The 72,089-nt window shown below is 44.7% G+C and overlaps 1 protein-coding gene across 5 annotated transcripts; it reads left to right on the top strand.

Annotated features, from left to right (window-relative positions):
- The first annotated feature begins 27,893 nt into the window (after positions 1-27,893).
- On the top strand, positions 27,894-59,219 carry LOC140456985 (uncharacterized). Of its 5 annotated transcripts, none has more exons than XM_072550863.1 (4): positions 27,894-27,978; positions 29,444-29,572; positions 49,773-49,876; positions 52,920-59,219. In XM_072550863.1, exon 4 carries the CDS (start codon positions 53,026-53,028, stop codon positions 54,013-54,015), a length of 990 nt encoding a protein of 329 aa, XP_072406964.1. In that variant the 5' UTR covers positions 27,894-27,978; positions 29,444-29,572; positions 49,773-49,876; positions 52,920-53,025; the 3' UTR covers positions 54,016-59,219. The 5 variants fall into 5 exon arrangements, with proteins under 5 accessions (XP_072406964.1, XP_072406960.1, XP_072406965.1 ...); XM_072550861.1 differs by lacking the exon at positions 49,773-49,876 and adding an exon at positions 28,852-28,943 and having other exon boundaries at positions 27,916-27,978; XM_072550862.1 differs by lacking the exon at positions 49,773-49,876 and adding an exon at positions 28,852-28,943 and having other exon boundaries at positions 27,916-27,988.
- The last annotated feature ends 12,870 nt before the right edge of the window (positions 59,220-72,089 follow it).

Here is a 72,089-nt window from a genome sequence, read left to right as displayed (position 1 = left end):
TCTGACCATATCCCATTGACATTCAATGGCGTTATCTTCAGTGAATTCCACATTATCATATCCTGGGAGCTAAGATTGATAAGAAACTGAACTGGATCCACTATACGAGTACTGTGGCTACCAAACGCAGTCTGAGGGTAAAACTTTTGTGATCAACATTTGACTCCCTGATCCTGTACATTGTCTCAAGGCAAAAGTCAGATGGGTGCAGCTCCAATAACACTCAAGAAACTTGGCACCATCCACGACAATACAGTCCAGCTAATTGGCACCCCATTCAGTACCTTGAACATTTACTCCCTTTACAACTGAGGCACAGTGGCAGCAAGGTGCACCATCTACAAGGTGCAGTGCAGTAACTCACCTAGGCTCCTTTGACAGCACCTTCCAAGCCCACAAATTGTACCATCTAGAAGAACAAGAGTAGAAAATGAATCAAAACACCACCTTTGGCAAGTTCCCCTACAAGGCACGTCCCTTCCTGAACTGGAATGGTGTCAGCATGATCTAATTGAATGGAAGAACTGACTTGATGGGCCAAATGGCCTATTTCTGCTCTCTATCTTGTAAATTATGAGGTTTTTTAAAGTTATGCTCAGTCCTCAAGCTGTTCTTTAAACTAGTGCTTGCTAAAGTTTGAGCATCTTCTTCCTCCTCTTATACTCCCACTGTCATCAAGAACAGAAGGCGTCCCAAAGCTCTTGTGACCACCTGATCTTCCTGTCCAACATGTCAGGACCTGTAAATGTCCATTCCAAGGTCTCTTTGTCCCTTTACAGCACTCAGTATCCTCAAGTAAGAAAATAGTACAACTCCAATGGAAACAGGCACCCAGACATGTTTCATTCCTCGTTTGGATCAACAGCAACAGTTACAGCAGAATCTAACCCCCACTGTTATATGTGAACTTACTGGTGTTTGAGTGATTCCTTCCCACACGTGAGACTGGTGAACAGCCTCTCTCCAGTGTGACTGGGGAGATGAGTTTCCACCTCAGCGGGTAATTCAAGCTCTTCCCACATTAGCCAAATTTTCCTGGTTTCTCTGTGATGTGGGTGACCTTGTGTCTATCCAGGTTGGGCAATCAATTGAATTTGTGTCCGTGTGGACACAGGTCCCAGTTTTCCCTGTTGTGAATGTGTTTTTATTCTTCCTTATTCTCGCAGTCCCCAGGGATTATTGGTCAAATATATCACCCTCTTGCTGCTGCATTGGTCCATTTCATAACTTTGTTATGTTCAGATCATCCCAGAATGAGACAGAACAGGAAAAGGTCATTTGGACAATCACACTGGTGTTAGTTGCTAGTGAGAAAGGGGTTGAGCGAAAGGGAAAATTATACGCTAGTACGTGTTTACTACATTTACAGCCTGTGTCCGTTTCAGAAGAAACACGGTTTACTGCAGATTGAAGTGTTGACTGGGAGCAAGAAGCTGAAGTAGAGACGCTGTGAGCAAAACTAGCTTTGATTGTCAAAACAACAAATACAGCCTTGGAAATACAGCAGGGGATAGTTTTGATCCATCGAAATGGGCCCGACACGCTCCCACTGCACCACTCTGCTGTCTGGGCTGACTCTACTGTCTGGGCAGATTCTGCTGCTGCCTGTTAATGATATAGTGAAAGAAACAAATATTCACCACTTCCTTGCTTTTGACAGGAGGACATGTGTTGGGAGGCTTCCCTTGCCACAGAATTCCATTGTGTGGCACCACCTAGAATGTGACAAACACTCATGTACAAAAGCAACAATACACCGTCAAGACACACACAATATCAGACAAACAAAAGGGCCTATCAGATGAGCAACTCACTCAGATGGACAAACTCATTATTTGTCTCAAGTTTCAGTAAAGGCTGATCCAACAATCACATTCCTCATTCTGAACAGTTCTGAAAAACGGTCTTTGGACCCAAAACGTGAACTCTGCTTTTTCTCCAGTGATGCTGTTTCTCCAGCAACTTCTGCATTTGATACCTTCTTCGTTGTCATTTTCCTGTGGATAGTAACATTTGTCGAGTCATGTTCAATGACATTCAAATTCATCTGTACATTATCATTTGCTAATCTCTCTTCACCATGCTGTTCTCACCCTTCTGGCTTTCAAAATCACACCCCACGATTTATGATTTTTTTTCACTTCTCTATGGCTTTAATCCCATGAAAGTTCTCTTGGATCTGATGAAATGTCGCGGATATGACAGAAGAATCCTGTTTTAAACGACACACAGGCAAACATACAAAGGAGTGAAGTTAACAGGCAGGGTGAGTCTGTCACGGGTTGGGGCCAGTAATCCACAACTTGGTTAATAATTGAGACATTTGCCCGGGACAGACTATGATCTAACCAAAGAAACTGGCCTTGTTTTAGCAAGGTCTGTTTTGGTTAATATTGTTCTGTGATATTTCCCCCAGCCTGATGTTCCATTCACCAGGCCTAACAAGGTGCTCCAAGTGAGGTTGGAACTCCCAACCTCAGCATTTCACTCACCTCTGTAACATCATAGAAGGACCACGCGCTCACCAATTGCGTCACTGGAGCCACAGAGTTCATTCCCATCCCCATTTCTGGTTGAATCTTCGCGGTTGCGCCACTCAGTTTCTCTGATTCTGGGCCTGGGAACTGGGATTACTGTCGATGATCGTCTGCAGCATTGGTTACTTCCTTGTGTGAGGGAACTGGTGAAGTAACCAACGTTAAATTGCTATTGATAAATACACCTCCACAGTATCCTGCACTATCCCTTGAGCCTTTAACAAACTCAGTGATGGAATCTCCACAGCCTCTGGAAGCAGTGAAGTTAAAGATTCGGCCCACTCTGAGTCCCCACATCTCAGTCCAGTGTTTGGCAAGGATTCCTGTTAGGTATCTGGTTCTCTTGCTAACATACCTTCGGCCACTGTCCTTGTTAGATTAGATTCCCTGCAATGTGGAAACAGGCCCTTCGGCCCAACCAGTCCACACCGACCCTCCAAAGAGTAACCCACCCAGACCCGGTTCCCTCTGCACCTCATACTACGGGCAATTTAGCATGGCCAATTCACCTGACCTGCACATCTCTGTGAGAAAAAAAAGGCTGGAATTGAACCTGGGATACTGGTGCTGTTAGGCAGCAGTACTAACCACTGAGCCACCATACCACTCACATTGCTCTTTTAAAGTTCCAACTGCTGTGTGGTGCCCTGACCGTGTAGTGTTCAGTACTCTGCATTGTGGCCACAGCAATATCGGCTCAAATCTGAGTCACTGCCACAAGCGTTCTCTGCATTTTCCTCTTTATAACAACCCCCGCGAAGAAACTCGCCAAGGACTTATTCATTTTTTTGCATCAAAATATCCTGCGAGGTGATAGTTTTGTCCCTGCAAACCCCACTTTCTCATTTATCCTTGTCAGATGCTGCAGAATAAATCCCTCCTCTCCTCAGAGATTTTTCTTCCTCTCACAGTCACTAACCCTCCTTTACGTCCCTCCTCCCACTCCACTGAGGCACTGAACAATCTAACCCTCACTTTCACATTGACACCGTTCAGTTTGTGCTGCTATAGTCACTATTACTGAGTGAACACGCCCTAATCGCACCATCAGGAGCTTCAAACCAGTCGATCTATTTAGGTGCCGCGATTGTGAGATCAATCTTCATGCAACAGCTTTTACTGACATTGTCCGGGGATGATTGGAGCATTAGGCTCAAGAAAGGACACAGGGCAGTATTGAGCAAAAGAGACTTTGTTGGAAAATACCACAGTTTCTGTGGCTTTCTGCGTCATTTATTTCATTTGTTCACTCGGCTCTAGCAAGAATACTTTGTGCAGTTCTGCAATTTGCATTACAGCAGGCATGTGATGGCAATGGAAACAGTGCAGAAGAGATTTACCAGGATATTGTCTGGGCTGAGGAGTTTCAGTTATGAACAGAGATTGGACAGACTGGGGGTTGCTTTTCTTTTAGTGCAGAAGAGATTCTGAGGAGACAAGATTGAGATATACAAAATAATGAGGGGAATGCATAGGGTAGACTGAAAGAAATGTTTCCCTTTGATTGAGAGATCAATCACCAGAGTGCCACAGATTTAAGGTAAGAGAGAGAAAGGTTTGAATAGATGTGTGGAAAACGTTTCCAGCCAGCACGTGTTGGAGAGGCAGAAACCCTGTCAACTATAAGAAGTATTCAGATATGAATTTGTGATGCCAAGGCGTACAAGGCTATGGGCCAAGTGATAGAAAATGGGGGCTTCGGATCATTAAGGGTTGGTTTTGACGATTGTGGCCACAACAGGCGAAAGGGCCTCCTTCAGCACCTTAGTCCTCGATAGAGTTGTGGTTAGTATCCCTCCTTATTACGTGGGAGACTGGGGTTCAATTCAAGAATGCCATAGTTTTGAAATTGACTACTGCATGTTATTATTAATGTCTGTCCTTCTATTCCCAATGTGACATGTCACAGGAAGGATGGTACTGTCTGAATCAGCGTGGGGAAGTACTGCAGAGTGTCAGTGAAAGTGCAAACACATTACTGTTGCAAGCTGTTCCTTGAGTCCGTGTTGGAATGAAAACCGTTTGATAAGATTTGTTCCAAATTGAAGTACTTACTGGAAGCAGGAAGCTGACAAAGATGCAGGGCAAATCGATTCAGATGCGAGTGCAGAAACATTATCCATAGTGCTAATGAGGTTGTAAAACAGAGTAGAGTTTTGATGCATTGCATTTGGGTTGATGGGCCTAGCTTGCTTCCACTGGACTGAGTTACAAGGCTATAAAGCCATCAGAAAAGACAAAAGAGGTGCTTACTGGAATGGTATGGTGTATCAAAGGTTAGTGTTGCTGTTAGATCTTCAGGTTAGGTGGATTGGCCATGCTAAATTTCCCTCTAGTATGCACAGATGTGTAAATTAAGTGGATTAACGCAGGGTTAAAGTCAGAAGTCACACAACACCAGGTGATAGTCCAGAAGATTTATTTGAAATCACAAGCTTTCTGAGCGCAGTCCCTTCGCCCGATGAGGTCTGCAGGGATATGGAGGGGAGCTAGGTTTGGGTTTGGATGCTGTAGACTCGATTGGCCGAGTTGTTCTTTCACCGCGTAGGGATTCAAAGATTCTATAGGAGAGGACAATGACGGAGTTTACTGGCGTATAAAGAGACTAGAGGACGCTGACAGGCTTTACTGCGATGGTATTTTATTCACTTAGGGTTGTTGTGGTTCTGTTCGCCGAGCTGGGAATTTGTGTTGCAGATGGTTCGTCCCCTGTCTAGGTGACATCCTCAGTGCTTGGGAGCCTCCTGTGAAGTGCTTCTGTGTTCCTTCCTCCGGCATTTGTAGTGGTTTGTCTCTGCCGCTTCCGGTTGTCAGTTCTAGCTGTCCGCTGCAGTGTCCGGTATATTGGGTCCAGGTCGATTAGATTAGATTAGATTACATTACAGTGTGGAAACAGGCCCTTCGGTCCAACAAGTCCACACCGACCCACCGAAGCGTAACCCACCCATACCCCTACATTTACCCCTTACCTAACACTACGGGCAATTTAGCGCGGCCAATTCACCTGACCTGCACATCTTTGTGACTGTGGGATGAAACCAGAGCACCCGGAGGAAACCCATGCAGACATGGGGAGAACGTGCAAACTCCACAAGCCAGTCGCCTGAGGCGGGATGTGCTTGTCGATGTGTTTGTTGATAAAATCTGTGGATGAGTGCCATGCCTCTCAGAATTCCCTGGCTGTTCTCTGTTTGGCTTGTCCTATAATAGTAGTGTTGTCCCAGTCGAACTCATGTTGCCTGTCATCTGCGTGTGTGGCTACTAAGGATAGCTAGTCATGTCGTTTCGTGGTTAGTTGGTGTTCATGGATGCGGATCGTTAGCTGTCTTCCTGTTTGTCCTATGTAGTGTTTTGTGCAGTCCTTGCATGGGATTTTGTACACTACGTTGGTTTTGCTCATGTTGGGTATCGGGTCCTTTGTCCTGGTGAGTTTTTGTCTGAGAGTGGCTGTTGGTTTGTGTGCTGTTATGAGTCCTAGTGGTAGTAGTACTCTGGCTGTCAGTTCAGAAATGTTCTTGACATATGGTAACGCGGCTAGTCCTTTGGGTTGTGGCATGTCCTCATTCTGTTGTCTTTCCCTTAGGCATCTGTTGATGAAATTGCAAGGGTATCCATTTTTGGTGAATACATTGTAGAGGTGTTCTTCTTCCTCTTTTTGCAGTTCTGGTGTGCTGCAGTGTGTTGTGGCCCTTTTGAACAGTGTCTTGATGCAACTTCTTTTGTGTGTGTTGGGTGGTTGCTTTCGTAGTTCAGGACTTGGTCTGTGTGTGTGGCTTTCCTGTATACCTTTGCGGTGAAATCTCCGTTTGGTGTTCTCTGTACCATCACGTCTAGGAACGGGAGTTGGTTGTCCTTTTCTTCCTCTGTAGTGAATCGGATTCCTGTGACTGTGGCGTTGATGATCCGGTGTGTGTTTTCTATTTCTGTGTTTTTAATGATTACAAAGGTGTCATCCACATATCTGACCCAGAGTTTGGGTTGAATTTGCAGTGAGACTGTTTGTTCTAATCTTTTCATTACAGCTTCTTCTATGGGTGTGCCGTTGATTTGTTCATATATTTGGTTGTTGAATGTGAAGTGTGTTGTGAGGCACAGGTCCAGTAGTTTGAGTATGCAGTCTTTGTTGATAGGTTCCCCGTCTTGTTGTCTGTTCTGTATGTCCAGCAGGTTGGCTATTGTTTCTCTGGCTAGGGTTTTGTCGATAGAGGTGAACAGTGCCGTTACATCGAATGAGACCATAGTTTCTTCCTAGTCCATGTGTATATTTCTGATGGTGTCCAAGAATTCCTGTGTTGACTGTATAGAGTGTCTGGATCCGCTGATAAGGTGTTTCAGTTTCTGTTGTAGTTCTTTAGCCAATTTGTGTGATGGTGTCCCTGGTAGCGATATGATGGGTCTGAGTGGGATGTCTGGTTTGTGCACTTTAGGTAGTCCATAGAATCTGCCACACACGCAGATGACAAGCAACATGAATTCGACTGGGACAACACTACTATTATAGGACAAGCCAAACAGAGAACAGCCAGGGAATTCCTAGAGGCATGGCACTCATTCACTGATTCAATCAACAAGCACATCGACCTGGACCCAATATATCGGCCACTGCAGCGGACAGCTGGAACTGACAACCGGAAGCGGCAGATTCAAACCACTACAAATGCCGGAGGAAAGATCACAGAAGCGCTTCACAGGAGGCTTCCAAGCACTGAGGATGTCACCTAGACAGGGGACGAAACGTCTGCAACACAAATTCCCAGCTGGGCGAACAGAACCACAACAACGAGCACCCGAGCTACAAATCTTCACACAAACTTTGATCACTTCGGGATGTTAGAAAAGTTGAAACTGTTATCCCTGAACCAGGGAAGACCTAATGGCGTTTTTTTCCAGATGATGCGAAGTCTGGAGAGAGTAAATAGGAGGAAACTTTCCTCTTTCAAGTGAGTCAATAACTAGACGTCGGGCTTGCAGAACCATTGCTGAAAGATAAGGAAAAAAATGGGAGCAAACTTTCTGTCATTCTGAGAAGCCATTTCCAAAATATTTTGAAAGAAACATATGGAGACACAAGCAGTGACGGCCTGTGGCCGGGTAAAGGGGTAGGGTGGAGTATAGTCGGAGCAAGGTGTGGTGAAACAATTTCTAATTTTGTTGACTTTCAAAGTAAAGCAATTTTGTGAAAATCTGCAGCTGAATAAAGTTGAGCTAAAAAAGAAGCTCCGGGCTTTGAAAGATTTGGCATAGTTTACACATGAATCATTATGAATGGATCTGAGAGGATTTTTTTTCATTATTGTAAATGAAAGATATTTCATAATGAATAGGAGGTGAAGCTTCACTCAGGCCGATTTCCTGCTCTAATCATGTGCCTTAAAAATGTGACCATAATCACCATGGTGTTGAGCCCATTTAATACTCACTGAAATCTGCCAAAGAAACCAATCAACAAGACTAGTTGGTTTTGCAGTTTAATTCTTTTTCTCGGCAGTATTATCTTGAATCTGAAATAAATTCAGAGCAAAGTTGAACACAGCATTAAACATTCCAATGAGAAATCGAATACACTTGCAATCATTGCAATGAATAGTGTGAGGTTGCAGCAAAATTAATAAAATTAAAGAAACAAAACAACTTTTCCTGGAATTTAACCCAGTTCAGGTTCCGCCATATGGAAAGGACATCGACCTAAAGCATCACCTTTATTTCTCTCTCCATAGATTCCCCTTCACGTGTTCAAACTTTGCAGGATTTTTGTTGAAATTTGAGACAGTTCTCCAGGAGTGGACGTTTCTCAATTCCTCAGAAATTGGTATTTTTAAAGAAAACCTATTTTGCTCAAAAGCGCACATTTATCCTTGTCCTGCTGTTCCATGTCAACAGAAGCTGCTCCAGGTGAGGTTGGAGCTCCTCACTTCGACATTTCACGCGGCTCTACATGTCATAGAAGGACCGCGCGCTGACCGATTGTGTCACTGAAGCCACAGAGTAGCCCCGCGCTGTCACTCCAATCGCATGTCCCATTGGTCACGTGGTTTGCGTTCGGCACTTTCTCCACTGTGACGTGGCTGGTAGGAAATCTATTGTCTTTCTGCAGAGCAGCTCTCAGAATGAACATAACCTCTGACACTCCTATTTATTTTTTCTCCTTTTTTTTAACCCCCACACTACCGCCTAACTGCGGTAGTGCTTATTTTTGCCCAGTATGTGTGTGCAGGTGTGAGACACAATGAAAGACACAAGGTGCAAGAATCTTTATTCAGTTTCCACCACCAGGAAGAAAAGAAACACCCGAGTGGCCAGTGACAAGCAGTGCCCTTCACATCAAAGGGCAATGCTGTGTGATCAAACCGTGAAGGGGAGGGCAAGGATTAAATCAAAATAGAGTTGGAGGGGGAAATAATGCACTCCACTCCCTGCGGCGCTCCTTTTCCAGAGATACCCAGGCTCTAACGTAACCGTGGAAGAGGGGCAGGCAGTCAGCCCTAACAACCCCCTCCACGGCCCGCTGCCTGGACCTGTTTACGGCCAGTTTGGCCAGGCCCAGGAGCAGACCCACGAGGAGGTCTTCAGACCTGCCCTCCCTCCTCTGTACCGGGTGCCCGAAGATCAGGGGCATGGGACTGAAGTGCAACCAAAAGCAGAGGAGGAGGTTTTTGAGAAAATCAAAAAGGGAGTGCAAATGCCCACACCCAATATATACATGGTCCATGGACTCCACAGCGCCACAGAACAAGCAGTTTGGCTGGGAGTCTGTGAACCACCGCAATCTGCGTTTGCAGGGGACCGCTGCGTGCAACACCCTCCACCCCAAATCCCCGAGAGAAAGGGGGAGGACTCCCACGTAGAGAGCCCTCCACTGGGGATCCCCACCGCCCAGTGGCAAATGGGCACGCCAAGGCATGTCCGGACAGTGGATGAGGGAGAAGAGGTGGACGGTGTGCAGCAGCAGTCGATACAGGGCCCGCCTTATTACTTCCTTAAAAGGGACAAAAATAAAATTCCGGAGGTGGCTCAGGTTGTGGGGCACAGGCTCCCGCAGGAAGTACGGGACCTTGGGGCCAATGTGAAATTCTGTCCGGGCAGACATGAGCGTGGACGGGATTCCTCCGCACACCTAAGCATCCTCCAACTGATGCGCTACGTCAGGTCTGAGCATGGCCATTTTAAGGCGTCGGATGGCAGTGGCTATGTACCGGACGTCTACCGCTGCCCTGCTCGCTATATCCTGCGGCAGCGTTCAGCCCAGGCCCCCGCCACCCAGCACGTCCCTAATCCTGGTCACCCTCACTGCCACAGCCCTCTCCTCCAACAGCCACATGAACCGGCGAGTACGGAGGTGCGGATTCCTGAGCTACGGCTCCCTGACAACTGCTGCTACTCCTGCCGGAGGGTAAGCACGATGCAATTCGACCATATTCCAGACAGTGATCAGGTCCTGGTAAAAGGCAGGCAGCGTCTTGAGGGTGACCTCCAAACCGTCGTGGTCGATGAACAAGAGCTGCGTGTCGTGGTTGAGGTTACGCACCTGGTGGAAAAATACGTCGCCAGGGCGCACCACCTAGGAGGAGGCTCGACGTAAAGGTATCGCTGCAAGGTCTGAAGGCAGAATGTCATGACCTGGGTGCGGACGCACACCAGCAACTGACCGCCCTCCTCAATAGGGAGACTCAGAACCTGCGCAGTGACCCAGTGCATCTTTTGGTCCCAGAAGAGGTCGACCAGCGTGTACCACAGTAGGGTGGCCACCAGCTGGTTTATGACCAGCACTCGACTCCTGTAAGATAGCACTCGGAGCAGTCCTGTCCAGCGGACTAGGTGAGCTGAGACTTTGGCCTCCAGCTCTTGCCAGTTCACCGGCCAGGATTCCTCAGCCAGGCCGAGGTAGACCCCCAGGTAGAGGAGATGGGTGGTACTCCAGCTGAACCCCCATAACTCCTCCGGCAGAGAGTCCACCCGCCACGGACCGACCAGTAGTCCGGAACATTTGGCCCAGTTGATCCTGGCAGAAGACGCTGCTGAGTACACGGCCTGGCACTCACGCATCCTCCCCAGGTCAGCCGGGTCGGTGAAAGTGAGGAGCACGTCATCGGCATAGGCCGAGAGGACCACCCCTGTGCCCGCACCGCGCAGAACCAGCCCCGAGAACCTCCTCTGCAGGAGGCAGCCAAAAGACTGTCCACTGGCCGACTGGCACCCGAGCCCCCCCTCCCCCCCCCTCCCCCCGAGGTTTTGAAGTTGCATAATGCTGCTATAGAACATAGAACATAGAACAATACAGCACAGAACAGGCCCTTCGGCCCACGATGTTGTGCCGAACTTCTAACCTAGATTAAGCACCCATCCATGTACCTATCCAAATGTCGCTTAAAGGTCGCCAATGATTCTGACTCTACCACTCCCACAGGCAGCGCATTCCATGCCCCCACCACTCTCTGGGTAAAGAACCCACCCCTGACATCTCCCCTATACCTTCCACCCTTCACCTTAAATTTATGTCCCCTTGTAACACTCTGTTGTACCCGGGAAAAAGTTTCTGACTGTCTACTCTATCTATTCCTCTGATCATCTTATAAACCTCTATCAAGTCACCCCTCATCCTTCGCCTTTCCAACGAGAAAAGGCCGAGAACTCTCAACCTATCCTCGTATGACCTACTCTCCATTCCAGGCAGCATCCTGGTAAATCTTCTCTGCACCCTCTCCAAAGCTTCCACATCTTTCCTAAAGTGAGGCGACCAGAACTGCACACAGTACTCCAACTGTGGCCTAACCAAAGTCCTGTACAGGGCTATGTAGAGGGACCTGCTGTCCTTGTGCATGAATCACAGAGGGATGGTCTGCAGGTACAACCAGTAATTAGATTAGATTACTTACAGTGTGGAAACAGGCCCTTTGGCCCAACAAGTCCACACCGACCCGCCGAAGCGCAACCCACCCAGACCGATTCCCCTACATCTACCCCTTCTCCTAACACTACGGGCAATTCACCTAACCTGCATGTTTTTGGTATGTGGGAGGAAACCAGAGCACCCGGAGGGAACCCATGCAGACACGGGGAGAACTGCAAACTCCACACAGTCACTCGCCTGAGGCGGGAATTGAACCCGGGTCTTCGGCGCTGTGAGGCAGCAGTGCTAACCACTGTGCCACCATGCTGCCCAGGGAATCTGTGATCTGATTGGCTGCTGGAAAATCTGCAGTAAGTGTGCAAAAGAGCATAGCAGAGAAGTATTAATTAACTCATGAGTTTATATAAATCAATAAAGTTATTAACTAAGTTGAGATGGATGGCCATGTGATGTGCCATAGCTGTATGATGTGGGAGCTGGCTGATCCCATCGTAAACTGCAGTGACCACATCTGCAGCAAGCGTTGGTTGTTGGAGGAACAGCGGCTCAGAGTTGATGATCTGGAATCTGAGCTTCAAACACTGCAGCACATCCGGGAGGCGGAGAAGTACCTGGATGCTTTGTTTCAGGAGGCAATCACACCTGGTAGATTAAGCAATTCAAATTCAGTTAGTGATCAGGGAAACAGGGTGTGATTACCAGTGAGGCAGGTAAAGTGATCCTGAGCTCAGGAATGCCACAGCTCTTGACCTTATCCAACAGGTATGAGATGCTTGCTCCCTGTGTGGATGAGGAAGAGGGCTGCGTGGAGGGTGAGCCAGCTGACCACGCACCATAGTTCAGGAGGCCATTCAAGAGGGAGGAGCTAAAAGACAGGTAGTTACAGGGGATTCTATATTTAGGGGGATAGATAATATCCTTTGCAAGCCAGTTTGGGAGTCCCACATGGTGTGTTGGCTGACCGGTGCAACAGTGTCGGACATCTTTGACTTTCTTAAGAGGATATTGGGGCAGGAGGTAGAGGATCCAGTTGTTGTGGTCCATGTTGGGACAAACCACAAAGGCAAGGATCCACAGGAGGATCTGTTTGGTGATAATCAAATATTCAGAGCAAACTTAAGGAACAGGTCCTCAAGGATTGTAATTTCCAGATTATTGCCCGAGCCACATGTAAATTGGAATAGGGATAAAAAAGGGAAGTAAACAAGTGGCCAAGGGAGTGGTGTGGGAAAAAGGGGTTCCGTTTCATGGAGCATTGGCATAGGTTTTGGAACAGGAGGGACCTTTACCAATGGGACAGTCTCCACCTGAACTGATCTGGAACCACTGTTCCAGCGAGAAGGATAATTATTGTGGTCACTTGGACTTTAAATTAGTGACTCAGTTGGATTGGGGGTGGGGGGGAATGGAAAGGGAAATCGATAGGAATTATGATGGTAACTAGAAAGGTAGGCGGTACAGTGGCACAGCGGTTAGCACTGCTGCCTCACAGCGCCAGAGACATAGGTTCAATTCCCACCTCAGGCAACTGTCTGTGTGGAGCTTTCACATTCTCCTCGTATCTGTGTGGGTTTCCTCAGGGTGCTCCGGTTTCCTCCCACAGGCCAAATTGGCCATGCTAAATTGCCCGTAGTGTTAGGTGAAGGGGTAAATGTAGGGGAATGGGTCTGGGTGGGTTGCTCTTTGGAGGGTCGGTGTGGACTTGTTGGGCCAAAGGGCCTGTTTCCACACTGTAAGTAATCTAATCTAAGGATAACTCATAAACATGAGGTTTTAAGTTCAAGGCAGACTATGAAAGAAGTAAAAAGGAAGCATTATTAGAGATATTAGAAATCATGAGGGTATGTAAACGAGCATGTGGGCTACCTGAATGCCCATAGCATTTGTAACAGGGTCGATGAGTTAACAGCACAAATCATTGCAAATAAATATTTAGTCGCCACTACGAACACATGGTTACAGATGGTCATAACTGGGAGTTAAATATCCAGGGATATCAGACTATTCAGAAGGATGAACAGGAAAGTAAAGTAGGTGGTGTAGCTCTGATATTCATGGAGGATATCAGGGCGGTATTGAGAGATGATATAGGCTCGATGGAGAATAAGGTTGAATCTATTTAGATGGAAATTAGAAATTCTTAGAAGAAAAAGTCGCTGATCGGCATAGTCTATAGGCCACCAGATAATAATATCACATTGAGGTGGGCAATAAACAAATAAATAACTAATACCTATAAAAATGGTATAGCCAGTGGTATTATCACCAAACTGTTAATCCAGACATCCAAGTATGTTCTACGGACACAACTTTGAATCCCACCATGGCAAAAGATGAAATTTGAATTCAATAAATACCTGAAATTAAGAATCTAATGACTACTATAAATCCATTGCTAATTGTCAGAAAAAACCCCTTTTAGTTCACTAACGCCCTTCAGAGAAGGAAACTGCCATCCTTTTCTGGTCTGGTCTGCATGTAACTCCTGGCACACAACAAGTGGTTGACTCTCAATTGCCCTCTGGGATGGGCAATAAATGCTGCCTAGTCCTGTTAAAGAATAATATATAAAAAGGAGGATTTTAATCTACATGTTGATTGGTCGATCCAGCTCAGTCAGGGTAGCCTTGAGGATGAGTTTGCTGAGTGTATCCGCGATAGTATTTGGGTAACGATAAATGAGATTGCTGTGCCTGTGGCAATGATCTTTGCATCATTACTCTCCAGGGGATCAGTATTGGATGACTAGAGGGAGGTGGATGTTGTTCCTTTGTTCAAGAAAGGGAATAGGGAAACTCCTGGGAAATACAGACCAGTCAGTCTTAGGTCTGTGGTAAGCAAGGTAGTGGATGGGATTCTGAGAGATAGGATTTGTGACTATTTGGAAAATAGTTTGATTAAAGATAGTCAGCATGGCTTTATTAGATGCAGGTCATGCCTCACAAGCCTTACTGAGTTCTTTGAGGATGTGATAAGACAAGTTGATGAAAGTTGAGCAGTGGATGTGGTGTATATGGATTTCTGTAAGGCATTTGATAAGATTCCCCATGATAGGTTCATTCAGAAAGTTAGGAAGTATGGCATACAGGGAAATTTGGCTGCTTGGATATTGAATTGGCTGGCAGTGAATGGTAGTGGATGGAAAGAATTCTGCCTGGAGTTCGGTGACCAGTGGTGTTCCACAGGCATCTGTTATTGGGCCTCTGCTCTTCATAGTTTTGAAAACGACTTGGATGAAAAAGTGCAAGTGTGGGTTTGTAAGTTTGCTGGTGACACAAAGACTGGTTGGTGATGTTCTAAATAGTGTCAAGGGCTGTTGCAGGTGACAACAAGATATTGACAGGATGCAAAGCTGAGCTGAGAAGTGGCAGATGGAGTTCAGCTTAAATAAATGAGAAGTGATTCATTTTGGAAAGTGGAATTTGAATGCTGAATACAGGATTAAAGATGGGATTTTTGGCAATGTGGATGAACAGAAGGATTTGGGATCCATGTACAGAGATGTACTGAAAGTTGCCACCCACAACTTGAAACGGATGTTAAGAAGGTGTGTTGGCTTTCACTAACAGGGGTATTTAGGTTAAGAATTGTGAGCTTTTGCTGCAGCTCTATAAAAACCTGGTGAGACCACAGTTGGAATATTGTGAGCAGTTCTGATCACCTCATTATAGGAAGGCTGTAGATGCTTTAGAGAGAGTCCAGAGAAGGTTTACCAGGATGCTGCCTGGATTGGAGGCCTTGTCTAATGAAGACAGGTTGAGTGAGCTCCCGCGTTTCACATTGGAGAGAAGATGGAAGAGAGGTGACTTGATAGAGGTGTATGGTGTAGGGGTGGCACAGTAGCTCAGTGATTAGCACTGCTGCCTCACCATGCCAGGGATTTATCTGGGTTTAATACCCACTTCGGGCAACTGTCTATGTGGAGATTGCACATTCTCCCTGTGTCTGCGTGGGTTTCCTTTGGGTGCTCCATTTCCTCACACAGTCCAAAGATGTGCAGGTTAGGTGAATTGGCCATGCTAAATTGCCCGTAGTGTTAGGTGCAGGGGGTTATGTTGGGGAATTGGTCTGAGTGGGTTGCTCTTCGGAGGTTCGGTGGAGACTTGTTCGCCGAAGGGCCTGTTTGCACACTGTAGCAAATCTAATCTAAAAAAATCAAGGTAACGACAGGCATAGATGGAGAAGATAGCCAGAGACTTTTCCACAAGGCAGATTTGGCTATCATGAGGGGTCATAATTTTAAGGTGTTTGGAGGAAGGTATGGGAAGATGTCAGAGGTAGTTTCTTTAAGCAGAGAGTGGTAAATGCATAGAATGCACTGCTAGTGGTGGAGTAGAGTCAGAGACATTAGGGACATTTAAGCAACTGCTTAAGGGGTGTGTAGGTTAGGTTGATCTTGGATTAAGATAAATGCTCGGCACAACGTCATGGGCTGAAGGGCCTGTACTGTGCTTTACTGTTCTATGTTGTAAGAAAAGTAAGATAGATTTTCCTCATGTTCTATCACAGAATATAAACACATAGCAAAACTTACTATAAATATATACTCAGAGAGTAGTAAGGGTATGGAATGCTTTGCCTGCATCGGTAGTAGATTCACCAAGTTTAAGTGCATTTAAGTTGTCATTGGACAGGCAAATGGACGTACATGGAATAGTGTAGGTGGGATGGGCTTCAAATTAGCATGACAGGGCGGTGCAACATCGACGACTAAGGGGCCTGTACTGTGCTGTAATGTTCTATGTTCTAAAATGAAAAAGAGTGTTCAAAGTTTGGGAGAAGATTTGTAGCTCGGGTGCTCATTGTTGTGGTTCTGTTCGCCGAGCTGGGAATTTGTCTTGCAAACGTTTCGTCCCCTGCCTAGGTGACATCCTCAGTGCTTGGGAGCCTCCTGTGAAGTGCTTCTGTGCTGTTTCCTCCGGCATTTATAGTGGCCTGTGTCTGCCGCTTCCGGTTGTCAGTTCCAGATGTCTGCTGTAGTGGCCGGTATATTGGGTCCAGGTCGATGTGTTTGTTGATAGAATCTGTGGATGAGTGCCATGCCTCTAGGAATTCCCTGGCTGTTCTCTGTTTGGCTTGCCCTATAATGGTAGTGTTGTCCCAGTCGAATTCATGTTGCTTGTCATCTGTGTGTGTGGCTACTAAGCATAGCTGGTCATGTCGTTTCGTGGCTAGTTGGTGTTCATGGATATGGATCGTTAGCTGTCTTCCTGTTTGTCCTAATAACAGTCGTTATTACAGAAGAGGTAGTGTTGGGCAAACTGATGGACCTAAGGATAGACAATCTTCCTGGCCCTGATGGAATGCATCCTAGAGTACTAAAAGAGATGGCGGGAGAAATAGCAAGTGCACTTGTGGTAATTTTCCAAAATTAACTGGCCACTCAGTTCCAGAAGATTGGAAAACAGAAAACGTGACACTTTAAAAAGGAAGGTAGCTAAAACATGGAAAATTATAGACTAGTTAGCTTAACGTCTGAAGTAGGGAAGATGCTTGAGTCTATTATCAATGAAGAGGTAGCAAGACATTTAGATAGAAATTGTCCCATTGGGCAGATGCAGCATGGGTTCATGAAGGGCAGGTCATGCTTGACAAATCAATTTGAATTCTATGAAGACATCAAGTCGGGTGGACAATGTGGACCCAGTAGATGTGATGTACTTTTCCAAAAGGCCTTCTATAAGTGCTGCACAGGAGGCTGCTGTATCAGATAAAGATGTATGGCATTACGGTTAAAGTATTATCATGGATAGAGGATTGGTTGACTAACAGGAAGCAAAGAGTGGGAATAAATGAATGCTGTTCTGGTTGGGACCCGGTCTAGTGGTAACTAGTGATGTGTCTCAGGGATCAGTGTTGGGATTGCAATTATTCACAATTTATATAGATGATTTGGAGTTGGGGACCACATGTAGTGTGTCAAAGTTTGCAGGTGAGGCTAAGATGAATGATAAAGCAAAGTGTGCAGAGGACTGTGGAACTTTGCAGAGGAAGCACTCACTTTAAGTGAGTGGGAAAAGGTCTGGCAGATGAAATGCAATATTAGTAGATGTGAAGTCATCCATTTTGGTGGGAGTAACAGTAAAAGGAATTATTACTTGAATGGTAAAATGTTGCAGCATGCTGCTATGCAGAGGGGCTGGGTGTCCTTCTGCATGAATCACAGAATTTTGGTCTTCAGGTATAACAAGTAATTAGTATGGTAAATGGAATTTTGTCCTTTATTGCTGATGGGATTGAGTTTTAAAGCAGGAAGGTTATGTTGCAGCTGCACAGGATGCTGGTGAGGCCACACTTGGAGTACCGCATGCAATGCTGGTCTCCTGATTTGAGACAGGAATGTCCTGGCATAGAAGGAGTGCAGAGGAAGTTCACTAGTTTGATTCCAGAGTGTAAGGGGTTGGCTTATGAGGAGATACTGAGTAGACTGGGACTATATTCATTGAAATTTGGAAGAATGAGTGGGGATCTTCTAGAAACATACAAAAGCATTAAGGGAATAGATGAGATAGAAGTAGAGAGGATGTTTTCACTGGCCGGTGAAACTAGGAGAAGAGGGCATTGCCTCAAAATAAGGGGTAACAGATTTAGGATTGAACTGAACAGGAATTTCTTCACCCAGATGCTTGTAAATCTATGGAATTCCCTGCCCAGTGAAATAGTTGACGTTACTTCAGTAGATGCTTTTAAAAGTAAGATTTATTTTTGAATAATAAAGGAATTAAAGGATGTGGTGAGAGGGCGAGTAAGTGGAGCTGAGTCCACTAAAAGATCAGCAATGATTTCATTGAATGGCAGAGCAGACTCAAATGGCCAGATGGCTCAGCCCTGCTCCTAGCTCTTGTGATCTAACAAATAAAGGCATTGGTTTTCCTGATCAGCAACATCTTTTCTAAGAAGCGGTTAGTCGGTATGAATTATACAATGTAATTTTAAAATTATGGTTATTTTCCAACATTATCTTGTTTTGTACTGACTGCAATTTTCATATGCTAAACAAGATATTGGAAAGAACGTGATTTTTTGAAATTATGACGAGGTGGCGATTAAAAATATGATTAGTTTGTCATGTTGCGAATAATACACCAGCTTTTGGATACAATGTCAATAAGCTGCCTGGAGAAACTCAGTGGCGCAGCCGTGAAGATACAACCGGTAACAGGGAGGGAGAGGGAGGCGGGTGGGAATAAGCGGGCGGAGCTCCTCTGTGGCTCCGGTGACACAATCGGTTAGTGCGCGGTATAGAGGTGCATGAAATGCCGAGGCTGAGAGCTCCAACCTCACTCACCTGGAGCAACTTCTGTTGCCATTGAACAGCAGGGGAAGGATAAGACCATAAGACCATAAGACATAGGAGTGGAAGTAAGGCCATTCGGCCCATCGAGTCCACTCCGCCATTCAATCATGGCTGATGCGCATTTCAGCTCCACTTGCCAGCGTTCTCCCCGTAGCCCTTAATTCCTCTAGACAACAAGAACCTATCAATCTCGGCCTTGAAGACATTTAGCGTCCCGGCTTCCACTGCACTCCGTGGCAATGAATTCCACAGGCCCACCACTCTCTGGCTGAAGAAATGTCTCCGCATTTCCGTTCTGAAATGACCCCCTCTAATTCTAAGGCTGTGTCCACGGGTCTAGTCTCCTCGCCTAACAGAAACAATTTTCTAGCATCCACCTTTTCAAAGCCATGTATTATTTTGTACGTCTCTATTAGATCTCCCCTTAATCTTCTAAACTCCAACGAATACAATCCCAGTATCCTCAGCCGTTCCTCATATGCTAGACCTGTCATTCCAGGGATCATCCGTGTGAATCTCCGCTGGACACGTTCCAGTGCCAGTATGTCCTTCCTGAGGTGTGGGGACCAAAACTGGACACAGTACTCCAAATGGGGCCTAACCAGAGCTTTATAAAGTCTTAGTAGTACATCTCTGCTTTTATATTCCAACCCTCTTGAGATAAGAGACAACATTGCATTCGCTTTCTTAATCACAGACTCAACCTGCATGTTTACCTTTAGAGAATCCTCGACTAGCACTCCCAGATCCCTTTGTGCTTTGGCTTTATTAAGTTTCTCACCATTTAGAAAGTAGTCCATTCCTATATTCTTTTTGCCAAAGTGCAAGACCTCGCACTTGCTCACGTTAAATTCCATCAGCCATTTCCTGGACCACTCTCCCAACCTGTCTAGATCCTTCTGTAGCCTCCCCACTTCCTCAGTACTACCTGCCTGTCTACCTAACTTTGTATCATCGGCAAACTTCGCTAGAATGCCCCCGGTTCCCTCATCCAAATCATTAATATATAATGCGAACAGCTGTGGCCCCAGCACCGAACCCTGCGGGACACCGCTCGTCACCGGCTGCCATTCTGAAAAAGAACCTTTTATCCCAACTCTCTGCCTTCTGTTAGATAGCCAATCCTCAATCCATCCCAGCGGCTCACCTCGAACACCATGGGCCCTCACCTTGCTCAGCAGTCTCCCGTGTGGCACCTTATCAAAGGCCTTTTGAAAGTCCAGATAGACCACATCCACTGGGTTCCCCTGGTCTAACCTATTTGTTACCTCTTCAAAAAATTCCAACAGGTTTGTCAGGCATGACCTCCCTTTACTAAATCCATGTTGACTTGTTCTAATCAGACTCTGCTCTTCCAAGAATTTAGAAACCTCATCCTTAATGATGGATTCTAGAATTTTACCAACAACCGAGGTTAAGCTGATTGGCCTGTAATTTTCCATCTTTTGCCTTGATCCTTTCTTGAACAAGGGGGTTACTACAGCCATCTTCCAATCGTCCGGGACCTTTCCTGACTCCAGTGACTCTTGAAAGATCTCAACCAATGCCTCTGCTATTTCCTCAGCAACCTCTCTCAGAACTCTCGGGTGTATCCCATCGGGGCCAGGAGATTTATCAATTTTAAGACTTTTTAACTTTTCTAGCACTATCTCTTTCGTAATGGCAACCATACTCAACTCAGCCCCGTGACACCCTTTAATTTTTGGGATATTACTCCTGTCTTCCACTGTGAAAACTGACGCAAAGTACTTGTTAAGTTCTCCTGCTATTTGCGTTTTTGAGCAAAGTAGTCTTTCTTGGAAAAGACCAGTTTCTGGGGATTGAGAAACGTCTGCTCCTGGCGAAATGTTTCAAATTTCGACAACAATCCTGCAACTATTCAACACATGAAGAAGCACCTATGGAGAAAGAAGTGAAGGTGATGGTTTAACGCAATGGCCTTTCTCATATGGCTGAACCTGAACTGGGTTAAATTCCAGGAAAAGCTGTTTTGTTGATTGACTTTAATTTTGCAGCAACCTCACACCGTTGCAATTATTGGAAGTGAACTAGATTTATCTAATTGGAATATTTAATCTTGTATCCAACTTTGCTTCGGTTATTTCAGATTAAAGAAAATACTAAGAAGAACAGAGGGTTAAGCTGCAAAAACAATCAGTCTTGTTGCTCGGTTTCTTTGGCAAATTAAAGCGAGTACAAAATGGAGCCAACATCACGGCAAATGTGGTCACATCTTTAAAGCACATGATTAAAGCAGTAAATCGATCTCTGAGTGACGCTTCATTTCCTATTCATTATGGAATATCTTTCCTTTACAATTTAGAAGAAACAGTCCATTCAGTTCCATTTATAATACTTCACGTGAAATAATATGACAAATCTTTCAAAACCCTGAGCTTTTTAAACTCAATCTTATTCAGCTGCACACGTTCACAAAATTTCTTTCTTTTTAAATTCCATCCAATTAGAGATTGTTTCCCATGACCTTCCCCCCCACCTCAACACCACCCCCACACCCCCGACCACACTCCACACCTACCCTTTACCAGGCCACAGATGTCTCTCTCCTTGCGAAATTCACTTCTTGTGTGTCTCATGTGTCATTCAAAATATTTTAGAAACGGCTTCTCGGAGTGACAGAAATTCTACTCCCATCCTGTCTTTATCCTTCATCGATAGTTTTGAATGCCTGACGTCTAGTTACTGACTCGCATGAAAGAGAGAACTTTCCTCCTATTCACTCTCTCCAAACCTTACATCATTGGAAAACTTCGATTAAGACATCGTAGGTAACAGTTCCAACTGTTCCAACATCCCCAAGTGAATAAAATCCCGTCCCTGTAAACCCTGTCAGTGCCCTTTCCTACAGAGTTATAGAATACCTGCAGTGCCAAGAGAACAATTTGGCCAATTTGTACTGACCCTTGGAAGAGCAGCTCACCCAGGTCTAGCTCCCCGTCCTATCCCTGTATACTTCACCTGACAAAGGGGCAGCACTCAAAAGCTTGTGACTTTAAATAAACCACTTGGACTATAACCTACTGTTGCGTGCCTTCTGACCGTATGCCCATGTTAACCATGGCAATCCACCTAACCTGCAGATCTCACAATATTGAGCCACCGTATCATCCAGTAAGCATCATCCGTGACATTTAAATTGCTTTATAGGCTTTAATGCAGCCTAGTGGAAGCAAGCTGGGCCCATCAACCCGAATTCAATGCATCAAAATGATACTCTACCTGGACAATCTCATTAACGCGGCGGGAAATATTTCAGCAGTCTCGCATCTGAATCGATTTGTTTGGCATCTTCCTGAGCTTCCTACATCCAGCAAACACTTCAACCAGGAACACGTCTATTTTTTTGGTTTTCATTCCTACACAGTCAGAAATTGCTGCTTACAGAAGTGACGTGTTTGCACTTTCAGTGACGCTCTTTCTCCCCGGGACCTGTAGGACGTTCCCACCCTGATTTCAGACAGCAGCGTCCTTCCTGTGACATGTCCCATCGAGGAATGGAAGGACAGACATTAATAGGTCGCACTTGGGAAAGAGCAACAATTTTCCAAAATTCGCACTCTCTCTGGAGACGAATCCAGCCTCCCATGTGATAGGTGCGGATACTAACCACTAAACTACCGAGAACTCGAGGGGCGAAAAAGGTCCTTCAGCCTGTCAAACGACCGCACTTGTCAAAAACAACTGCTTAACGATCCGAATCCCATTTTCTATCATTTGGCCCATCGTCCTGTATGCCTTAGCATCACAAATTTATAACTGAATACTTCACAGAAACTGGGCTTTTCCTATCCATATCCCTCATCATTTTGTATATCTCAGTTGTCTCCTCAGAATCTCCTTTGCTCTAGCACTCCAGTCTCTCCGATCTCTGTTCAAAACTGAAACTCGTCAGCCCAGATAACATCCTGATAAATCCCTTCTGCCCTGTTTCCAATGCTATCACGTTGCTGCGATAATGTGAATTGCAGAACTGCACTCTAGCTAGTGTCGAAAGAGCAAGTGAAATAAATAATGCAGAAGGCCACAGAAACTGGGCTTTTCCAATAAAGTCTCTTTTGCCCAGTACTGTCCCATGCCATTTTCCCCAGCCTCATGCACCAATAATCACTGGTCCATTTCAATAAAAGCTGTTATAGGGGGTTTGATTTTACAACCATGGTATCGAAATAGAACGACCGGTTTGGCGGTTCCGATGGTGAGACTGCGGCATGTTCACCCAGCAACAGTGACAGCAGCAGCACAGACTGAACGGTGTCATTGTGAATGAGAGTGCGATATTGTGCAGTACCTCGGGGAAATGAGAGGTGGGGCGTCAAGGGGGATTACTGATTGTGGGCGGGAGAGAAATCTCCAAGAAGGGATGGGTTTGAATTCTGATATATGAAACACAGATGTGGGAGATCAGGGTTTGAAGGGGAGAAAAATAATCAGCTCAGAGATTATTTTCACATCAAAACAATTAATTTCTTACCACGTTTCTTTACTCCATTTCATGAAAAGTGAAACAGAAACACCACTCATTGCTGTGATGTGGATTCTTACCGAGGTTACTGTGGCCACAATACAGAGTACTAAATACTATATGATCACGGCGTTACACAAAGAAACAAAAGTTAAAAAGAGCAATAAGTACAGTGGCAAAGGATATGTTAGGAATAGCACCAAATGCACATTGTCAGTAATTGACAAACAATGGACTAAGATGTGTGAACTCAGAATGGGTTGAAACTTATATTTCGATGTCCCCAGCGGCTGTGGAGATTCCATCATTGAAAATATTGAATTCTGAGATTGATAGATTTCTACAAAACATCAAAGGGTCAGGGGGCAGTGCAGGATGTTGTTGAATTGCATGTTTCAATGGCAGTGTAGTCTAATACGGGTTAATTCACCAATTTCCCCCCATACAAGGAAGTAACCATTGCTGTAGACTATCGTATAATCCCAGTTCCCAGACCTGGAATCAGAGAAGCTCAATGGCGCAGCCGCGAAGATCCTGCTGGAAAAGGGGATGTGAATGAGCACGGGGGACGACTCTGCGGCCCAATGATGCAATTGGTGAGCGCGCGGTCCTTCTATGACAGGATAGAGGCGTGTGAAATGCTGAGGTTTGGAGTGCTCCTGGTCAAAGGCGGGGAGAAAGGGAATATTTGTCTCCGTTTATAATATTATTACTAATCAACAACAGGTTGACATTTAAATTCCATGAATAAAACATGGAATACAAGCCTGACTTCAGGAATAGAGATCATGACTTAAATTTCTTGAAATCACATTCATTCATGTCCCTTCAGGAATGGGATCTGCCATCTTTACCTGGTCCTGCCTACTGTGACTCCAGAAACATAACAACGTGGCTGACCCTTAAACTGAGAATCCCCACAGTGTAGGGAAGCAGGCCATCCGACCCATGAAGAACACACCGACCCTCTTAAGAGCATTCCACCCAGATCCACACCCTTACTCTCTATTTCCCATGGTCGATCCACGTAAACTCCACATCTTTGGACTTAGGGAGGAAACCCATGTGCATACTCCCACAGACAGTTGCCCGAGGCTGGGATCAAATCCGGGTCTCTGGCGCAGAGAGGCAGCAGTGAACCAGGGATGAACAATAAATGCTGTCCTGACCAGCGATACCCACACCATGTGAGAGAATGAGGAAGAATAAAATTACATTCACAACAGGGAAAAATGGGACTCGTGTCTGTGTGAACATGAAATGTTTACCAGACAGCCTGGTTCGGCACAAGGACACCTACAACGCTGAAAACAAAACAGGGAAATATGAGGACTGTGAAAAGGGATTCAATTGCCCACTAAGGTGGAAATACATTTACTAAGTCACACTGGGGAGACGCCGTTCATCAGTCCCGTTAGTGAGAAGGAATCACTCAGAAAAACAACCTCCGGAGACAGCAGCAAGTTAACATTTGACACGAGGGGTTCGATTCTACTGTTATTGCTGCTGTTGATCCCAACCAGAAATAAACTATGTTGGGATGCTTCTTTCATAGTCATAGAGTGATACAACATGAAGACAGACTTTTCAGTCCAACCAGTCCATGTTGAACATAATCTCAAACAAAACTAATCTAATCCGACTGCTCCTGGTACTCACTGGGGTGTTAATCCAAAAGCCTAAGTAATATTCTGGGGACAGGGGTTCAAATCCTGACAAGGCAGTTGGTGGAATTTGAATTCAATAAATATCTTGAATTAAAGAATCTAAACATGGCCATTAATCTATTGTTGTGGAAGGAATGATCTGCTTCACTAACGCCTGTCAGGAGAGGAAACTGCTGTACTTACCTGGTCTGGCCTTCAGGTGACTCCAGACCCATAGCAACGTGGTTGACTCTGAACTGCCCTCTGGGCAATAAATGTTGGCCTAAGCATGAATGATTTTTAAAAAAATCCCTCTGAACCTTTCCTATTTACGTATCTATCCAAATGTCTTTTAAATGTTGTAATTATACCCGCATCCACCACTTAGAGTCATAGAGATGTACAGCATGGAAACAGATCCTTTGGTCCAACTTGTCCATGCCAACCAGATATCCCAACTCAATCTAGTCCCACTTGCCAGCACCTGGCCCATATCCCTCTAAACTCTTCCTATTAATATACCCATCCAAATGCCTCTTACTTCATCAGGAAATTAATTCCACATAAAACCACCCTGTTTAAAAAAATTGCCTCTCATTGCTTTTTAAAATCACTCTCATTCCATCTTAAAAATTTGCAACTAGTCTTGAAATCCTTCTCCTGGAGAAAAGACCTATTTATCTAAACTCTCGTTGTTTTATAAACTTCTATAAGGTCACCTCTCAAACTCCTGTGCTCGAGTGAAAAAAGTCCCAGCCCATCCAGCCCTTCCTTATAACTCAAAACTTCCATATCCGGCAACATGCTGATATACTTATCTGATCCTGCTTCAGCTTAATAATATCCTTCCTAGACAACAAGAACCGGACACAGTATTCCAGAAGAGGCCTCATCAATGTTCTGCACAACCTCAACATAACGTCCCAACTCCACTCAAATGTCTGAGCAATGAAGGCAAGCATGCCAAATGAATTTTAACCATCTTGTCAATATGCTACACAAACTGCAAAGAATTATGTAACTGCACCACTAGGTCCTCTGATCTACTACACGAACCAAGTCTCTACCATTTATTATATAAGAATCGATCAAGAGAATCCTGATGGAGGGTTCATGCCTGAAATGTTGATTCTCCGGCTCCTCAGATGCTGCCTGACCTGCTATGCTTTTCCAGCACTACAGTCTGGACTCTGACCTCCAGCATCTGCAGTCCTCACCTTTTCCCATTAATTGTATAAGCCCTACTCTTGTTTGTTGGACAAAAATGCAATACCGCACATTTATCCAGATTGAACTCCATCTGCCATTTTTCAGCCCATTGACCCATTGAGATCCTTTTTGGAATCTTTGAGAACTTTCTTTACTGACAATAGTTTTGGTGATGTCTGCAAACTTACTAACCATGCCATCTATGAGTTCCATTGCTTTCTGATATAGATCAATGATTTATACTTAGTTGTAGTGACCATGATTTAGAATTTTGCAGATGATGCAACAATTGGTCATGTAGTTAACCATGAACAAGAACACTGTGGACTGCATGAGATATCAAACAATTGGGAAGGAAAATTGTGAAATGAATTCAACCCAGAGAATTGGGTGATAATGAATTTAGAGAGGTTAAATAATAAACGAGAGAATACTGAGTAGTTTAGAGTGAATCAGAGAGTTTAGAGTGGACATTGACAAATCTTTAAAGGTGATTGGACAGGGAGATCAAATATCCAGATTAGAGGGTGCTGGAAAAGCACAGCAGGTCAGACAGCATCCGAGGAGCAGGAAAATCGACTTTTCGGTCAAAAGCCCTTCATCAGGAATGGAGGCAGGGAACCTTCAGGGTGGAGAGGTAAATGGGCCCATTTTGCCCGAAAAATCGATTTTCCTGCTCTTCGGATGCTGCCTGACCTGCGGTGTTTTTCCAGCACCATTCTAATTTGGACCTTGGTTTCCAGCATATGCAGTCCTCACTTTTGCCCAGAGGGATCAATTGGTCCAGAGGGTTTGGCGATTCTTTCTGTTCTTGATCACAGGCTGGAATGTAAGAGCAGGGAGACGATGCTAGAATTTTAGCAACTGCCGATTTAGAGAACAGTTAGGGGACTGTTTAACAGTTATAGGAATTTTTAAGCGGCATTTAAAAAGAATGATAAGATAGAAGATGGAGGGCAGAACTAGGCCATTTGGCCCATCAAGTCTGGTTCACCACTCAAGCGAGCGAGTTTCCCCATTTCCCCTGCCTCCTTATCCCAGATCCAACCTTCCAACTTGGCACTGCCCTCCGAACTGTCCTGCCTGCCCATCTTCCTTCCCACTTATCCACTCCACCGTACTGTCTGACCTATCACCTTCACCCCAACCTTGATCTATCTATCGCACTCCGAGCTGCTTTCCCCCCCAGCCCCCTCCCATTTACCTGTCAGCTCCTTTGAGCCACCTCCCCAATGCTGATGAAGAGCTTATGCTCGAAACCGCGATTCTCCTGCTCCTCCGATGCTGCCTGACCGGCTGTGCTTGACTGCTCCTCGGATGCTGCCTGAACCGCTGTGCTTTTCCAGCACCACTAATCCACTAATACAGCACCACCCTCTTCGACTCTGATCTCCAGCATCTGCACTCGTCTCTTTCTCCTGAAAGAAATGTTCGTCTATCACACCCAAAGGCGGTGAGTGAAGGTGAAATGTGAGGGCAGAGTGTCACTGTAATCTTTTCCTGTAAATTCTGTGTCTTTTGATCCTGCTCCACGGCTACCTGATGAAGGAGCAGCGCTCCGAAAACCGCAGCTTTCAAATAAATCTGTTGAACTACAGGCTAGAACATGGTGTTGTGATTTTTAACTTTGCCCCTCCACCTAAAAGCGAGGTTCTGGCTCCAGCGAGCCTCCCATTAGCCCGGCCCATCACTGTCACCCTGAGTGGGTGGAGCTGGAGCCCGCCCCCATCTTCCGATTGGCCAGGGCGTCCGGCTCGCGCCCCCTTGGCTCTCTGCGAATGCTCGGAGGACCAGCGGCTCCGGCTCGATCCTCCAGCCCCGCCCCGTATGATGTCATCGATTGGTACCGGGCACGGTACCGGAGCATGCGCAGGGTGAGTGGCAATTGTGAGCATGCGTGTCGCGAGTGGGGAGTGGGGAGCCCGAAGGAAATGTCGGTGGTGTTCCGTCCGAAGGCGGTGAGTGAAGGTGAAAAGGGGAGGGAAGCGTGTAGCGTATTCCGCTGAGACGGTTTCGTGATTGATCGGTTTACGTTTGAAGCTCCGAACGTGTGCTTTCCCGGGCCGCGACTTAAGCTGCAGGGAGCCTCCGGTTTCTTCCCAGGAGCAGGCCCCATTCAATGGCCACTGTTCTTGGTTCAGTTTTGTTTCAGAACAACACCGCACGGGCTCTTCGGCCCTTGATGTTATGGCCACTTCTCTTATCCCACTCTAAGATCAGAGAAACCGTCATTGTACTATCATACATGCGCCTACCCAAGAGTCGCTTCAATGTCCACAATGTATCTGACCACTGCTGGTAGTACATTCCACACCCACCACTCATTGTGAAAAGAATCCCTTTCCTCCTTAAAATGATGCCCCCATCATGTCTGCTACGGGGAAAAGACTCTTACTATCCACCTTTGTCAATGCCTCTCATCATCTTGTATACCTCTTTCAAGTCACCTCTCATTCTTTTTTTTTCGCTCCAATGAGAAAAAAAATCCTAGCTCCCTCAACCTTTCTTCTTAAGACAGGCCCTCCAGTCCGGGCAGCCTCTTGATAAGTTTTCTCTGCCACCTCTCTGAAGCTTTTGCGTCTTTCGTGTAATGAGGTGAGCAGAATTGAACGCAATGTTACTAGGGTGGCCTCACCAGGATTCTGCAGAGCTGTGGAATATCCACACGGCTCTTAAACTCGATCCCTCTGCTAATGAAAGCCAACACACCATATGTCTTAACAACCCTATCAACTTGGGTGGCAACTTTGAGGGATCTATTGTGTTCAAGTGTCATCTGCAGGAATGCATCGTAAGATCTCTGAACATGTTGATTAAAAATTTTTACCCAGAGGAGCTCCTGCAGAGATGGCCTAGAGCTGAGATGACTGACCTCCAACAGCCATAACTGTCTTCTGAAATGCATCATCCTCCGTACCCAGAGGTTTGTAAGAGTGAGAACAGATCGGATTAAAATATATCAATTCTCAAAGCGCTTCACATGATGAAAAAGGGCACACTGAACGCCAACTTGAAGAGTTATTATTAGACAGAGAAACGCTGTGTTTCTCTGTCTTGTTTGTTAATTTATTGTTTCACTGTTTATCTGTCTTTGATGTGAATGAGCTAAATCATTGCTGTGTTCAGTAAGGAGTATGGGCAGAATGCTGTTGGGAGATGCTTGTGTATGTGTTAGTGACCGAAATTGATGAGTAAGTGTCCCTGTGCACATCTTTGACACTGCCACTGTGAAAGAGGCTGAGAGAATGGAGCAGTGTGTGGAGTGAGAGACCTGAGCAGGATGGGTGCGTTTAGAAATTGTGGTCATTCATTGCCCACCACACCCCACAAAACTTGGCACGTTGTTTCTCTCACTGCTCCCCAGTATCAGCACACTTCCAAGGATGTTTTCTTATTTCCTGTGTACTATGTTGCTTTCCTCAGAATATTCAACAATTGAGAATTGAATCAAAAGCGAGACAGAGCCTCCAGTGCAGAAGCTTCCAAAATCACACTGCATCTCATCGAACTGCTGCGGTCAGTGTGGTGAAGCTGCTCTGAGATTGCTGTTCGGTAAGAAGTTACACAATTTTAATTCAATAGTGATTAGATTAGATTAGATTACTTACAGTGTGGAAACAGGCCCTTCGGCCCAACAAGTCCACACCGACCCGCCAAAGCGCAACCCACCCATTCCCCTACAGTTACTCCTTTACCTAACACTATGGGCAATTTAGTATGGCCAATTCACCTGACCTGCACATCTTTGGACTGTGGGAGGAAACCCATGCAGACATGGGGAGAATGTGCAAACTCCACACAGTCAGTCGCCTGAGTCGGGAATTGAACCCAGGTCTCTGGTGCTGTGAGGCAGCAGTGCTAACCACTGTGCCACCGTAGTGATAACATAGTGCTAATATCTGTGTTAGTTACAAAAATTTTGTTTTTATATCCCACCTTTAACAAAATAAGAAAAGAGAAAATAAGTATAGGAGTAGATTGTTGCGATGTTCGATCCTGCTCCACTATTCAGTATGATCCTGATGATCTTGCCACTCAGGAGCCTGCTACCACTTTAGAGCCAAACCTTTTTATCCATTCAGGCCTTAGAACTATACCTCTCTTCTGGGAAACATTCCACATTCTGGCCTTAATTGCTTTCTGTGGCAGCAAATACTTCAGTGTCACGAGTCTGCGTTTAAAAAAAACACTTTTCTTCATGTCAGTCCTAAAAGGTCTCCCTGATAACTTTAAACTGTGGACGACTGCTCCCTCGTTTTACACACCACATGCGCCCACACAGCCCACACACACACACACACATACACACAGCCCACACACACACATACACACAGCCCACACACACACATACACAGCCCACACACACACACAGCCCACACACACACACACAGCCCACACACACACATACACAGCCCACACACAGACACACACACACACAGCCCTACCACACTCTCTCTCTCTCACACTCACACACACACACACACACACACTCTCACACACACACAGCCCTCGCACACTCTCACTCACACACATACACACACACAGCCCTGCGCACTCATGCACACACACAGCCATCGCGCACGCACACACACACACACACACAGCCATCGTGCACGCACACACACATACACACACAGCCATTGCGCACGCACACACATGAACACAAACACAGCCCTCGCGCGCACACACGCACACACCGCCCTCGCACGCACACACACGCACACACAACCACCTCGTACGCACACACATGAACGCACACACACACAGCCCTCGCGCGCGCACACAGCCCTCGCGCGCACACGCACCCACACACACAGCCCTCGCGCGTGCAAAACACACACATAGCCCTCGTGCACGCACGCACACACACAGCCCTTGCGTGCACGGGTGCACACACACACACACACACACACACACACACACACACACACACACACACACACACTCCCCACGCGCGCGCGCACACAGCCCTCGTGCTCACACGCACACACACAGCCCTCGCGCGCACACGCACAGCCCTCGTGCGCGCGACCACGCACAGCCCTCGTGCGCGCGACCACGCACAGCCCTCGTGCGCGCGACCACGCACAGCCCTCGTGCGCGCGACCACGCACAGCCCTCGTGCGCGCGACCACGCACAGCCCTCGTGCGCGCGACCACGCACAGCCCTCGTGCGCGCGACCACGCACAGCCCTCGTGCGCGCGACCACGCACAGCCCTCGTGCGCGCGACCACGCACAGCCCTCGTGCGCGCGACCACGCACAGCCCTCGTGCGCGCGACCACGCACAGCCCTCGTGCGCGCGACCACGCACAGCCCTCGTGCGCGCGACCACGCACAGCCCTCGTGCGCGCGACCACGCACAGCCCTCGTGCGCGCGACCACGCACAGCCCTCGTGCGCGCGACCACGCACAGCCCTCGTGCGCGCGACCACGCACAGCCCTCGTGCGCGCGACCACGCACAGCCCTCGTGCGCGCGACCACGCACAGCCCTCGTGCGCGCGACCACGCACAGCCCTCGTGCGCGCGACCACGCACAGCCCTCGTGCGCGCGACCACGCACAGCCCTCGTGCGCGCGACCACGCACAGCCCTCGTGCGCGCGACCACGCACAGCCCTCGTGCGCGCGACCACGCACAGCCCTCGTGCGCGCGACCACGCACAGCCCTCGTGCGCGCGACCACGCACAGCCCTCGTGCGCGCGACCACGCACAGCCCTCGTGCGCGCGACCACGCACAGCCCACGTGCGCGCGACCACGCACAGCCCTCGTGCGCGCGACCACGCACAGCCCTCGTGCGCGCGACCACGCACAGCCCTCGTGCGCGCGACCACGCACAGCCCTCGTGCGCGCGACCACGCACAGCCCTCGTGCGCGCGACCACGCACAGCCCTCGTGCGCGCGACCACGCACAGCCCTCGTGCGCGCGACCACGCACAGCCCTCGTGCGCGCGACCACGCACAGCCCTCGTGCGCGCGACCACGCACAGCCCTCGTGCGCGCGACCACGCACAGCCCTCGTGCGCGCGACCACGCACAGACAGCCCTCGCACATACACATGCACGCGCGCGCACACACAGCCCTCGCGCAAACACACAACCCTCACACACGCACACAGCCCTTGTGCACGAACACGCACACAGCCCTTGTGCACGCACACGCACACAGCCCTTGTGCACGCACACGCACACAGCCCTTGTGCACGCACACGCACACAGCCCTTGTGCACGCACAAGGGCCGTGTGCGTGCACACACGGCCCTTGTGCGCGCGCGCACACACGGCCCTTGTGCGCGCGCGCGCACACACGGCCCTTGTGCGCGCGCGCGCACACACGGCCCTTGTGCGCGCGCGCGCACACACGGCCCTCGTGCGCGCACACGCACATCCCTCGCGCGCGCACACGCACATCCCTCGCGCACGTGCACACACGCACATCCCTCGCGCACGTGCACACACACACAGCCCTCGCACATACACACACGCGCGCGCACACACACAGCCCTCGCGCACACACGCACGCCCGCACACAGAGCCCTCGCAAATGCACACACTCACACACACAGCCCTCGCACGTGCACACACACAGCCCTCACACGCATACAGCCCTCGCACGCACACACACAACCATTGCACGCATGTACACACACACACACACACATACACACTCCGCCAACGCGCGCGCACACACCCCGCCCTCGCCAACGCGCGCGCACACACCCCGCCCTCGCCAACGCGCGCGCACACACCCCGCCCTCGCCAACGCGCGCGCGCACACCCCGTCCTCGCCAACGCGCGCGCACACACCCCGTCCTCGCCAACACACACTGCCCTCGCCAACACCCTTCCTGCATTTACCGTGTTCGGGTGTTTAGAATTTTATTAGTTTCTATGACATCCTACGCCATTCTTCTAAACTCCAGTGAATTTCATTCTTTGTTCTGTCCTCATATGTCAGTCCTTCCATCTCAGGAATCTATTTAGTAAATCTTTGTTGTGCAGCTACATAAACAGAACATCTTTTGTCAGATAAATATTCTGAACCTGCACACAATACTCTAGGTGTGGTCTCACCAAGACCCTGTACAATTTCAGCAAGACATGCTTGCTCGTGTACCCAAATCCTCCACCTATGAAGGCCAACATATCATTGGCACGCTTCACCTCCTGCTGCACCTGCATGCTTTCTTTCAGCAACTTGGTCTCGTTTCTAATTCCCTTTCATAAATCCATGCTGATTGACTCTATCCAATCCTGTCACTGTTTTCCAGTGTTAGGTTAACTGGTCTATCATTCCCTACTTTCTCTTACCTCCTTTTTTAAATAGTGGGGGTCACATTAGCTACCTTCCAATCCATAGAAATTGTTCCAGAGTTTAGAGTCTTGAAAGATGACACTCAATTTACTCTATTTAGATTCTAGTTTCAGAATGCATTCACAATATCTAGGATGACTTTCAGAACTCTGGAGGTAAGAAGTAACAAGTGCTGGGATTTGTTGGCTTTTAATCCCATCAATTTTCCCAACACCATTTCCCTGCAAATACTGATTTCCTTTGGTTCCTCCCACTCATGTTCCCCATGATATTATTTCTGTCATCCTTTTGAGATGATAGGAACCAAAATATATAGTTAATTGGTGTACCATATCTTTATTTCACATTCTAACTTCCCCTGTTTGATTGTAAGGGATTTGTTTTTGAAGAGGTAACAAAGAGGATTGATGAGGGCAGAGTGGTAGATGTGATTTATGTGGACTTCAGTAAGGCGTTCGACAAGGTTCCCCATGGGGGACTTGTTAGCAAGGTTAGATCTCATGGAATACAGGGAGAACTAGCCATTTGGTTACAGAACTGACTCAAAGATAGAAGACAAGAGGGTGGTGGTGGAGGGTTGTTTTTCAGACGGGAGGCCTGTGACCAGTGAAGTGCCGCAAGGATTGGTGCTGGGTTCTCTACTTTTTGTCATTTACATAAATGATTTGGATGCGAGCATAAGAAGTACAGTTAGTAAGTTTGCAGATGACACCAAAATTGGAGGTGTAGTGGACAGCGAAGATGGTTACCTCAGATTACAACAGGATCTGGACTAGATGGGCCAATGGGCTGAGATGTGGCAGATGGAGTTCAATTCAGATAAATGCGAGGTGCTGCATTTTGGGAAAGCAAATTTTAGCAGGACTTATACACTTAATGGTAAGGTCCTAGGGAGTGTTGCTAGGGAGTGCAGGTTCACAGCTCCTTGAAAGTGGAGTCACAGGTAAATAGGATAGTGAAGAAGGCATTTGGTATGCATTCTTTTATTGATTAGGGTATTGAGTACAGGAGTTGGGAGGTCATTTTGCGGCTGTACAGGACATTGGTTAGGCCACTGGTGGAATATTGCATGCAATTCGGGTCTCCTTCCTATTGGAAAGATGTTGTGAAACTTGAAAGGGTCCAGAAAAGACTTACAACGATGTTGCCAGTGTCGGAGGAATTGAGCTATAGGGAGATGCTGAACAGGCTGGGGCTGTTTTCCCAGGAGCGTCGGAGGCTGAGGGGTGACCTTATAGAGGTTTACAAAATCAAGAGCGGCATGGATAGGATAAATAGGCAAAGTCTTTTCCCTGGGGTCGTGGAGTCCAGAACTAGAGGGCATAGGTTTAGGGTGAGAGGGGAAAGATATAAGAGACCTAAAAGGCAACGTTTTCACAGAGGTTAGTATGTGTATGGAATGAACTGCCAGAGGAAGTGGTGGAGGCTGGTACAATTGAAACATTTATGAGGCATTTGGATGGGTATATGAATAGGAAGGGTTTGGAGGGATATGGGCCGGGTGCTGGCAGCTGGGACTAGATTGGGTTGGGATATCTGGACGGGTTGAACTGAAGGGTCTGTTTCCATGCTGTACATCTCTATGACTCTAGTCCCTTAGTACTGTTTTGCTGAAATCTGGATTGCTCTCTGTCTTCAGGTCTGCTGCTCTTTTTAACCAATTTGTACCCCCCTTCCTTGGATCCAGTACTATCCCTAATATTCCTTGATAGCCATGGCAGGGCCTCCTTTTCCATTTTATTTTTGTGCAGTACTTCCATTTGGTCTGTAAATGTTTGTCATCCCTTGAAGCTATGTTATCCAAGTTATTGTAGATTAGAGTGGTGCTGGAAAAGCACAACAGGTCAGGCATCATCCGAGGTGCAGGAAAATCAACGGTTTGGGCAAAAGTCCATGTTGCCTGCTTGGATCTCATACCGTCATAATTTTCTTTATTTAAATTTTGACCCCCTAGTCTCAGAATCAACTCTGTCACTCTCCATCATTCACAGTGCTTCACTCTTCCCCAAGGGGAATCATCCAGCTAGATTACCAGTTATTCCCTTCTCATTGCACAATTGAAATTTGAAATTAAAGTTGCTGTAGTCCCAGAAGATCATAGGACTGCTCTCTCATTAGAGAGAGATGACTGATTGTGCTTCAACCTGAGGGTTATCGTGTCTCAGGTAAAGGGCAAGGTTAAGAATGTGGTGACCTCAGCTGGTACAGGAATTGAACACGTGCTGTTAGTGACGCTCTGCATCGCAAACCAACTGAATTAACCATCCCTTGGCCGTTACACAGTATACAGTTGAGTATGGCCTGTACCCTATTTGGATCCTTAATGTATTGGTCCCAAACCATCTCATTGACACTCCAAGAATGCCGTCTTGATGACAGAACATGGAACATTACAGTGCAGTACAGGTCTTCCTTGATGTTGCATCAACCTGTGGAACCAATCTGAAGCCCATCTCACCCACGCTGTTCCATTTTCATCCATATATCTATGCAATGACCATTTAAATACCCTTAACGTTGGTGAATTTACTACTGTTACAGGCAGTGTGTTCCATGCCCACACTACTGTCTGAGTAAAGAAAGTACCTCTGACATCTGTCCTATATCTATCGCCCCTCAGTTTAAAGCTATGCCCCCTTGTGCCAGCCATCACCACTGAGGAAAAACGCTCTCACTGTCCACCCTCTGATTATCTTGTGTCTCAATTAAGTTACCTCTTCACCTTCTCCAACAAATACAGCCTCAAGTCTTTCAGCTTTTCCTCATAAGACCTTCCCTCCATACCAGGCAGCATCCGAGTAAATCTCCTCTGAACCCTTTCCAATGCTTCCACGTCCTTCCTATAATGTGGTGAGCAGAATTGAATGCAGTACTCCAGTCACGGCCGCACCAGAGTTTTGTACAGCTGCAACATGACCTCATGGCTCTGAAACTCAGTCCCTTGACCAGTAAACACTAATGTACCATATATCTTCTTAACAACCCTATCAACCTGGGTGGCAACTTTGAGGGATCTGTGAACATGGACACAGAGATCTCTCATCTACACGACCAAGAATCTTACCAAGAGTATTCTTTAGTCCTGTTGCTCCTACCACAGCGAATCGCTTCACACTTTTCCACATTAAACTCCATCTGCCACATCTCAGCTGGCTCTGCAGCTTTTCTATGTCCCTGGAGCCTGCAACATGACTTGGCATTATCCACAACTCCACTGAGCTTAGTGTCATCTACACATTTACTAACCCATCCTTCTACATCCTCGTCTAGGTCATTTATGCAAAGGACAAACAGCAGTAGCCCCAAAACAGATCTTTGAGGTACACCGCTAGTAATTGCACTCCAGGATGAACATTTCCCATCAACCATTATCTGTCGTCTTTCAACTAGCCAATTTCTGATTCAAACTACTAAATCACCCTCAGTCCCAGGCCTCCATATTTTGTGCAATATACTAGCATGGGGAACCTTATCAAATGCTTTACTGAAATCCAAATACACCACATCAACCACTTTACCTGCATCCACCTGTTTGGTCACCTTCTGAAGGAACTCTATAAGGTTTGTGAGGCACGACCAACCCTTCACAAAATAATGATTACCCATAACCAACTTATTCCTTTGTAGATGATTATAAATCCTACCTCTTATAACCTTTTCCAACACTTTCCCCACAACCGAAGTAAGGCTTACTGGTCTGTAATTAACAGAGTTGTCTCAACTGCCCTGCTTGAACACGGGGACAAGAATAGATATCCTCCAGTCTCGACCACTTCCTCCCTGTCTGACAGATACATACTTATCAAGGACACGCAGAAAGTGTTCCTTGAGTAATTTCCATATTTCAATTCTGCCTATCACCTGCAGTTTCCTTTCTCATCCTATGCATCCTAAATCTTGCCTAATCACATCATAATTGCCTTTTCTCCAGCTGTAACTCTTGCCCTGCAGTATATACCTATCCCTTTCCATCACTAAAGTAAACATAATCGATTTATGGTCATGATCACCAAAGTGCTCACCTACCTCCAAATCTAACACCTGGCTGGGTTCATTACCAGTAACAAATCTAATGTGGTCTTGTTGGCATATCTACATACTGTGTCAGGAAACTATCCTGAACATGTTGGACAAAAACGGACTCATCTAAAGTACTCAAACCATAGCATTGGTACTGATTTAATGTGCTCACTGTATATGCAGATGTAAGTGACTAATAATAACCATAAGATCATAAAACATTGGAGCAGAATTAGGCTATTTGGCCCATCTAGTCTGCTTCTCTGTTGGGGCATTACAGGGAAGACAGATGAACTCAGGGCATGGTTAGGAACATGGGACTGGGATATCATAGCAATTACAGAAACGTGGCTCAGGGATGGGCAGGACTGGCAGCTTAATGTTCCAGGATACAAATGCTACAGGAAGGATAGAAAGGGAGGCAAGAGAGAAGGGGGTGTGACATTTTTGATAAGGGAAAGCATTACAGCTGTGTTGAGGGAGGATATTCCCGGAAATACATCCAGGGAAGTTATTTGGGTGGAACTGAGAAACAACAAAGGGATGATCACCTTATTCGGATTGTATTATAGACCCCCTAATAGTCAGAGGGAAATTGAGATACAAACTTGTAAGGAGATCTCAGCTATCTGTAAGAATAATAGGGTGGTTATGGTAGGGGAATTTAACTTTCCAAACAACGACTGGGACTGCCATAGTGTTAAAGATTTAGATGGAGAGGAATTTCTTAAGTGCGTACAAGGCAATTTTCTGAGTCAGTATGTGGATGTACCTACTAGAGAAGGTGCAAAACTTGAGCTATGCTTGGGAAATAAGGCAGGGCAGGTGACTGAGGTGTCAGTGGGGGAGCACTTTGGGGCCAGCAACCATAATTCTATTTGTTTTAAAATAGTGATGGAAAAGGATAGACCAGACCTAAAAGTTGACGTTCTAAATTGGAGAAAGGCCAATTTTGACGGTATTAGGCAAGAACTTTCAAAAGCTGATTGGAGGCAGATGTTCGCAGGTAAAGGGACAGCTGGAAAATGGGAAGCCTTCAGAAATGAGATATTCTTGTCAGGGTGAAAGGGAAGGCAGGTAGGTATAGGGAATGCTGGATGACTAAAGAAATTGAGGGTTTGGTTAAGAAAAAGAAGGAAGCATATGTCAGGTATAGACAGGATAGATTGAGTGAATCCTTAGAAGAGTATAAAGGAAGTAGGAGTATACTTAAGAGGGAAATCAGGAGGGTAAAATGGGGACATGAGATAGCTTTGGCAAATAGAATTAAGGAGAATCCAAAGGGTTTTTACAAATATATTAAGGACAAAAGGGTAACTAGGGAGAGAATAGGGCCCCTCAAAGATCAGCAAGGCGGCCTTTGTGTGAAGCCACAGAAAATGGGGGAGATACTAAGTGAATATTTTGGATCAGTATTTACTGTGGAAAAGGATATGGAAGATAGAGACTGTAGGGAAATAGATGGTGACACCTTGCAAAATGTCCAGATTACAGAGGAGGAAGTGATGGATGCCTTAATAGTTAAAGGTGGATAAATCGCCAGGACCTGATCAGGTGTACCCGAGAACTCTGTGGGAAGCTAGAGAAGTGATTGCTGGGTCTCTTGCAGAGATATTTGTATCATCGATAGTCACAGGTGAGGTGCCGGAAGACTGGAGGTTGGCAAATGTGGTGCCACTGTTTAAGAAGGGCATTTACACAAATGATTTGGATGTGAGCATAAGAGGTACAGTTAATAAGTTTGCAAATGACGCCAAAATTGGAGGTGTAGTGGACAGTGAAGAGGGTTACCTCAGATTACAACAGGATCTGGACCAGATGGGCCAATGGGCTGAGAAGTGGCAGATGGAGTTTAATTCAGATAAATGCGAGGTGCTGCATTTTGGGAAAGCAAATCTTAGCAGGACTTATACACTTAATGGTAAGGTCCTAGGGAGTGTTGCTGAACAAAGAGACCTTGGAGTGCAGGTTCATAGCTCCTTGAAAGTGGAGTCGCAGGTTGATAGAACAGTGAAGATGATGTTTGGTATGCTTTCCTTTATTGGTCAGAGTATTGAGTACAGGAGTTGGGAGGTCATATTGCAGCTTTACTGGACATTGGTTAGGCCACTGTTGGAATAATGCATGCATATCGAAAGATGTTGTGAAATGCGAAAGGATTCAGAAAAGATGTACAAGGATGTTGCCAGGGTTGGAGGATTTGAGCTATAGGGAGAGGCTGAACAGGCTGGGGCTGTTTTCCTTGGAGCGTCGGAGACTGAGGGGTGACCTTATAGAGGTTTACAAAATTATGAGGGGCATGGATAGGGTAAATAGACAAAGTCTTTTCTCTGGGGTGGGGGAGTCCAGAACTAGAGGGCATAGGTTTAGGGTGAGAGGGGATATATATATATGAAAGAGACCTCAGGGGCATCTTTTTCACACAGAGGGTGGTACGTGTATGGAATGAGCTGCCAGAGGATGTGGTGGAGGCTGGTACAATTGCAACATTTAAGAGGCATTTGGATGGGTGTACGAATAGGAAGGGTTTGGAGGGATATGGGCCGGGTGCTGGCAGGTGGGACTCGATTGGGTTGGGATATCTGGTTGGCATGGACAGGTTGGACCGAAGGGCCTGTTTCCATGCTGTACATCTCTATGATTGTGACTTATGTGCTTCTCAACCCTGTTCTCCTGCCTTCTCCCATAACCACTCAGCTCCTCACTAATCAAGAACCTCTCTTTGTCTGTCGTAAATACATTCACAGACTTGCCATCCACAACCCTCTACGGCAACGAGTTCCACAGAATCACCATCCTCTGGCTGAAGATATTCCTCCTCATCTCAGTTCAAAAGGGCCAACTTCACTCTGAGGCTGTGCCATCAAGTTCTAGTAGCGCGTGCTAGTTAAAACGTCTTCCCCACAGTGACTGTATCCAGGCCTCTCAGTATTCTGTAAATTTCAATCACACAGTCATCGAGTCAGACAGCACAGAAACCGATTGCTTGTTCCAACCATGTTCTATACCTCAAGTACTTCCACCTGTAAGCATTTGGCTCATATCTCTCTGAACGTTTCCTATTCATGTACTTATCCAGATGTCTTTTAAACATTGTTAGTGTATCCGCATTCAGTGCTTTGTTTCACGTGTGGAATGAAATTCCAGACAATCCGTGTGAAGAAAAGAAAGTTGCCCTTCATGTCTTTTTTTAAATTTTCCTTGTCTCACCTGTTACAACATGGGGTAAACTCTCTTGCTTAATTTTAAAAACGCGAACACAGAAAAGATTTATCCCCTGCAGTAATTTGTGAAAATTCAAGAGGCCGAGAATTATTTGAAGTAAAAATTAGCAACTTTATTTCTTCAAGTATAATAGAGAATAATTAACTAAACTATTTACAACTCCATCCTCTAATCGTTTGCCTTTCCCTTCCACAATACTAGTCTGCTAAAACTCCCAATTAAGATTTACAAAAACAAAACTTCTTATCTCAAAATGAGGCAGCTTTTGGTTCTTTTATATGGATCTTTCTGTGTCTTTTTTTCTTGGGGATTCTACTTCACAGCTGACTGATCGATAATGATACTTTTAAGAGAGGTATTTTTCAGGCAGTCTTTTTACATGCTGGTAGCTTAGCAGTTCTCTTAACTGTTCAATTTTCGCTAGTCTTAAACTCCCAAAGCATCAGATTGTGTTATTGGCTTTTAAGATTGTCAATATACTCAATTCAAACTTGATTGGAGTTTGGTATTTTTCAGGGTATAATTTAAATTGATTAGCGTAATTCGAATTTCTTTTATCATTTCCAGGCAACCAGCTAATTTATTGAGAACACTTGTTGCTGTCAGGTAGCTCTACCAACTTTTAACTCTCTTAAAAGTCCAGTACACCCACATTTTCATAACACCTCCCCCCCCCCCCCCACCTTAAGAAAATAATGAAAAGATGGCTTTGTTTTTGTTTCTCTCTACTTTTAAGCACATTACCCTAAAATACAAATAACTTTTATATAAGTTCACCTTAACCACTTCCCATATATGTGTGTCGATGTGTATACATTAAATAAAAGACAAATCTCATCTAAACTCTATCAGTTAAATCTGCGATAACGTGTCTGTGATTACATTCTTCCGACCGCAATATGTATGATTTTAAAATTTAAAGTCTGTACCATAAGACTCCAACGAAATAGCCTCATATTCTTGTCTTTAAAGCATCTAAAAATGCAAACAGATTGTGATCTGTGCATACAACCATCTCCAACACATTTTTAGTGACAAACACATTAAAATGTTATAAGGCCAGTACCAAACTCAGTAGTTCCTTTTTGGTTGTTGAGTATTTCCCCGGTGGATGTTGATCCTCTTCGAAAAGTAACCAACTGGCAGTTCAATCCCATCTTCATCTTCCTGTAGAAACTCATGTGTCACAAGCATCAATGGTGACTCTAAAAGGTTTTGAAAAGTTTGATGTAGCTGAAACTGCGTTTGATGGTTAATATGGTTTTCAAATGATTGAATGCCTCCTGGCATTGTTCTGTCCACTGAAACTTTGTGTTCTTCTTCAGCAAATCAGTTAGTGCTGCCACTACACTGCTGAAGTTTGGAACAAGAATCTGATAGAATCCACTGAGTCCGAAAAATCAAAGCACCTCTTTCTTCATGGTTGGTTATGGAAATTCCTCGATGGCCTTTGTCTTTGCATTCTGTGGGGTCATCCTTCCATGACCGATGTTGTGTCCCAAGTACATCACCTCCGCTTTTGCGAGTTCCATTTTATTTAAGTTTGTCACCAGTTTTGCTTCTTGTAGTTGTTCAAAGATCTCTGCCAACAGTACCACGCGATCTTTCCAGGACTTACTAAAGATGGCTACATTGTCCAAATAGACCGCACAGTTCACCCAGCCACAGCTCTGTTCATGAATCTTTGGAATGTGGCAGGTGTGTTCTTCATTCCAAAGGGCATCACTGATACAGCCCATTTGGGGTTACAAATGCAGAAATGTCTTTCGCCATCTCTGATAAAGATAGCTGTCAGTAACCATGCATTAAGTCCAACTTGGTGATGTAACTGGCTTGTCTGACTTTCTTGATTCAGTCCTTCAATCTAGCAATTGGTTATGAGTCCAATTTTGTAACGGCATTGACCTTCCGATAATCCATGCAGGATCGTTGAGTCCCATCCGGTTTGGGAGCTAAGACGATCAGTGAACTCCGCTTGCTCTAGCTTGGTTCGATGATGCCCTCATTGAGCATGTCCTCCAACCCCATCTGGACCTGTCTGGATTTGAAAGGATTAAGCCAATAACGATGTTGTTTTATCGGAGCAGTATTATGTACAACATGTACAACAGCATTAGTCCTCCCCATCTGATTCTTACATATGTCCTTATCCTGCAGTAACAAATCTTTCAACTGCATTCCAAGACAGGCAGCCTACTAACCCCTCCCACTCCTCAAGGACTTCTTCATTTTTTAATCTGTTTTGAGGCGTATCAAAATCCACATCATCTGGATTTGATTCCTTACTTTGTGGGGCAGTAACTAACCTGTTCCTCCAGTGCTTTCTCTCTAGTATAATACAGTTTCAGTATGTTCACATGACATACTCATTACCTTTTTTTTCTGTCTGGCATCTTTACTAGATAGTTCACCTGACTCAACTTTTTCTCAATTTGATAGGAACCACTAAACGTGGCTTTGAAGGGATCTCCTATCACTGGTAAAAGTACTAAGACATCATCTCCTTGGGAAACATCAGAGTCTCAGAGCCTTTATCTGCCACCTGCTTCATTCTACACTGTGCCCTCTTTAGGTGCTGTTTAGCTAACTAACCTACTCGATTTAGTCTCTCCCTCACCTCCAATACATAATATAAGTGTGAGATCTCTGACTTTAGTCCAGTCAATTTTTCTTTAATTAATTTCAAGGGGCCTCTCACTTCATGACTGAGTATAACTGAAAGGGACTGAACTGAGTAGATTCATTTGGGTCATCTCTAATGGCAAACAGTATGAATGGGATACCTTGATCCCAATCATTCGGGTAACCCTGACAGTATGCTCTCAACATGGTCTTCAAGGCGTGATGCCACCTATCTAAACTCCCTGGGATTCGGGATGATATGCACTGGATTTAAAGTGCTGTACACTAAAACTATCTATAACCTCAAACAGCTTAGCAGTAAAATTTGACCCTTGGTCTGTAGCCCATACCTTGTGAAGAAAGCTACTAACTCCTCTTCTACCCTTTTTGCCTTGATACTCCATAATGAAACAGCCTCCGGAAATCTGTTAGACACGTCCATTATGGTTAACAAGTACTGGTTCCCATTTTTAGTTCTTGGAAGGAGACCAACATGATCAATTATAACCCGTGTGAAAAGTCCTTCAAATGCAGGAATCAGCAACCAAGGTGCTGGTTTTATTACCGCCATGGCTTGCCTACCATTTTGGCATGTATGACGCACATGGCAAAAGTTAAGCATATCCTTGTGCATTCCAGGCCAATAAAAATGTTTTTGTACCTTAGCGTGAGTCTTTCGTACCCCTAGGTGACCTCCTAAGGTAGTTCATGTGCTACTCATAACACAATCTGGCGCACTAAAGCCCATTTCTCCTCTGCAGTAACCTGCCGTGGTCTCCATTTCTGCCTTGGGATTCTATCTTTCTGATATTAACTATCCAGAATATTCTCTGCCTCCTTTTCAGAATACACATCCACATATATATGTTTTATTGTCTTGTCTTGCTGTTGCAAGTCTCTTAACTTATCAGAAGTAAACACTTCACACGGACCCTCTGCCTGTTCAGATCTTTTTTACACCATTATGTCAAACAACATATCTGCTAACTGAACCTCAACTCCTTCATTTTTCTCTTTACTTTTCACTTCGTGCTGTGACTTATGATTGTGGGATCTGGATACCACACAGTCTGGGAAAATATCAGGATATTTCTGTTTTAACTCCTCAGTTTCTTGATCTTCCTTGGACTTCTCCACGACATGGGGTGTCACTACCACCTTGGATCCTGCCAAATCATTCGCAAGAACAAACTAAATTCCTGAAACTGACACTCTGTCACTCAACCCCACTGTATCTTCCCCAGTCTTGAGTTTGCACTCCAACCTGATTTTACATAGGGGAATGCTAAATGTCTGTCCATCTATCCCACACCACTCTCCCCGACATCAAAGACATCTTGGAAATGACTGCCAGACTACTCAGACCCCTTGGCATCATGGTAGCCCACAAACCCGCCTACACACTAAAACAGCAGGTAATGAACTTGAAAGACCCTATACAGACAACAAGCAAAACTAATGTCATTCACAAAATATCATGCAAGAACTATAACAAACACTACATTTGACAAATAGGCAGAAAACTAACCACCAGGATACATGAACATTAACTAGCTACAAAACGACATCATACTCTCTATCTAGTATTCTTATGTACAAATAAGGAAGGACACCACTTTTACTGGGACAACACATCCATCCCAGGGCAGGGCAAACCAAACACAGACACGCACGAGAATTCCTAGAAGCATGGTATTCGAACCAGAACTCTTATCAACAAACACATCAAGTCAGACTCCATTTATCACCCCCTGAGAAAAAGAACAGGCAATGACATCACCAACCCAAAGAAACCAAAACATATAAATCGAAAGGAAGAATTATCAGTAGTGCTCTGCCTGGAGGACCACTGAAGATATTACTTCGTAGGCTAACAAAACTTCTGGAAATGAACCTTCCACCTCAGCGAGCAAACCTACATCCAGAACCTCAACCTGAGCTACAAATCTTTTCAAAACTCGCTAAGATCTATCCCACAAATTACCACACTCTCGGGTAACAGACCAGAGAGCGTACATATTTGCTCGTCCCTTACTATCAGTGATTGGTTAGATCCTGTATCTCTTAAAATTATAACTTCTTGTCCTTCTTCCCCTGTTCTTTCTGAGTAAACTTTACCCACAGTGACGAATTCTTTGTCGTGATCAGGTACTAACTCCATACCCAGCCCCTGACTAGGCTGTGCATTCTCCTGCAGCTCCTTGGTTCTTCTTAGGGTCTTCTTTACTATCTTCACTAATGCCACTGGCTTAGCTTCTTTTACCACATCTTTTCCCACAGCTCCTTTTATTTGACAACCAGCACTGTGACTTTATGTGCCCTATTTTACCACAGTGGAAATACCTGAGGCCTTTCACCACCTTTCCACCCTCTTGGACTTCCTTTTTATCCTGTGGTAAATTCTGACCAGTGTTCTCTACTCTTGGTTTAGTAGTGTAGAATCTCCCCTTCTCCCAACTTCTATCCCTAACAGGGCGAAATTCTGGCTGGAAGCTTGTATTAGGCACCAACATGTACTCATCTGCTAATTCTGCTGCCCTTCTCAATTCCTGAACCTTCTGTTCCTCCACTTGATTTCTTACCATCTCTGGAAGTGAGTTTTTAAACTCCTCCATCAGAATAATCTCTCGTCAATCCTCAAAGGTCTTATCTATTTTCAAAGCATGATCAAAATGATTGTTTTGTTCTTTCGAAATCAACATAAATCTGACCTGGTTCCTCCTTTGTGTTTCTGAATCGCTGTCTGTATGCTTCTGGTACCAATTCATAAGCACTTAAAATAGCCTGTTTCACTTCTTTGTAATCTCTTGACCCCTTTGTAATCTGACAGTGCGGCAAATACCTCAGTAGCTCTGCTGATCAATTTAGTCTGAACTAGCATTACCTATAAATCCTCGGATCACTCCATCTGCCGAGCCAAATTTTCAATGAAATAAAGAAGGCTTCAACATCTTTCTCTCAAAATGTGCCAGAGTTTTGACATATTTGTAGTTGTCACTACCTTCTTTTAAAATCTCCATCCTGTTAACTTGACTTTGCTGACTAAGTCGCAACTTCTCAAGGTCAAATTCCCTCCCCTCCACCCCCTCACCCCTCCCCTCTTTGCTCAGCAAAGAAACTTCTCTCTTCCTCTCTGTCTTAGTTATCTCCTAACTCCATTTTTCTCAATTGTAATTTAAGCTTTTCTGCCTCTGCTGCACTTGTCTGTTTCTCTGATAGACTTAAGTATTTGAGTAATTCCCTTCCAATTTCAGCTTTCCTTGTGTGCTTTGTTAAACCCAAATCTAATTTCTTTGCTAATTCTAAAAGTATGGCCTTTTTCTTTCTTTCAAAACTTTTCTTGGCAAATTTGAGAATCAAATTCAAATCCCAGAACCTCTTTAGCCATTTTAAGAGCCAGATAGAACATAGAACAATACAGCACAGAACGGGCCCTTTGGCCCACGATGTTGTGCCGAACATTCGTCCTAGCTTAAGCACCTATCCATGTACCTATCCAATTGCCGCTTAAAGGTCACCAATGACTTTGACTCTGCCACTCCCACAGGCAGCGCATTCCATGCCCCCACCACTCTCTGGGTAAAGAACCTACCCCTGACATCCCCCCTATACCTTCCACCCTTCACCTTACATTTGTACCCGGGGGAAAAATCTCTGACTGTCTACTCTATCTATTCCCCTGATCATCTTATAAACCTCTATCAAGTCACCCCTCATCCTTCGCCGTTCCAATGAGAAAAGGCCTAGCACTCTCAACCTATCCTCGTATGACCTATTCTCCATTCCAGGCAACATCCTGATAAATCTCCTCTGCACCCTCTCCAAAGCTTCCACATCTTTCCTAAAATGAGGTGACCAGAACTGCACACAGTACTCCAAATGTGGCCTAACCAAGGTCCTGTACAGCTGCAACATCACCTCACAACTCTTGAATTCAATCCCTCTGCTAATACACCATAGACCTTTTTACAAGCTCTATCCACCTGAGTGGCAACTTTCAAAGAGCTATGAACACAGACCCCAAGATCCCTCTGCACCTCCACCTTACTAAGAACCCTACCATTCACCCTGTATTCTGCATTCTTATTTGTCCTTCCAAAATAGACAACCTCACACTTGACAGGGTTGAACTCCATCTGCCACTCCTCAGCCCAGCTCTGCATCATATCTAAGTCCCTTTGCAGCCGACAACAACCCTCCTCACTATCCACAACTCCACCAATCTTCGTATCGTCTGCAAATTTACGGACCCACCCTTCGACTCCCTCTTCCAAGTCATTAATAAAAATCATCTGTCACTTTTAATGTAATCAAGCACTCGTCACTGAAATTAAACAAATTGTCTCACCTATGTTTTATTTAAAGGTCTAGGACACTAACTTGCAAGTGTTTAAATCTGCTAGGATTTTTTGTACCCCCAGATCTATTCAAATCTGTCTAAACCAGTTCAGTTCACGCACCCGGGCACCCAAAATGTTAGAACATGGGGTAAACTCTCCCTAATTTAAAACCAGCAAACAGAAAAGATTTATCCTGTGCAGTAATCTGTGAAAATTCAAGAGGCCAAGAATTATTTGAAGTAAAAATTAGCAACTTTATTTCTTACAGTATAACAGAGAATAATTAATTAGTAACTATTTACAACTCCGTCCTCGAACCTATCATCTACCTTCCCCATCCACAATATTAGTCCGATGAAACACCCAATTAAGATTTACAAAAACAACTTCGTATGTCAAAATCAGGCACCTTTCGGTTCTTCTATTTGGATCTTCCTGCGTCGTCTTTTCTTCTTGGGGATTCGGCTTCACGGGCTACGGATCGATAACTGTACTTTATAAGATAGCTATTTTTTAGGCAGCCTTTTTGCATGCTGGTAGCTTGACAGTTCTCCTCTCTACTGTTCAATTTCCCCCAGTCTTATGCTCTCAAAGCATCGGATTGTGTCATTTGCTTTTAAAATTGTCAATTTACCCTATTCAAACCTGATTAGAATTTGGTATTTTTTGGTGTATAATTTAAACTGATTGGCCTAATTCAAATCTGTTTTGTCGTTTCCAGGCAACCAGCTAATTTAGCTTTAGACCATGTGTTACATTGTTATTTTACTGAGAACACTTGGTGCTGTCAGGTACCTCTACCCGCTTTTAAATCTCTTAAAGGTACAATACACCCATATCTTCATGATACATCTTTAAAAATATGCCCCCGACTCTTGAAATTCCTCACCCTAGGGAAAGTTCACTTGCAATTGACCTTATCCATACCCCCCAGGATTTTATAAAGATCTATATGGTCACCCCTCAATGTCTTATGCTCCTATGGAAGATTTCCAAACTTATCCAGCCTCTTCTTATAACTCAGTCCCTTCATTCCGAGCAACATCCTGATAAATCCTCTGCTGATGTAATCAGAGTGCATAAGTGCTCATTCCCGGGATGTAACAAGATGTATACAAAAAGCAACCATTTAAAGGCCCACTACAGGCGCCACACAGGGGAGAAACCTTATTCATGCACTTGGCCAGATTGTGGATGGCGATTTTTTTCATTCAGGTGAGTTATCCTGACACAAACGATCCCATTCTGGAGTGAAGCCATACCACATCTGTGAGAAGAAATTTGCCCACAGCGATCACTTATCCAAACATGTGAAAGTACATCGGGGATTAAGAAATGGCAGAATAACTAGAACAGCCAGTTAACATTTGACTGTTCATCTCCTTTTACTTGAGAGTATACCCGAGCCATTGAACTGTAAATGGAAACAGAAGATATCACAGTTATTAATAGGTGTCCGTAGTCTTTGAATGTGGTTGGGAATGGGTTTTAACACTCTTAGTTTGAAAAGTTATTTCTCAAAGTAACAAATGAATTGCATTTCTAATGTAAATTTTACTCATCCTCACTCCAAGATTTCAGAAAGGTTGGTTGGTTCATATTTATCGTTGTAGTATAGGCTCTTTGGGCTGATGAGATATCAGTGTAGAGGAATTAGTGTCAAGGACTTCATAGGTAAATATAACATTGAATTGATGAGATATAGAGGGAGACTTGAGAATTTCTTTACACAACATGTTGTTTATAATTTGGAATTCCTGAAAAGATGTAGGTTTACGAGTAGCTTTTGGAAAAAGAAAGGGTTGAATGAGTAGCTGAAGAAGTATATAAAATTATTTTTAAAAGAAAAGATAAAAGGGTTGGCACGGTGGCTCTGTGGTTAGCACTACTGCCTCACAGCGCCAGCGACCCGGGTTCGATTCCAGCCTCAGGCGACTGTCTGTGTGGAGTTTGCACGTTCTCCCTATGTCTGCGTGGGTTTCCTCTGGGTGCTCCGGATTCCTCCCACAGTCCAAAGATGTGCAGGTCAGGTGAATTGGCCATGCTAAATTGCCCATAGTGTTAGGTGCATTAGTCAGAGGGAAATGGGTCTGGGTGGGTTACTCTTCGGAGGATCGGTGTGGACTTGTTGGGCCGAAAGGCCTGTTTCCACACTGTAGGGAGTCGAATCTAAAAAATCTAAATCTCTTCTGAACTCTCTGCAGCTTAATAATATCCTTCCTATAACAGGGTGATTAGAACTGGATGCAGTACTCCAGATAAGGCCTCACCAACATCCTTGTCAACCTCAACATAACAACCCAATTCCAACACACAAGGTCTGAACAATAAAGGTAACAACACTAAAAGCCTCCTTAACCACACTGTTTACATGTGATGCAGATTTCAAAGAATTAGATAATTGAAACCTAAAGCGTCTCTGTTCTACAGACTACCCAAGACCCTACTTTTAATTGTTTAAATTCTACCTCCCTTGAGGAGGGCAAGATATTCTCGGTGGTGGGGTGCAGTTGGAGATAGCGGAAGTCTTTAAGGATGATGTGTTGTATGCACCACCTCCCACCCTGTATCCTGCAAGAACTCCATCCCATTCTCTGAATTCCTCCGCCCCCGATGCTTCTGTTCGGACGAGAAGGCATTCCACTTGCGAGCATCCCAGATGCCCATCTATTTTGAACAAGATGCTTTTCCTCCCTCGGTTATCCAGTCAGGCCTCCACCGAAGCATCTCCATTCCCCATTCCACTGCTCTAAACACTCCCCAAGGCAATAAAGACAGGGTCCCCCTTGTCCTCATCTACCACCCCCTATCTCCGCATCCAACTCATCATCCTTCAAGACTTCCACCAACTCTAATTAGACCCCCACCACCAATAACATCTTCCTGTCCTCATCCCTCTCTGCCTTCTGCAAGGACCGTTCCTTTTTACAGTCCTTGGTTTGCGCAACCGGAAAAGATGCAACATCTGGATAAATGCGAGGTGATGCATTTTGGAAGTCGAATTTGAAAGCTGAGTACAGGATTAAGGATAGGATTTTGGCAGTGTGGAGGGACAGAGGGATCTTGGTGTGCAGGTACATAGATCCCTTAAAATGGCCACCCAAGTGGATAGGGTTGTTAAGAGAACATATGGTGTTTTGGCTTTCATTAACAGAGGGATTGAGTTAAAGAGTCGTGAGATCTTGTTGCAGCTCTATAAAACTTTGGTTAGACCGCACTTGGAATACTGCGGCTAGTTCTGGTCGCCCTATTATAGGAAAGATGTGGATGCTTTGGAGAGGGTTCAGAGGACGTTTACCAGGATGCTGCCTGGACTGGAGGGCTTATCTTATGAAGAAAGGTTGACTGAGCTTGGACTTTTTTCATTGGAGAAAAGGAGGAGGAGAGGGGACCTACTTGAGGTATACAAGATAATGAGAGGCATAGATAGAGTCGAAGGCCAGAGACTATTTCCCAGGGCAGAAATAGCTAACACGAGGGGTCATAGTTTTAAGCTGGTTGGAGGAAAGTATAGAGGAGATGTATAGAGGTGGCTTCTTTACACACAGAGTTGTGAGAGCATGGAATGCATTGCTAGCAGCAGTTGTGGCGGCAGGGTCATTGGGGACATTTAAGAGACTGCTGGACATGCATATGGTCACAGAAATGTGAGGGTGCATACATGAGGATCAGTGGTCGGCACAACATCGTGGGCTGAAGGGCCTATTCTGTGCTGTACTGTTCTATGTTCTATGTCTGCTGGTACACCACCTCTCTCACCTCCATCCAGTGTCTCTATTCCTGATGAACGGCTTTTGCCCAAAACGTCGATTTTCCTGCTCCTCGAATGCTGCCTGACTTGCTGTTCCTTCGTGGGCTCTACCACAATCTGCTCCGAAAATATTCTTGCAGACATTCCACAAATTCTTTTTTCTTGATCTGCTGCAAACCTAAATTTCCCAGTCCACCTGCGTTTTGAAGTCCCCCATGATTATTGCAATAGTGCGTTTCTTACATGCCTTTTCTGTCTCGTAAGATTTATTTTCTTCCCCACATCCTGATGACTGCTAAGAGGGTTCTACGCAAGTTCCTTCAAGGTCTTTTTACCTTTGTGATTCCTTAACTCAACCCACATGGATTCTCCCCCTTCTGATTCTATTTCACTTTTTTTTATTCATTTGTGGGACTTGGACATCGCTGGCTGGCCAGCATTGATAGCCCATCCCTATTTGCCCTTGAGAAGGTGGTAGTGAGCTACCTTCTTGACTCGCTGCAGACCACTTGCTGTGGGTTGACCCACAATGCCAATAGGAAGGTAAATCCAGGAATTTGACCCAACAACTATGAAGGAATGGTGGTATGTTCCAAGTCAGGGTGGTGAGTGGCTTGGAGGGGAAATTCAGGTGGTGATGATCCCAAGCACCTACTGCCCTCGTTGTTCCAGGTAGAAGTGGTCTTGGGTTTTTTGCTGTCAAGTTTGTAGATGACACAAAATGGATAGGAAAACAAGTAGTTAGGGTGACACAATGAAACAGCAGAGATAGGGACAAGTTAAGCAAGTGGGCAAAACTTAGTAGATGGAATACAGTGTGGGGGAAAACAAAATTAAGGTTTAGGCATTTTGGCAGGAAGACAAAGGAGAAAAAAATGGCAAAAAGCTACAAGCAGGGAGAATTGTGGTTCTTGTGTTTGAAAGACAAAGAGATGGCATCCAGCAGGAAATCAGAAAGGTAAGTGGTCTGTTGGCCTTTATTTTAAAGGGAATGGGGAATAGAAATAGGGATGTCTGCTGAAACTGGACCAAACACTAGTCACATCACACCTGGAATACTATGAACAGTTTTAGTGTCTTTATTTTAGGGTAGGCAGACTATAGCGTGTTCAGGAGTTTGATCCCGGTCATGGGAGGGTTTTCTCAGGAGATTGAGCAGACTGTACTCTTTGAGGTTTAGAAGAATTAGAGAAGACCTCTGAGAATATGATCCTCAGAGAGGTTTGACAGCGTAGATTCAGAGAGATTATTCCGTCTTTGACATTCAAGGACCCAAGGACACAATCTCAGAGTAAGGAGTCACATATTTAAGACCAAGGTATGGAGGAATTATTTCTCTAAGGGGGTACTGAATTGCAGGCCTGGAGAAGCTGGGCTGCTCAGTGTATCCAACTCTGAGATAAACAGGATTTTAATCAGTAAGGGATTTGAGGTTTATGGGATAAGGCAGGAAAGTCAAGCTGAGGGTTACCAGATCAGCCTTGATCTCATTGAATGTGAGAGCAGACTCACTGGGTTGAATTGTCTACTTCTGCTCCTATGTCTTATGGCCTTATCAATTTTTTTTTCTTTTTCTGGGTTCTCACTTGCTTCCCTTTTTTTAATGTTTTCAACTAATTTTGCAGGGTGTTAGGAAGATCTGCAGTGAGGAGAGTTAAAACCGAGCATCCCTTCAGGATCTGACAGAATCGCCCAGTTTGTTGGCAGCCTGAATATCATTGGATTTTGAACATGGAAGAAAAAAGCACTGTTCACAGTGGGGAGAAACCATACACATGTTGTACGTGTGGACAAGGTTTTAGCAGGTCATCTGCCCTATCACAACATAAATACAGTCACACTGGGGAGAGGCCATTCATCTGTTCTGAGTGTGGGAAAGGATTCACTCGATCCTCCACCCTGTTGAAACACCATCAAGTTCACACAGAGGACAGACCTTTTAAATGCCCTGAATGTGGAAAGTGCTATAAAAGATCTGAGGCCCTGAAGTTGCATCAACGTGTTCACACTGATGAGAGACCTTTCACTTGCTCTCACTGTGGAGCTGGGTTCAAGCAAGCATGTGACCTCATTAATCACCAGCGGATTCACACTGGGGAAAGACCATTCATCTGCTCAGAATGCGGGAAAACATTTGCACGGAAATCAATCCTGTTGAGTCACCAGCATGTTCACACAGAAGAGAGACCTTATAAATGCCCAGACTGTGGAAAGTGTTACAAAAGGTCTGGGGACCTGATGTTGCATCAACGTATTCACACTGATGAAAGACCGTTCAGGTGCTCTCACTGTGGGACTGGGTTTAGGCGATCATTCCAACTTGCTGTCCACCAGCGATTTCACACTGGGGAGACGCCATTCACCTGCACTGAGTGTGGGAAGGGATTCGCTGTGATATCCAGCCTGCAGAAACACCAGCAACTTCACACAGAGGAGAGACCTTTTAAATGCCCAGATTGCGGGAAGTGCTTTAAAAGATCTGGGAACTTGGTGTCCCATCAACGTGTTCATACTGACGAGAGACCATTCAGGTGCTCTCACTGTGGGTCAAGGTTCAAGTGGTCAACACAACTCACTGTGCACCAGCGATCGCACACAGGGGAGAGGCCATACACCTGCACTGACCGTGGGAAGGGATTTGCTATGAAATCTGAGCTGCAGCATCACCAGCGATCTCACACTGGGGAGATACCATTCATGTGCACATGGGATTCAGTGTGAAATCTAAACTGTTGTGTCATCAGTGAGTTTGTGAGCAAGGGACTAACTGGTTTTTACTCTGAATATATCCCTGCTTCATCATGTTCTTTCCTCACTGCTGGAAGATCTAATGAATAATACTCTTGACCGTCTGAGAGACAACAGTGTATTTTTAAACAGCCATGCAGCAGAGAAGCTTGTAGCTCTATATAATTCAATTAATTTATGAAGTACTTCAACGATTAACAAGCTTTTAACCGCTAGAGATATCTCGATCAATATTTTTTGCCACTTTGGGTTCTGCAACTCACCCCAAACATTATTACCCATCAGAGTTCGCAACTTGCTAGGTTGGAACTCTTCTTGATCCCTTCCCAATGCCTCCTGATATGGGGTACCTCTGGCAAAGATATTCTTCAAAGATCTGTTGAAAATCAAGGATTTTCCTGGCCTGCTTTATGCACTGGTCTCTGTGTCAAAGAGTGTGGTGCTGGAAAAGCACAGCAGTCAGGCAGCATCAGAGGGGCAGGAGAATTGACGTTTCGAGCGTACGACCTTGATCAGGAATCTTCATCAGGACTTATGCTCGGAACGTCGATTCTCCGGCTCCTCAAATGTTGCCTGACCGGCTGTGCTTTTCCAGCAACACGCTGTCTGACTCTGATCTCCAGCATCTGCAGTCCTTATTTTCTATTGGTCTCTGTGCCAATTGTATGCCTTATTTGTAATTATCCATGCATGTGAGCAATCCTGAATGTTTTGTCCCCATTTGATACAGTTGACAGTTACTGATTTTCTGTAGTCTTAGCTCTTAGCAGAGCTGAATCACTAAGTGTAATTCTACTCTCAGCCCATTGTATAGTCTGTTATCAGTTCCTGTTATCTTCAGCTTTATCCAATATCTTCCTCCCTTTTAATTCAAAGGTTTATCTGAGGATCATCCCGACTGGGTTTTTTGTCGTTCAGGGTACCTGCAGACAGTGGTGAGCATTGCGTTCTTGCAGTGATGTATTCTTAGCATTACATTACTTTATTTCAGTTATTTGAAATCCATTTAGATCATTGCATTTACTAAAACTATAGTCATAAGTGTAATCAGTTACAAATCAGTTTACAATATCTTACTCACTTCCCTTTTCTGCAGAAAATATATTATTATAAGCTTTCAATGTCTTGCATATCAGTACAAATGAACAAATAGTGAGGAATGCCACTAACCAGCCACATCTATATTATTCCTACCCAATAGTAAGCAATCATGAGTTATCTTTTAGCGTCTGAGATCAACCCCTGTTGTCAGTCCCTTCCATTTCTTAACTTTCAGTTTTGATTTTTTTTGTATAGAATCCCTACAGTGAGGAAACAGGTCCTTCAGCCCAAAAAGTCCACACCGACCCTCCAAATAGTAACCCACCCTGACTTATTCCCCCACCCTATATTTATCCCTGATGCATGCACCTAACCTAGGCATCCCTGAACACTATGGGTGATTTAGCATAACCAATCCACCTAACCTGCACGCGTTTGGACTATGGGAGGAAACTGGAGCACCCGGTGGAAATCTATGTAGACACTAGGAGAATGTGCAAACTCCACACGGACAGTCGCCCAAGGCTGGAATCGAACCCGGGTCCCTGGCGCTGTGAGGCAGCAGAGCGAACCACTGAGCCACTGTGCTGCCCCAACGTTTTGTTTGTTAAAACAATTGCAACAATAGGCATTGTATAACAATTACAGTAGAAAAATCACATGAAATGCAATTCTGATCCGCGGATAGACTTGAATATTCAGTTCCTCGTTCCAGGTTTTCCACTGGAAACATGGAGCCTGCAAGTCAGTGTCTACGCCTTCTGTGTAAGCTTTAATCTTCTTTTCGTGCATTGCCTATTAATGGATAACTTCTTTGTCTCGAAAATTGTCTTCAATTTGCAATGAAGTATGGAATAATGGAAGTCCAGGAGGTGCAAACTGCCGTAAATTTTCATCTACATCACTTGGGTGGACAGGTAGAGCTATATACAGTTTCTCATCGGGCTCTGGCTTAAACAGAATTTTGTGGCTAATAGTTAAGTCAGAAGGCGTATTGCAGATCACCACGTTTTGTTCATCTTGGGTGCACCACGTCCTTCCTTTTTATTATCCTTAGGCTATCTCGGTGACATAGTAGGTTTCTCCCACTAAGGTATACTTAAAAGTTTGGTTCTTCACCAGCAGGATGGACAATGATCAATTTTTGTAACAGAAAAATCCACACTGAGATAGCTCTTTTATCATTTCTTTCAGACATGCCTCGTGGTTCCCCTGGATTGAAGCCAATCCATCCCTTTTTGGAATCCCTTTAGAACTGTAGCATGAGTTGCTGGGTTACTTGTGATCCAGTTTCTTCATGGTATTTACCCACATTATAAACTCTCATTATGGATGTGTCAGATTGTCCCCATGTTGAGGTATATGAAGAACCACACCAATATAAAGCTGACCTTTATTATTGTCACACATGCTTAAGACCTGGTTGGTGAAATTGAAATTTCTGAGCTGACGCGGGCATCTTTGTCCCCACCCAGGTCCTCAGTTGCTCATTTGACACCCAGTCCAGTACTCTATGAGCATCTAATTGCAGCATATTTATGCTAACCATAAACAGGAGCCAGCTAATATGTTGAACAAAATCCTGTTGTATTATTGCAGGTTGCCTCATGAGCTATAATGTCGTTGGTAATATTCTGAAGTGTCTCAGCATTTTGGTGCTTAGGGCTATCTGTGCTTCTTGCTGGCATACCCTACACATTTTTCCTTGATCCTGGTGTTCCTGGCTGACTATTATCCTTTTTTCCTCCAAGGAACTTAACTGATCCTCGAAGTCTCCTGTTTTAAGGGTGCTCACAGTGGCCAGTCCCGATGCATCGCCTGCTCATGCGAATTCTACCAACCCTCTCTTCCTCCTCCTCAAAATACATATGTTAGAAATTACAAGTGAGAAAGGAAAGGTCACTTTTGATGGGGTTGTACTCGGCCCCCCCAATAGTAAGATAGAAAGTGAGAAATAAATATATAGGGAGATCTCAACTATATGTAAACATAATAAGTTGAAATAATGGGGGATTTTTAATGTTCCAGGCATTGACTGGGACGGCCATAGTGTTAAAGTTACTAAGAATTTGTCAAATGTGTTCAATGAAATTTTCTTTATCAATATTTGGATGCTGCTAGTAGAGAAGGAGCAAAGTTTACATCTTTTGGGCAATAACGCAATGCAGATGACTATAGTAAAAGTGAATGCTTTGGGTCTAGCAAACATAATTCTATTAATTTCAAAATGGTTATGGAAGAGGATAAACCTTGCATAAAAATTAAAAGTTTTTAATTGGAATAAGGCATGTTTTAATGATACGAGACAAGAGCGTTCAAAAGTTGATTGGAGTAGATTGTTCACAGAGGATAGGATGTCTGACAAGTAGGAGGCGTTCAAGCCTGTGATGCCGTGAGTTCAGCATGTTAGAGAGAAGGATAAGGTCGGTAAGATTAAGGAACAATGAATGAGCAAAGATATTGAGATTCTAGTTGAGAATAAAAGAGAATCTTATTTTAAGTGTAGCAAACTTGGCTCAATCGAATCTGTTAATATGAGGAGTGCAGGGGCATTCTTAAGAGAGAAATCAGGAAGGCAAAAAGGGAATATGAGATAGCATTGGTAGATTAAGTTAAGGATAATCCAAAGAGATTGTACAACTACAGTAAGAACAAGAGGGTAACTAGAAAGAGAGTAGGGCCTCTTAAAGATCAAGGAGATTGTCTTTGTGTTGAACTCCAGGAGATTGGAGACATACTAAATGAATATTTTGCATAGTTTTTGCTGTGGAGAAAGAAATAGAGTAGACAGTGCAGAGAAATAAACATTGATGTTTGAAGAACAGCTTGCATTACAGAATAGAACATTGGGGAGGTCTTAGGGAATATAAAAGTGGATAAATCTCCAGGACCTGATTGCATGTATCCCAGAACTTTAAGGAAGAAAATTATGCCTTGCAGAAATATTTGTTTCATCTATAACTACGGTTCAGGTTGAGAGTTCGGTGCTGGAAAAGTGCAGCGGGTCAGGCAGCATCCATGGAGCAGGAAAATCAATGTTTCGGGAAAAAGTGGTGAGGTGTCTGATGACTGGAGAGTGGCTAATGTTGTTCCTTTGTTTAAGAAAGGCTTTAAGGTGAAACTGGAGAACTATAGACCTGTGAGTCTGACTTCATTTGTGGGTAAATCGTTGGAGGTGATTACAAAAGGTAGGATTTATGGATATTTAAAGATGTACAAATTGATTAGGGATAGTGAGCATGGTTTTATGTGGGGAAAATAGTTTCTCACAAACTTGAGGTTTTTGAGGTTGATAATGACAGAGCAGTAGGCATTTATTTGGATTTTTGTAAAGCCTTTTGCAAGGTTCTGCACGGTAGACTAATTAGTAAAGTTACGTCACATAGGATTCAAGGTAAACTTGCCAATCGGATGCATAATGGCTTGTTACAAAGTTGAGAGAGTGTATGGTCACTTGAAGAGAGGTGCTTTTTCTGAGCTGAGAGGTTGTGACAGCATATGTCTGTCATTAGCCAACAAGTGCTGAGAATTGATACGTAACCATCCGTTTGGGGTTGTGTTTTGATGTTGAGGCAACTGGATTTGAATTTAACTAATTGATTTAAATTTTCCCAGGATACCACAAGCCATTTGAATTTGATTGTATTGAAAACGTCAGATTAATGAGAAGGTACGAATCTTGGGGACATAAAATGTCAGGGCATTTTAAAATTAGTCTGAGCTAACTGCCTCCGCAGAAACAAACATCACAATGCTGTAAAAGAAATCTCTCAAAGGCATCGTCCATTAAAGGTACCAAGAAATTTTATACAAAGATGCATTATAAAGAAAGATCATAGCAGATGACCCTGGGAGAAGACAGGGAATTGGAAAGACAGGAGGAAACAGCAGAATTGGAAGGATGAAAGAAAGTAGTGGATTTGGAACACCAGGAGGAAGACAGCATAACAAACTGTGTGGACTCTGAGAGCTTAAGGTAATTTGATGTTTAATAATTGTTATTGGATCAGCATGTTAATAGAATTGGGGTTAGATAGTGATTTAGTTAAGAAAAAAGGGAGGTTTGGGTTTGTTAATAGTTTTTGTTTAGTGTTCACTGTTAGAATTAAGAAAATAAACTTACTATTTTTCTTTAAGCAGTGGAAATCGGGTTTTCTTTTGTTCACTCACACTTTTTAGCAGATTGCGAGATGAGCTGATCTGGGTGTTGTAGTTTAAAGTAGCAGAGGGGTTAGATCTCCGCATCATAACAGGCTAATGGCAGGAGGCAGAGAGTAATGGTGGAGTGTTACTTTTCAGACTGGAGGTCTGTGACTAGTGGTGTTCCACAGTGATCGGTTCTGGGTCCTCTGTTTGTCGTTTATATAAATAATTTGGATAAGAATAGAGAAGGCATGGTCAGTAAGTTTGTGGATGATAATTTGTGGCACAGTGGACAGTAGATTACAAAGGGATCCTGATCAAAATGGGTCAGCAGGTTTAAAAAAATGGCAGATGGAGTTCAGTCTGAATAAAGGTGAGGTGTTGCATTCTGGTGCAACAACCATGGGTAGAACATATGCAATTAATGTTTTGGGTAGTGTTGTAGAACACAGGGACCTACAGTAGCAGGTACATGACTTTTTGAAGTTTGCGTCACGTATTGACAGGACGGTTTAAACAGTGTTTGACACGCTTGCCTTGTTTACTTCGTCCTTTGCATGTAGAAATAATGTTTAGATTGTACAGGACATTGATGAGGACTATTCTGGAATGCTGTGTCCAGTTCTGGTCGCCCAGTTATAGGAAAGAAATTATCAAGCTGGAGACAGTTCAGAATAGATTTACCAGGATGTTGCTTGGTATGGAAGGTTTGAGTTGTAAAGAAAGGCTGGATAGGCTGGCACTTTTTTTCACTGGAGCGTAGGAGGTTGAGAGGTGACCTGATTGAAGTTTATGAAATAATGAAAGATATGGATAGAGTTGGTGGCAGTTTTCCCTGAGATGGGGAATTTCAAGAGTCGGGGGCATATTTTTTAAGGTGAGAGGACAGTTATTTAAAAACACATTAAAAGGCAATTTTTTTTAACACAGAGGGTGGTTTACGTTTGGAATGAATTTTAAAAAAAAAATTACATTCCCTACAGTATGGAAGCAGGCCCTTTGGCCCAACAAGTCCACACCAACTCTCCGAACTTAGACCCATTCCCCTACCCTATATTTATCCCTGACTAATGCACCTAGCACTCTGGACAATTGAGCATGGCCAATTCACCTGACCTGCACATCTTTGGGTTGTGTGAAGAAACCAGCGCACTCAGAAGAAACCCATGTAGACAATGGGAGAATGTGCAAACTCCATTCAGACAGTTGCCCGAGGTGAGAATTGAACCAGAGTCCCTGGCACTGAGAGGCTGCAGTGCTAACCACTGAGCCATCGTGCTGCCCATGCAGAAGTGATGGATGCAGGTACAATTAGAGTTTAAAAGACATTTGGATGGGTTCATGAATTGGAAAGGTTTTGAGGGATATGGTCCAGGAGCTTGCAGGTGGGACACGTTTAGTTAGAATTATGTTCAGCATAGACTGGTTGGACTGAAGGGAGTGCTGCTATATGACTATATGTAAATTCACCACTACTGACTTGTTTCCTGTCAAAGAGCTGCCGGGTAGTGCTATTGCAGCAGGATGGTACTAATATGTACATCAGATTAAACACATCCTGGTCCTCGAGTATTTCTTCCATGTCTTCCAAATCTATTCTTTAGACCCCTGTATCTGTGTGAGATTTGCTACACCATGGCTCTCAGTTAGTTCCAGGAGTCATAATGATGGTAGTTGGTTGGCTTGCACTCTAATCCATGAGGGGCATAGATAGGGTAAACAAACAAGGTCTTTTACCTGGGAAGGTGGAGTCCAGAACTAGAGGGCATAGGTTTAAGGTTAGGTGGGAAAGTTTTAAAAGGGACTGAAGGGCCAATGTTTTCATGGAGACCATGGTGTGTGTATGGAATAAGCTGCCAGAGGAAGTGGTGGAGGCTGGTACATTACAACATTAAAAAGGCATCTAGATGAGTATCTGACTAGGGAGGATTTGGGGACTAGATTAATTTAGCATATCTGGTTGGCCTGGATGAGTTGGACCAAAAGGACTTTTTCCATGCTGCACATCTCTATGACTCTGATTGAGTTCAAGAAAGTGAGGACTGCAGATGCTGGAGATCAGAGTCGAGAGTTTGGTTCTGGCAGCATCAGAGGAGCAGGAGAATTGACGTTGCGGGCAAAAGCCCTTCACCAGGAATGTTAGCTGAGAGTGTGATAGGTAGATGAAGATTGGGGTAATGGTGGTTGGTCAGAGAGGAAGGTGGAGCGGGTAGGTGGGAAGGAAGATAGACAAGTGATGAGGGCGATACAGAGTTGGAAGGTTGGATCTGGGATAACATGAGGGGAGGGAAAATGAGGAAACTGGTGAAATCCATGTTGATGCTGTGTGGTTGGAGGGTCCCAACGTGGAAATTGAGGCGTTCTTCCTCCAGGCATCGGTTGTGGAGGCCCAGGACCTGCATGTCCTTGACAGAGTAGGAGGGGGTGTTGAAGTGTTCGGACACGCAGTGGGATTGAGTGATGTGGGTGTCCCGGAGATGTCCTCTGAAGCATTCTGCAAGTAGGCGTCCTGTCTCCACAATGTAGAGGCGATCGCAATGGGAGCAACAGATACAGTAAATGACGTGTGGAAGTGTAGGTAAAACTCTGATAGATGTGGAAGGCTCTTTTGGTGTCTTGGAAGGAGATGAGGAGGGAAGGTGTGGGTGCGCTTTTTGCAATTCCTATGATGGCAGGGGAAGGTTCCTGGAGGGGAGGGTGGGTTGATTGGGGGTGTGGACCTGATAAGGGCATCGAGGAGGGAATGATCTTTATAGAAAGTGGATGGAAGTGGGGAGGGAAATATATCTCTGGTGGTGGAATTCATTTGTAGGTGGCGGGAATGGCGAAGGATGATGTGATTTATATGGAGGTTGGTGTGATGAAGGTGAGGACTGGAAGGGTTCGGTCCTCGTTGTGGTTGGAGGGGTGGGGTCTGAGGGCAGAGGTGCGGGAAATGGATGAGATGTGCTGGAGGGCATTATCAACTATGTGGGAGGGGAAATTGCCATCTTTGAAGTCCATCTGGCGTGTTCTATGATGGTACTGGTCCTCCTGGGAGCAGAGGCTGAGGAATTAGAAATCCAGGATAGCGTTTTACAGGAGGCAGGATGGGAGAAGGTGTAGTGCAGTTAGATGTGGGAGTCAGTGGGTTTGTAGAAGATGTCTGTGTTGAATCAGTCACCATTGATGGAGTTGAAGAGATCCAGGGAGGGGAGGGAGATGTCCAAGATGGTCCAGGTGAACTTGAGGTCAAGGTGGAATGTATTGGCAAAGCTGATGAACTGTTCAGTCTCCTTGTGGGAGCACAAGGTCGTGTCAGTACTGTCAGTCATTGATGTAGCGGAGGAAAAAGTGAGGGAATGGTGCCTTTGTAGATTAGATTCCCGACAATGTGGAAACAGGCCCTTTGGTCCAACAAGTCCACAGCGACTCTCCAAAGAGCAACCTACCCAGACCTATTTCCCTCTGACTAATGCACCTAACACTGGGCAATTTAACATGGCCAATTCACCTGACCTGCACACCTTGGACTGTGGGAAGAAACTGGAACACCCTGAGAAAACCTATGCAGACACGTGGAGAATGTGCAAACTCCACTCAGACAGTCGCCCGAGGCTGGAATCAAACCTGGTACCCTGGTGCTGTGAGGCAGTGCTAACCACAGAGCCACCGTGCCATCCCTAATTGTGGAATTGTGGAAGATGGGCTGTTCCACAACCGACAAAGAGACTGCTAACAGATGTTCTCGGTGCTCATGTTCAGGTTTGCAAAGACCAATATTTTATAAAATGAAAAAATTGCACAATTGACACCTTTAGAAAATTGATGCCTGACTTTTATGGATGAGTCACTGGGGGAATTTACAAATGACGCTCAGACACTTAGTAATCAAGACATAATCTCCCTTCATTTTCCTGAGCCTGTGCTTGGTGCATTGGTAGGGTATGGCCTGGGTTGGAGTATCTCGAGTCCCAAGGACATACAGTAATTGACTGATTGAAGCTGTAGTTTTTACTCAGTGGATTAGAGAGTGTGGGACTGGAATGTTTCTGTTCTCCGCGGTTCACTGTGTTGCTCCATATGAAATTGAGGAAAGCCAATCATGATCAGGTTTGTGTAAATGAAGAATGCACAGATTTATGTCAGAATATGGTCAGTTAATTGTTTTGTTCCTGTGTTTGTAAGAATATTGCTATCAGATGCTTGGACATAAATGTACTGAATGTTCACAGAATAGTTAATAACTCAATGTATTTTCTTGCTATTAATGTTGCTATTAATAGGTGGAAATGTGTGACAAGAAAACAGTAAGTTATGGGAATATAGAAACGGGAAGAGTATATTCAGGCTATTGAGTCCACTTTAACTTTCAATGAAATCAAGGCTGATCTGTGGCGTAACTCCATTTTCCTGCCTTTGACACATATCTCTAATACCTCTGCTTATCAAAAATGTATCATCTTAGACTTAAAATTAACATGTATCAATTGCTAATTGTGTAAGAGAGTTCAAAACACGTGTACCGTTTTGTGTGGAGGAATGCTTCCTAACATCTGTCCTGAATAAATTCAGAATTCACATGACACTAGGTTATCGTCAAACAGATTTATTTGAAATGGCAATATTTTGGAGAGCTGCTCCATCATCAGCTAAAGTGGAGGGAAGCGCATAGGCACAGAATATATATAATGTGTGGAGAGATAATGGCAATATAATCAGGTATCGGCAGATAATTATGGATAGTGTGAGTGGAGTGTCGGCAGGCTGAATAACAAGTCTTGGATTAGTGGTGCTGGAAGAGCACAGCAGTTCAGGCAGCATCCAACGAGCAGCAAAATCAACGTTTCGGGCAAAAGCCCTTCCTGATGAAGGGCTTTTGCCCGAAACGTCGATTTCGCTGCTCTTTCGATGCTGCCTGAACTGCTGTGCTCTTCCAGCACCACTAATCCAGTATTTGGTTTCCAGCATCTGCAGTTATTGTTTTTACCTCTGAACAAGTCTTTCCAGGTGATCAAAAGCGTCAAGTGGTGTGAATAAACAACTGAATAGCAAGTGAAGGGATGATCTATGAGCCAATTCATTAAGGTAAAGAGGTAATTATCAAAAATCAAAAATAAAATGGTGTTCAAGGAAAAACCAAATGGCTGGAATATTATGATAGATATCAGAGTCACATGCCTGGGCTCTAACCAAACCAGAAGGGCTCATGCCTGAAACTTCGATTCTCCTGCTCCTTGGATGCTGCCTGACCTGCTGCGCTTTTCCAGCAACACATTTTCAGCTCTAACCAAAGTAACAAGTAATCCAAACCTGTACAATCTAAGGTAGAAAGATAATAAATTATCAAGGTGATGCTGTCAAAATTGAACAATTAGGAAGATTTTACAAGCAGAAGTGTGGTGGAGTTATGTGTAGTATGACATGAAGTCAAGATCACAGTTGAGGTCATCTTACTGGGTATGGAACATGGCTATCAGTTTCTTTTGGCAATTCTGCTTTGTTGTGTATCTTGAAGGCTGCTTTGGTGCATGCTTACCTGAAGATCAGAGGCTGAATGTCCTTAACCGCTGGCTGGGAGGGAACATTCCTGTCTTGCAATTGTACATGGTGTCTGTTCATCCATTGCTTTAGCATCTGCATGGTCTCACCAATGCAGTGGGGCTTCCTTTCTTGCAGCGTATACGGTAGACATCATTTGTTGTGTCACATGAGTTTATACCATCCACGTGGTGGGTGCTGTTCCCACATGAAATGTTGATGATCTGACATGTCTTGCAGAGGTTGCTGTGGCGGGCTTGTGTGGCATTGTGGTCACTGTTCTCCTGAAGTCTGGTTAGTTTGTTGTGAACAATGGTCTGTTTGAAGTCAGGTGGCTATTTGAAGGGAGAACTGGAGGCCATTTACACTATTTCTACTTATCTATAGACATGTTTAATTCCCTAGAATTATCTTGCTATAATCTGCCTGCTTGTGTATTTTGTGTCTGTGCACTTCCCTCCCTTTCACCTGATGAAGGATCAAAAGCTCATTTTCTTTTTCAAAAACACCTGTTGAACTACAACCTGATGTCGTATGACTTCTGAATTTGTTCACCCCAGTCCAACACCGACACATCCACATTATCTCTCCTGAACGGATGGCTGTAATTCTCAGATGATGCGCCGTTTCAATTCAGAGTCTGAGGTAAAACAAACCTGTAAGATCACCATACCCGGGTGTCAGCAAGTTCAAACGTTAGAATGGCAGTTACTGAAATTCAAAATGAACTCTGTCAGTGTTACTGTTTCAAAATAAAGGCTGAAACTTTAATTGTGGAGACGTGGAAACAATATGAATCCTAACCCCTGCAAACACATGTCACTGGGAACCAGGCACATGTGTGGGTAAATTAAAAGCAGTCTGTCTGCTATTTCCTCTACTTCAAGTCCAGCAGCACTAGTTTTCTCTTTTGAAGCATGAACAGGACAACCCTGTTACAACCATTGCTGTAATCTGACTGTAATTTCATATGAGCATATTTGCTCTAAGTATCAGAAGGGTGGTCGAATGGTTCGGGCGCTGTTTTAAAAATCTAATGGGTTTGACTCTTGATTACTCCCTTGTCACTGTTTCAGACTTTAATGAGCTAACCATTTTCAACATTGTAAGAAATGTTTCCAAACATACTTTAGAAAAGTACTTGATGGATTTTGAACTTTAAGTAAAAAGAAGTGAGGTTTGCCCATTCATTACTATCCATCAGGAGGAGAGGTGGTTCGAATGGTGATTCCTGGAAACACCACTGTACACTCCTCGAGTCACGGGTCTTTTCATTCTATTGACATCAATTCTTCATAGAATTCAATTCATTAAATCTTGTCACTGAGATTTTTTGTCTTTTTGTTTAGTTCATGCGAGCAGCGTGTTGCAGTAAGAGTGACCTAGATGTAGGACCATATTTTGGGAACTGTACCCTGCTGTTCATTATTTCGCTAACACCTAGGTGAAATATCTGCTGCTCTGCACAATTTACTCAGCTGCTTTGAGAGCAAGATAAATATGAGGTCTTGCCGAGATGACATACCCTGCATGTTGCTCTTTTGATGAGGTAGCCAAGAGGTTAAGACGTTAGACTGTTTGGATTGGTAAGGTCTTCTCTACCCCTGGGATTGACATCCTCATTACTGTTTTCAAAGATACTCGATGTTGCCGTCTTCATTGCATCTTACCATCTTGAGAGTATTTTGGACTGGAATTCGATTTTTGTCAATTTATCTCACCAGAGATTTTGAACAGATTACACTACAGTAAATTAATTATCAAGAATTATAACCTGCCATCTGATCTCTATTCAAATGTTCATTCAAGTGGGATAATGTAAAGGAACATGATTTTCTCTCCCATCATTCCTTTCAACTTGTCATATTATGGACCCCCATTGAATGAAACAGAAATAAGATAAATGGATAACAAGTGAGTGGCAGCGTAGGTTTTATCCAATGGAATTGTTGATGAGTATTTTAAGCTTACAGTCGACACAAGATTTTGATCAATATTTCCGACAGTCCTTAATAACCTGGTGGTGAGACAGATGCTTGAGGAAAGATGTGAATACAGTGGACCAAAGACAACTTTCTATGCTGGAAGGTTTTATCCAGAGACCCGGAGTTGGGGTTCTGTGTCACAATAGGTAATGGGTTGGACTTCGAAGCAGTTGCAAATTCAATGGTTGTGGGCTCAAGTCCGCTTTCATTGTAGGTTTCAAATGAATCAATGATGTTCTGTGGAAATTGCTTCATTGTCACTTCCTGTCATCTGGAACTCTAGTCCCTGCTGCTGACTAGAGGAAGTTCTTCACTGGCCCATGTAAGCTTTTAGAGAATAGGTCAGAAATGACTGCTCGTCTGGCAAACCTGCATTGTTGATGGACAAATCCAAAATAACATCCCAGTCATACATTAAATTTGTCACCTTGAATTTATTTAAAGTAGAGATCTTTAAATTTCAAGTTCCCAATGGTGTACTGATTTGGAAGAATGGATGGGAGGAGGGAAACTCACTGAAGATTTTGATAAACCATAAACTTATAGAATAGTGAGCCGACTGAGACGGATTGAATGGCCTATTTCTGTTCCAATGTTCATATCATTCGGTGTTGCTTCAGGCAGGGAATTTTCAATAGTAACATGGAGCATAGAACAGTACAACAAAAGTCTGTGGCAACCGCCATTCTAAATTAATCCGATTTCCCTGCTCATGGATCTATATTTCCCTATTTCCTGCCTGTTTATGTATCTGTCTAAATGCCTCTGAAATGTTGCTATCATGATGAAGACAATGGTGAATCTGCACCATTGAATATCAAGTTCATCATTCTTATCGCACTTCTGTCACAGCTGCAATAGCCAATTCCTGTTGTAGCTTCAGATCAAACAGTGGAGGATTGTCACAGGCACTCAGCCTGTATACTCCTTCATGCAGGTTTCCAAGTGGCCACAGAAGTGTCTGTGTGAATGCTGGGAATTCAGGGAGTGGATTTCTCACTTGCTGGTCTGTATTTCTGACTGCAGTGCTGTACATGATCTCCCGACATACCAAATCCAGTTTTGGCCTCTTACTAAATTACAATTTTAACTGTGAAATTTAATTTATCTTTGGATTATATTCTTATACATTCAGTAGTCATGCAAGTTTTACGTGTCCTTGAATAAAATAATGGTGAAAGTTGACGACAGTGCGTGTAGTAAACATCATATTGTCTGAAGGGACTTTTCAGAGGAAGTTGGTCAAGTGTCACTGAATTGAATTCTAAGAAGAATTGAAGACAATGGAATTAAAAGCCCCGTAACAGTGGAGATGTAAAATAGACTGGGAGGAATTGGTTTCCAGACTCCAGGAGTGTGCACAGTACTCAGTGTCAGTGTTGGGATCAAATTAATGATCTAAGCTTGTCTAGCGCATGGACAATTTCAAAATCTAAATGAGGCAAAATTCATAAGTAAACTAAACAATGCAGAATGACACAAGAACTCCTATTTATCAATAAGGTTTATTATACTTTATTCATTCATGGGATGAGGGCATCACTGGCTAGACAGCATTCATTGCCCGTCCCTAATTGGTAGCTAATCCCAGAGTGTAACTAAGAATCAAATGCATTGCATAGCAGTTTCCTTCCCAAAAGGACACTAATGAACCACACCAGAATTCAAATTCCACCATTTGCTGTGCCTGAATTCCAACCCGAGTCCCCAGCACATGATCTGGGTCTCTAGATTAATCGTTCAGTGACGATCCAAATAGGCCATCATCTCCCTGTAGCTCAATGTTGCATTGTGTTCTTTTCCTGTGCATTGTGACACTGAACCACAATACCATCATGGCAACACAGTGAGTAAGTACAAAAAGAGAAATGAGTATTTTTGCTTCAGATTTCCAGCATCTGCAGTTTTAGGGACTTTAAGCACTTGCATGCAGGGCTAAAAAGATAAAAGGCTATGGGGACAAAGCAGGTTCAGGGTACAGAGTTTGATGATTTGCTATGATTGTATTGATTGGTGGAGCTTACTCAAAGGCTTTCAGATAACAACACCAAAATTGGTAGTATGGTGGACAGCCAAGAAGGTTATCTAAGATTACAAAGGTTTTTGAGTATAGGTGTTAAGATATTATGCTGAGGATGTTGGTGAAGTTACTTCTGGAGTATTGTGTCCAGTTCTGGTTGCCCAGTTATAGGAAGGCTATTAAGCTGGAGAGGCCTCAGAAAATATTTACTGGGATGTTGTCTGGAATGGAGGGTTTGAGTTATAAGGAGAACCTGGATAGGCTGGGACTTTTTGCATTGGAACATTGGAGTTTGAGGGATGACCTTGTAGAAGTTAATAAAATCATGAGAGGTGTACAAAAGGTGAACGACAAGTGCCTTTTCCCAATGGTGGGGGATTTCAAGACTATGGGGCATATTTTTAAGGTGAGAAGGGAACAATTTTTAAAAAGCGACCTTCTTTTACAGAGTGGTTAATGTGTGGATATGAACTGCTAGAGAAAGCGGTGGATGCAGATGCAGTTACACCATTTAAAAGACAATTGGATAAGAACGTGAATAAGAAATGTTTAGAGGGATGTGATCAGGGAGGTAGGACTAGTTTAGTTTGGGATTATGGTCTGCATGGACTGGTTGGACCGAAGGGTTTGTGTCTGTGCTGACTCTGAAGGACCACGACCTTCTCCCGCTCCTATTTTCTTTCTATGACGAGTCATGCTCCTCATTCACTCCAATTGGTTGGTAGACCAAACGTTCCCAGTCGGGCTTTCACCTCTTCCTCTTGCTATTGGTCCAAATTATCTGTCAATCATCTTTCCGCCAGGCGCATGATCGGTGGCGTCTTTGAGGTTGGGCTCAGGGGGCGTCATAGAAATGTTTGGACGGTTATAATGGAGGATGTACAAAGTTAATTATCACACAACACCAGGTTAAAGTCCAACAGGTTTAACTAGAAGCACACTAGCTTTCGGAGAGTCGCTCCTTCATCAGGTGGTAGTGGAGGGCTCAATCCTAACACAGAATTTATAGCAAAAATAATGATGTAACTGAAATTATACATTGAAATATTGATTGTCTGTTAAGCTTTCTTCTGTTAGAATACCGTGATAGTTTCACTTCTTTCATGTGTAAATCACAAAACCTTTTTTTTAAAAAAAAGTTGCATTCTCGGGTTAGCTGTTAACAATGGCGATAGCTGGACAATTTGTTGAAGGTGTTGGCCCCCAGTGTTCTCTGTCTATGCCATGATGTTTAGATTGATTCTAATCTAAAATGTGAGATAAGAGTATAACATGAATGCATGCAGTTTTTGAGCAAAGTACAGTGTAACCCTAAAAGTACAAATTCACCCCACAAAATATATGTGTGCATGTGGATCTTTGTCTGTGTGTGTGTGTCTGTCTGGATTGTGAGTGTGAGAAAGTGTATATGTGTGTGTGTGTGTAGTGAGGCAGAGTGTCTTACATCTGTGAGGGGGTGCATGTGGGAGTGTGTGTATGTGTATATAGGAGTGCCTGTGTGTGTGTGTGTGTGTGTGTGTGTAGGAGTATCTGTGTGTGTGTGTAGTGTAATGGTGATCACCTATAGTGTGACATGAACCCAAGGTTCCGGTTGAGGCCCTCCCTATGGGTACCGAACTTAGCTATCAGTCTCTGCTCGGCCACTTTCCTCTGCTGCCTGTCCCAAAGTCCACCTTGGAGGATAGTCACGTGAAGGTTCAAGGCTGAGTGTCCTGGACAACTGAAGTGTTCCCCAACTGGGAGGGAACACTCCTGTCTGTTGATTGTTGTGCAGTGCCCATTCATCCGGTGTTGTAGCCTTTGCTCGGTTTCCCCAATGTACCATACCTGCAACATATAAGATAGACAACATTGGCTGAGTCACGTGAGTACCTGCCATGTACAAGGTGGGAGGTGTCCCCACGCGTAATGGTGGTATCTATGTCCACACTGACACGTCTTGCAGCGTCCACCATGACAGGGTTGTATGGAGTTGTCCTGAGAGCCGGGCAGCTTGCTACGAACAATGATCTGTTTGCGGTTTGGCGGTTGTTTAAAGGCAAGTAGTGGAGCTGTGGGGAAGGTCTTGGTGAGGTACTCATCCTCATTGATAATCAACAGACAGGAGTATTCCCTCCCAGTTGGGGAACACTTCAGTGGTCTAGGACATTCAGCCTCGGACCTTCAGGTGACCATCCTCCAAGGTGGACTTCGGGACAGGCAGCAGAGAAAAGTGGCCGAGCAGAGACTGATACCTGTAGGGAGGGCCTCAACTGGGACCTTGGGTTCATGTCACATTACAGGTGATCACCATTGCACTATACACACACACACACACACACACACACACACACACACACAGGCACTCCTATCCACACATACACGGACACACATACAAACAGACGCGCACACAGACACCCACACACTCCCACACTCATACATGCACCCCCTCACAGACTTAACTACACACACACACACACACACACTTTCTCACACTCACAACCCCCAACCCAGACAGACACACACACACAAAGACCCACATGCATACATATATTTTGGGGGGTGAATTTGTACTTTCAGGGTTACACTGTACTTTGCTCAAAAACTGCATGCATTCATGTAAAACTCCATTATCGCACTTTTTAGATTAGAATCAATCTAAACATCATGGCATAGACAGCGAACACAAGGGGCCAACACCTTCAACATATTGTCTAGCTATCACCATTGTTAACAGCTAACCCGAGAATGCAACTTTTTTTAAAAAAAGGTTTTGTGATTTACACGTGAAAGAAGTGAAACCATCACGGTATTCTAACAGATGAAAGGCTTAACAGACATTCAATTTTTCAATGTATAATTTCAGTTATATCATACTGTAAATTTTTGCTATAAATTCTGTGTTACGATTGAGCCCTCCACTACCACCTGATGAAAGAGTGTCGCTCCGAAAGCTAGTGTGTTTCCAATTAAACCTGTTGGACTATAACCTGGTGTTGTGTGATATTTAACTTTGTACACCCCACTCCAACACCGGCATGTCCGAATCATACTGGCGGATGGGTTGTAGGAGAGGGATGGAATTCAGCGGGTAGGTTGGGAGGTTTCATATGAACATCAAGGCTTTAAACTCTGAATTGGAAGCGAGTGGTTGGACTTTTAATCCGGGCGACAGACGCTTGGATATTTTCCGTGATTTCGATGCCCCGTTAACGGCTGCACAGCTGGACACCTGTCCCGCCTACTGTGTATGTCCCGTTTGTCCTTGGTCCGTGCTCCCGCCAATCACTCCCTTTGACCATGCGAAGAGATACAGATCGCGTGCCGTTTGTTTGTAACTTCTGCCGTCGGTAGAGGGC

This window comes from Chiloscyllium punctatum, chromosome 31, assembly GCF_047496795.1.
Source record: "Chiloscyllium punctatum isolate Juve2018m chromosome 31, sChiPun1.3, whole genome shotgun sequence".
NCBI classification, from domain to species: Eukaryota; Metazoa; Chordata; class Chondrichthyes; order Orectolobiformes; family Hemiscylliidae; genus Chiloscyllium; species Chiloscyllium punctatum.
The sequence above is the reverse complement of the archived record's forward strand: the minus strand, read 5'-3'. Positions and strand labels throughout refer to the sequence as shown.

Bases quoted from the DNA above. Each gene is read 5' to 3' on its own strand.
- LOC140456985 (XM_072550859.1), top strand. From the start codon at position 53,026: ATGGAAGAAAAAAGCACTGTTCACAGTGGGGAGAAACCATACACATGT.